Source organism: Eleutherodactylus coqui, chromosome 8, assembly GCF_035609145.1.
Source record: "Eleutherodactylus coqui strain aEleCoq1 chromosome 8, aEleCoq1.hap1, whole genome shotgun sequence".
NCBI classification, from domain to species: Eukaryota; Metazoa; Chordata; class Amphibia; order Anura; family Eleutherodactylidae; genus Eleutherodactylus; species Eleutherodactylus coqui.
In genome coordinates this window covers 134836113-134897060 of record NC_089844.1, presented here as the reverse complement: position 1 = coordinate 134897060, position 60948 = coordinate 134836113, and the positions used below count along the sequence as shown (strand labels likewise).

Genomic DNA, 60948 nt, shown 5'->3' with positions numbered 1-60948 from the left:
CTGGCTGATCCAGCTGCTGGATGTCCTGGCCTAACCACTCCGAAAATTTTTTCCAGACTTTGGAGTAGATTTTGTGTGTCGAGGGTTTAAGGCTCTCGCTAATGGTGGAAATAACCTTAGGGGAAAGACCCTTCCCTAGGAACTTTACCCGCTCAAGCTCCAGGCCGTAAGCCTGAACTTGTGAACTTCCGGGTAAAGAAGAGGGCCCTGCGACAGTAGGTCCGGTCTTGTTGGAAGGTGGAAGGGCTCTCCCACTGACAGGGATCTCAGGAGGGGGAACCACGGTCTTTTGGGCCAATATGGTGCTACAAAAATTACTGTTAGGGTTGACTGCAGTAATTTCCTTAACAGAAGCGGGATTAGTGGTAGAGGGGGAAAGGCATACGCTAGGTCCCAATCCCAGGGGTGAGAGAGAGCGTCCGTGCCCAAGGCCTGTTTCTCTGCGCCTCTGGAAAAGAAAAGCCGGCATTTGGTGTTTGCGCTTGACGCAAAGAGGTCTACTTCTGGTACCCCCCACTTCTCCACAAGAAGGCTGAACACCTCTGGATGGAGTTCCCACTCTCCTGGGTCCACTTTCCTTCTGCTTAAAAAGTCCGCGGCTGAGTTCTCGGCTCCTCTTATATGAAAGGCCGATAGGGACTTTGTTGTGCCTTCCGCCCATTGAAGGATCCGCCCCGCCAGTCGTTGTAGTGGAGGATTCCTGGTGGTACCCTGGTGGCGAATGAGTGATACTGTTGTCATATTGTCTGAGAAGATCCTCACATGTTTCGCCACTAATCGTGTTTGCAGGCTACGCAGGGATTTCCATACAGCTTTAAGCTCCCTAAAGTTCGATGAGCTAGCTTTCTCGTGAACGTCCCAGGCCCCCTGTACATAACCGCCTTCAAAGTGGGCCCCCCACCCTTTGGCGCTGGCATCGGTCGTGATTATTACGGCCGGGTCCAAATTCCAATCGGATGCCTGAGACAGGTTGTCCGACGACACCCACCAACGGAGTGAAGCTCTGGCTTCCGCAGGAATAGGGATTGTCTGATCAAGCGAAGCCTGCAACTTGTCCCAATTCTGGAGAATTAGTGACTGGAGTCCGCGACTGTGGAATTGGGCCCAGGGGACCACGCCGATGCACGAAGTCATTAGTCCCAGGATCCGCATTGCGTCTCTTATCGTTACCCTATGTTTTTTATAGAGGTTGGAACATTCCTCTATGATAAGATGTTTTCTTAGGGGAGGAAGGGACGAATTTTGTAGACTGGAATCCAGGATGACACCCAGGAATTTCTTCCTGGTTTCTGGCTCCATGTTGGATTTTGACTCGTTAACAATCCAGCCCAGCTCCTTAAATAATTGCAATGTGGACTCCAAGTGTGATCTCAGAGTAGACGGGGAATCTGCCACCAACAGGAAGTCGTCTAAGTAGGGGATGATCATGACACCCTGATTTCGTAAGAAGGCCACCATTTCCATCACGACCTTGGAAAAGATTCGCGGAGCCGAGGAGATTCCAAATGGTAGGCAGACGAACTGGAAGTGGCGGATTTCCCCCTCCACCCTCAGCGCAAACCTCAGGAATTTTTGTGAGTTGGCGTAAATAGGGATATGAAAATAGGCATCCTTAAGGTCTATTGTAGCCATTACGTTATCCCTGGCAATTAGAGGAGTTGCAGTTCTAATGGTTTCCATTTTGAATCTCCTATATTCAATGAATTTATTCAGTTGCTTTAGATTGATAATGGTGCGGTGGGAGCCGTCTGGTTTGGGAACCAGAAAGAGGGGGGGAATAGAAACCTTTTCCCTGTTCCTTCTTAGGGACCGGGATAACCGCGCCGAGACCCTGCAGGTTCCGTACGCCCTCCAACAGAGCCTGTTCTAGGCCTGGAGACTGGGTTGGGGTTATCATAAACCTGTCCGGGGGGCGGGATAGTAGCTCGATCCTGTACCCCTCCGCCACTAGGTGCAGTACCCACTCGTTAGATGTAATATTACGCCAGCTATGGGAACAGCGAGTCAGTCTACCCCCTACCGGGCCCGAAAGTATGGGCTGAGGGACAAAAGTTAAAGTCTTACCCCTTCCGCCCTTTGGATAAGACCATCTTCCGGTCTTCCCCTTCCCGGCGTACGTAGACGAGGGATGAGGGGTGAAGGGTCTCTTGGGTGGTCTGGTGGCAGGCAGTCCGTGACTCTTGTCAGCTGCTTTCTCCAGCAGACGATCCAGGTCTGGTCCGAATATACGCCCGCCCCGGAACGGTAGGGTACATAGCCTATTTTTGGACGCTGCGTCCCCTGACCACTCTTTCACCCACACTGCCCTTCTGGCGGTGTTCGATAGGGCTGCCATGCGGGCTCCGAGGCGGACTGTTTCCATCGAAGCATCTGCCAGGAACCCTGTTGCCATTCGCTGCAGAGGGATGCCACTTGCGAACTCTTCCCTAGGGGCTTTTTGGTCGACTAGGGCTGCAAATTGGTCCAACCAGATTGCCATGGAACGAGCCACGGAAGTGGCCGCGATGTTAGCTTTCATGATGAGACCGGAGGTAGACCAGGCTTTACGCATGGTTGTGTCCACCTTATGGTCCAACGGGTCCTTTAAGTGGGACGTATCCTCAAAGGGCAACCCGGACTTTCTGGATACCATGGCAATTGCAGTATCGACTTTAGGTATCTCGTCCAAAAAGGACACTTCATCTCCCGGAAATAACAGGCGTTCTTTAAATTCCCTGGGGATTAGCGGAGCCTGATCCACGCTCTCCCACTCATTTAGGATCAGCTGCTTGAGTGTGGCGTTTACGGGGAATGAAGATTTTTGTTGCGGGAGTAACCCCGCGAACATATCCTCCTGGACTGTGCGGGGTTGCTGCACGTCTTCCTCCACCTGCATGGTCCTGCGTACCGCTTTCAGCAGTTGATCCATGTCTGCGGTAGAGAAAAGATATTTCTTGTCCTCCTGCGCCACTTCCCCGTCAAAATCCACATTTTCCGCTATGTCGGAGTCAGACTCAGACACCGCCGGAACCGACCTGCGTGTAACCCCGGAAGGCCCAGGTTGGAGGTCCGAGAGGGAGGACTGCACTTCTTCTCGGACGACTGACCGAATTTCGGCCATAAGGGAAGTTTTTTCCTCCTGCATAATTTTTGCGGAGCAGGTAGCGCATAACGTTTTTGTGCAGGAGTCGTCAAGTTTGGTTAGACATACTGGACATTTTTTACTCCTTCGTCTAGCCTCCCTCGGTTTTTGAGTATCCCTGTCCTGTAAGACAAGGGAAACTCTGTTAGTCGCCAGCTGATGCAGGGGCAGCAGATTTTTGAATTTGGCTCCGGCCGCGCCCCCTTTGCGGAGCGTCAGACGTCACCGCGCTGTATCCGCCGAAACCACGCCCCCTGGAGCGCTCCTGTCGGCCCTGGACCCGGAGATGGCGGCCGCCGCCGCAATGACGGCCGCAGTGGTGCCGGCAGCCCGTACTTGGACCCCGGCCCACCGGAGATGGCGGCCGCCGCCCGAGATGACGGCCGCAGTGGTGCCGGCAACCCGTACTTGGGCCCCGGCCCACGCAGTCCCCGGAAAGCTCCCAGATGGGGTCCTTCCCACTGGGTTTGCCGGGGCTGCCCGAAAAATCCACGCCGCCGCTTCGCCGGTAAGTCCTCCTCCGGCATGGGACAGCGTTGCTGGAGCTCTGCCGTTGCTGTCCTGAAGGGACAGGAAAAACACTGGTGTTGGTGGAGGGGAGGTGCTTTTTATACTCTGCCTCTTCCTGTCCCTTCAGGTCAGCAGGTGAGCAACCTCCAGCGTATGATGTCATGGGGAAATTATCATTTTTTCACATTTTTACCTGCAATATGTCAAAGATGTGCAAATATACTGAACAACTTTTTGATGAAATATATATTTCCATCTGTTTACTCTATTCTGGAAGCACATTGGAAAAACTTTAGTTTTTTTTTTAACCAGTTAGGAGATGTACAAATGTAACATTGATTATTAATATCTTGAGGAGCAAGTCAAGTGGCAGCCGCTAATCAATGTGGAAACTGTACTGGTGGCAGAATGAGGAAAATTAGAATACAGTTTGGTTTATTTGGATAGAGTTAAAAAATCCCCTTTAAGATGGCATTCAGTGTCTTGAGATTATTAGTCTGGTTTTTTTGAGCCTTTGGACCACTGAGATAGGATAAAGGTGACTCACCCTAAAGTAATAACAACCTTCCCAGGGTGTAGGCTGACATATTTCTCATCTCGAATAAACTGCTGGCTCATAATGCAGCAGTTGGCTGTAGATAGGTTCTCTCAAAAGCTTTAAAAAAAAAAAGTTTGAGTGCAGTTTAACCTAAACCACACTCATAGGAGTTCTGGTATGGAAGCTACGATCAAGGTTGACACCAATTCATTGTCTTGGTAAAATAGTGGGTTTAAAGGGGTTGTCCACTCCTACTTGGATATAGGAGCATCATGAGAAATGAGAACAACAGCAGCAGACCAGCTTAAATGGCCTCCACCCAACACAACAATTCTCCTGCACAGCTTTGCAGCTATGGCCCCACTTCCCTCCCTATTCTTCCACACTGCCCCGTTACTTTCAGCTACTGGCTCTCTCTGTGAGTTTGTCAAGTGGGTGGGGCGAAGAATCTCCTTTGCTGTGAATAGAGATCAATGGATGGAGGAAACCTGACATCACCCATTGACCGTAAGTGATGTCACCATCCACTTGGCAGCATCTGGAGTGAGTCAAAACTAACGAGGCTGGTGCAAGCATGGACACAAAACACAAGCTGCCTCACTAACATGAGAAGTATGTTCTAACGAGTCAGAGTGAAGGTCACTGGTGACATCAGTGTTCTCTGCATATCAGAACAGAAGCTTAGATCTCAGTGTCCAAGCCCCCTGTAGCTGTGAATTGGGGAGAAGTGCAAATAAGGAAAATGGAACAATACCTCTTCAGCGCCATGGGTGGCAGCATTCCTTCAAAGCAATGTACGACTCTTTAACAAGTCTGTAAAACAATGATTGGGAATAGGAAACCAAGCAGACAGCTGCTTCAGGGTGTTTGCCCCTCATCAGTGTGCAGTAGGTTTCTGGCTTGGCTGGTGAGAGGCCTGTGACATGGGTCAAGAGGGGTGTCACCTATCGTTAAGGGGAGCACCAAAAAAAAGTGTGTGGCGACACCTAGGGGATGAGTGGGAGGCATGTTTGGCATTACTGTGTTCAATATTAAAAGGGGCTGGCCACGACTTTTTTTTTATTTTTTTATAATGTGCTGCAGGGACAAGGGTACTTTGAAACAATTTTTTTTGGGGGGGGGGGGGGGGGGGTGGATTTAAAGGGGTTGTCCAATTTTAAAGAACTGATGCTCTATCTACAGGATAGGCCATGAATAGTAGATCAACAGATGTCTGACGCTCAAGACCTTTGCTGGGCAGCTGTTCACCAGGCTAGTGTGCCTGTGCACTGAACAGATTTCTGCAGTAGGAAGACCTCACCGTTCCAACTGTAGTGGCCAGGTTTAGTACTATAGGCATTGAAGTGAATGGAAACTTTGCCCGCAATACTAAGCCTGGCCACTGCAGTGGGAATGGAGCTGTCTGCTTCCTACAGAAATCAGCTCAGTGCATGAACACATCGGTCTGGTAAACAGCTGATCTTCAGGGGTTCTGGGTGGTAGACCCCTGCGGTTCTACTATTGCTGTCCTATCACAAGGACAGGCCATCAATACTTTGCAACTGGACAACAACTTTAAAACACAATTACTGTGGTCATAGGGCATTCTGCCTGTATATACACACTTACAAGCTATTTAACTGGTGGAGTTCAAAGGCAAATATGCCCATTAAATTTCACAGTTCCGACACGTATGTCTAACAGAGGCCTGTGACAGATGCCACTCTATAGCATCCATTGTATGTGTAGTTTATATAGAACATAAAAAAGTATACCTTGCTGTATGCCATTTTGCAGTGGCCCACTGTATAGAAAAACGCAGCCTGCTGGGTTAGTTGAACAGGGGCCTATGCAACTTTTTCTGGTCTATATATGAAACACTAGTAATTATTAGGAAATTATAGTACCAGTGTTTCTGGTGGCGCAATGCACCACACAGCTGTGCTACATGGTACATCCATTATGATCCCCACACATCACACACACAGCTCTACTACATCCATCCTTACCCCACACATTGCACACACAGCACGTCACACAGCGCTGCTACATTCATCATGATCCCACGCATCACACACAAAGCTTTGCTACATCCTAATTCACACATTACACAGCTCTGCTACATCCATTATGATTTCCCCCCCCCCAGCTTTACTACATCCATCCTGACCCCCAAAATCACGACACACACAGCTCTTCTACATCCTGATTTACACATACAAAGCTCTATTACATGGTACATCCATTATAATCCCAACACATCTCACACACAGCTCTACTACATCCATCTTGATCCCCACACAAGGCAAACAGATTGGCTCCTCCCACAGCAGTGACATCACCGCAGGTTTTTTAGCCCACTGGATCTCTGTGGTGGCGGTAGGTCAGTGTCTTCTATCAGTACTGCCGAGTTGTGTTTGAGATAATAACAGCTTAGTTATATTCTCATTTTGTTATTTTTGTCCTCCCCTTTTCAAGAGCTCTAACTTTGTTGTTCTTCTGTCAGTCAGGTTCTGTGTTTTATATATGTTGAAGGACCTTCGATGACGTCAACAGGCAGCGGAGTGATGACATTACTCACATACTGACAAGTGGTCGTTAGTAGTCTGATAGTACACAAACGCAGTATTGAAAGGGGGGCGGAATTATAACCATTCTAGACAATGAATTGGTAGGAAAAGTGAGCACCCAATCACTTTTCCTACCTGGATCGTTTATTTTTATGCCTTTTGGTGTTCCTCTGATCTGGTGTGTGCTCTCCTCCTTATGGTTGATCTGGGTAATAATTACGTTTCAGTACACGATAATACAAATGATATATTTACGCATATATATCTGTACGTGAATAATCGGAGCGTTGTCTCCAAATTATTTCTTTTTGACCATTCTAGGCACATTTTTTTCTCTTTTTAGACATCATTGGTAAACTACTCACCTTACACACATTGCTCAAACACATGTAGAAGGGAAGAGGACTTTGGAGTTCTAAGAAACCAGTGATTAGCATCTACTCCAGCATTTACAATTATAATGGCTGGTTTACCACTGATCTGAGACAGGGCAGAGGTTGTGTTATGCTGCACTTTACACAATGCTACACATTTAAGGACCAGAAAATGTCTCCACTGAGACCCCAACCGATCACAAGAACGTGGGTTTCATCTCCTCCACACTACACCCATCTCTGTCCCCCAGAGGGAGGAAGAACTGGAGTGGCTCAGATGAGCATGCGCAGTGCCACTCCATTGATTTTCAATGGGGCTGACAAAAGTAACAGTGTGCTTGTACTCCATTTCCGACAGCTCTATTGAAACGAATGGAACAGCTCTGTGCATGCTCGACCGTCGTTCCATTCAAGCTCCTTCTCACTATGGGGTTGCAGTGAGCAGAGGGGAACACAGGTCAAAACTGAGGCTAACTTATTCCTGCACTGTATGTAAATTTACCCTAATTTGTAAAGCTGGAGAACCCCTTTAAAAGGTATGCCTCAGTTAGCCCAGATGTGCCTCTATGGAGAAAGAGGAACATCATGGCAACACTCAATTGGCACCGGGGAAGGTTATGGGAGAAGTGAAATAGATGAAAAAAAAATTCTTACAGGGTGCAAAAAAGAATAGGTGATATATTTATGCTGGCAATCATGGATCTTAATTTACTGTCATCAAGAAACTAGTTTGGGTAGCATGTTGGCTCAGTGGTTAGCAGCACTGGAAATTAATACAACCAAAACCTAATGGACGGAGCTTGTATGCTCTCTCGTATGTGTGGGTTTCCACCCATTCTACAGGAACATTTGGATACATTAAAGAAGTTGTCTGGGTTAAGAAAAACTATGCCACACCGACTCATGGCTTGTGTGTGGTACTGCAGCTCAGCCTCATTCAAGTCTATGAAGCTGAACTGCAATACCAGACACAGCCTATGATCAGGTGTGGCGCTGTTTCTGACTGCAAACAGCCATGTTTTTCTAATCCGGTACAACCCCTTTAATTGGCTTCCTTTAAAAAAAGCTGTCTGTAAATATATTTACAAGATATGGGATACAGTGGAACAATGGGAAACATACTATATAAAAACATGTAGAGCTCTATTGCTCAGTTCCAATCACAGGAAAACACGTACCACAATGCCAGTTCTCTTAAATGACAAAAATATATATTTTTATATTTCTTTGTACATGGGGTGAGAAGGGGGCTATTTACAAGGCATCTGTAACATTTTCATCGCTGTGCTGTGCTTGGTTTTTTCTTTTCACTTGTCTTCGGAGAGCTTTGAAATTTAATGGAGTGGGCTGAGGGAACGGGATAGAAACCAATTTGCTGTTGGACAGTCCTGGTTTTGAGGAGCAGGGAGGACCATTAGGAGATGAGGTAGGGCTCCCCGCACTGCTTACTGAGGAGTAGCCAGAGCTGTTTTCTGCACCCATCTTCAAAGGAGGGCTAGTCAGGTTTGCTTTAGTGGTCGGCAGTGCTGGGGTGTTTGTGGTGTCCTCGTCACTGGAGTCCTGGCAGTGTGTGTGTTCTGCGTGAACGAGGGAGAGATCCAGAACTCCACTGGGCGAAGTGACTAGAGAAAAGGAGCGACAGATTGTTATGAAACACATTTGGGGAAGTTAGAATGACCAAAGCTCTGTGCTGTATATACCTCTGACAGAAGGCCCTAATGCATGACGCTCCCACTGACTCAAAGCATAAAAAATGGTAAGCTCTCTTCGTATTAGCTCTCGATAGGAAAACCCCAACTGATTTGCTTTCCTATACAACTGAGAGGAATCAGTAACTGTACGGCCATGGAGAGGGGTATCAGGTAATATTAACACCCCCTGGTCCCAGGACAAATTTTGTCTTGCAAGCAGAGGGTCGCATTAAAGATTAGGGGTACATTTTGAACGCAATCCTCACATTGAAATAGTTTTAACTTGGGGTGTTCCCGCGTCGTGGGTTTTGATGCAGATTTTGACTCCAATTCACAGGAGATTTCACTTTTCAATTGAAGTGGTGAGTATGTTGTGGAACCACATCAAAATCTGCACTAAATGATGCAGAAATTCTGCACCAAATCCACTACTTGCCAAAGCACCGTTAGGCTAATTTCACACAGGCGAGTGAGATATCAAGCCGTGAAACTTGGCCAGATATCGCGCTCGCCAATATGCGATTTTCACGCGGATGCGACGTGTTTGTGTCGATGGGAATCTCATGTGTATTACCCCATTCAAAAGTATAGGGTTCATATTCGTGCGTCTCAAAGCACAAATCTGGCGCGATTTTATCAGCCGTGTGAAAGCAGCCTTATAGTATATAACACACAGATGTCCAGAAAGCACAATGAGCCAGTAACAAGGTCAAAAATGCTTACCATCTCCTTCCCGCTCTCCTTCACTCTCTCGGTCACCTTCATAGCCTGTACAAGATGAATCGAGACTCCAGTCCAAGAAGTCGCCGAGCAATGCTTCCTCTTGATTGGACAGTTCAGCAGTGGGAGTGGTCACAAAGCTGCCCCGATCTTCTTGTAAGCCATCTTCTCTGCGTCTGTGAAAGGAGTGGTGTTATTAGATGGGATCACTGCACAAAACTTAGGCTACCTACACACGGGCGAGCGCGATATCTGGCCGAGAACCTCAGCCCGATACCACGCTCGCTAACGTATGTTTTCACGCCAATGTGAGGCATTTTTCTGGCAAAAAGGTCTCACATCACTTCTGCGAAATAGCGATTCCCTGGTGTGTTAGAGGATCCGCAAGTGTTTCCCAATGATTTCAATGGGAAGCCTCGCATCGCACGGCATGCAATGCATTTTACTTTCTCATTGAAAACAATCGGCAATGCGTTCCGAGGAACATGAAAAGCTAGGACATGCCACGATTTTTTGCTCATTGCTCAGGTATATGACTCCATTCAGAAGAATGAAGTTCATATTTGCGCAAGTCTTGCAATGGGCCAAACTCGTGCGAGATTCTTGGCAGTGTAAAACCTGCCTTAAATGCATTTTTTCTCTCTAAACATTGCCCTCAGCAAAAAAAGCACAAGATTAAAAACTGAAAAAACCCTCCAGGAGTTTACGATGTACAGAAAATGCTGCACACACTATGCTAAAAACAGGGTCATTTCAGGCCAAGAACAAACATTTAAAAAAATTTATATTCCCCCGATGTTTGCAGTGCAATGGGCATGAGGAATAACTGAGCACAGCCAGCGGCATGGTAAACAATTTCAACATCTTACCCCCAACTCTGTCTCTGGAAATCTAGCGCCACAATAAAGGGGTTGCCCAGGATTAGAAAAACATGACTTCTCTCTTCCAAAAACCATGCCACACCAGTCCAGGGATAGTGCCTGATATTGCAGCTCAGCTCCACTGAAGTGAATAGGGCTGAGCTTTAAAATCACACGCAACCTATGGACAGCAGTTGTACCGTTGTAGGAAAAGAGCAGCCATGTTTTTCTAATCCTAGACATTCCCTTAATAGATGGATGGATTTTCGCTAACTTTGTTTTTAATCTTTAAGCCACTAATGATTTAGCATCACCCCAGACAGTCCTTTAAGTTATTAAAAGAGGTTTAATAGCATTAGAAAAACCATGACTAACTATTTCACTTCAAGTTATAAAGTTATTTCCTTTCCACAGAGTAGGAGATAACTTTATGACCTGTGGGGGTTCGACCCCTACTGATCCTGAGAACAGGGGTTTGGTCAGTCCCTGAGTGACTGGAGCAAAAGTTCAGCAACTGAACCACTGCTCCATTCACTTCAATGACAGTGACTCATATTGCTGAAGAGCTTGAACTTGTTGTCACTGAAATGAACAGAGCAGTGGCATGCCTGCATGACCTCCGCTGTCTTCACTCTCACCAACCGGACCCCTGTTTTTAGATTCAGTGTGGATCCCAGCAGTCAGACCCCCACCAATCATAAAGTTATTCCCTACCCTGCGGATAGGGAATAACTTTAAGACTTGGCAACAACCCCTTTAAAAGGGGTCTCTCCAGAACCAAAAGTTTGCTGTGTTTGCAGAAACAGCACCGCAACTGTCAATGGGCTGCACCTGGTATTGCATCTTATCCTTATGTAAGTGAATAGAGCTCTATGGCGATAACAAACGTGGCGCTGTTTCTGCAAACACAGCAGTCCCTATTTTCTAATTATGGACAAACCTCTTCTAGTGAAAGACGCTTAGCTGCAAAGTGAAACACAACCTGTGGATGTGTGATGCTGTTTATATGGAAGGCAGCAGACATTTTTTCAAATCCTGTAGAAGACGTTTAAGAAGTCGCTAATCATCTGATCTGATAAAAGGGCATTTTTAAAATTTTCAACAACAAATTGTTGTAAAGAGGAAGCGGTTAGTTACCTTTTCGTTTTGTTCCCAGCAGGTGAGCATAGGAAGGGATGGATGTCTACAACAATAGAAAAGGAAGCAGGGCTCTCTGTATCCTGGGAAGACACCCCAAGCAAGGTACACAGTTGGCTGTAGTCCATCACCTGCTGAGAACAGCAATCAGATTGTTATCCGAGCCAAGCACCCACTCCCAGAAGAGTGACCAGCAGCCAGTGATCCAACACCTGCTAAACACACAGGCTGTCAGCTGGGCCACCATGCACAGGGCATAAACATTCTGCAATAGTCCAATACTAGAGTATTGCTCATACACTTGTCCTGATGAGTGCTACACAGCTAGAATGGTGTTATTTAAACTCCTACTTGGACAACTACACAGCTATTGGGTTCAGCAATCTGTATACCTGGAAGATCATCTCTCACCACCCAACACTAAAATGGACAAAGACAGCTGCATGGCTTCTCTGACGACCGATGCACACTGTGCATTGGTAGTTGAAGACACTACATACTGCTCTGACTGGCCAGCACCGCTCATATGAGCATTACTAACTATCAAAGCAGGCGTAGTTTCTTAGGCTAATAATGCATATTAATATACAGTGTGCACCAAGTAGTCAGAAAAGCGAAGTGGCCATCTTTGTTTGTACAGGACCGCTTTAATGTAACTGTTGTACCACTGACATGATGCGCCATGAAGTATAGCCTTTGGGATCAATGATTAACTCTTGTGCCTTTCTTCAGAGAACATATTGCTCCAGCATACAATCAGGATCAACTGCCCCTGCCAAATTAAATGTCTATACTTTTGCAGACCTTCTTACTTGCTTTTAGGAGTCTTAAATAATTCTAATGTATGTAGGATAGCAAGAACAGGAGGCAGAAAGAGGAGAATAAAAGGCCCTTTTAGGCTACATTAACACATACAAGTGCAATAGTCTGGGCACCGAAAACCATGCATTTTACCCGTGCATGCGAGGAGTTTTCCATACAAAAACGTTTCATATCACTTCAGTGACATGGTTATCCTCCGGCGCTTGCTTTACGTGTGTCAGACGATTGGCAAGCGTTTTACATGGATTTCAATGGAAAACATCACATCGCACGGCCTGCAATGTGTTTGACTGTCCCATTGGAAACAATGGGCATTGTTTTCAGAGGGACGTGAAAGAAAAAAAATTGGACATGCAGCAATTTTTTTTACCTCGCAGCATCGCTAATATGTATGACTCCATTCAAACGAATGGAGTTCATATTCGCAAAGGTTTTGTGCTTCTCGCAACATGTGAGGTCCATGTGAATATAGCCTTACACAGCAGATAATTGGCTGAATATAATCATTAATGATTAGTGCCACATGTAAAGGGCAGTAAGCAAACAATAAACATTGGTCAGGTGATTGTGTCTTTTGCGTGACTGTGTAGGGAGGCATGCACCAGCCAGGTGGTACTGTGGAAACCAGGTTGCGGGGCAGTGAGACTATCAATACTTACCTATTCCTCCCCAGGCAGTCTTCTTACCACATCTTCTCCTCACCAATCTTCTCCTGGCTTCTGAAGTCCCCTGGGTCACGTCACCTCCAGCCGTCCGGATCCTCTTCTTCCTGTGATATTGCGTACATTCTCCGCAGTCTCCTTCCTGCAGGTCAATGTACACTAAGTCACTAGTGACGCAGCATTCACTGCCTAGCAAGGAATGCTGAATCCTATGCCGGGCTATTGCAGAGACTGTGCATGCTCAGTCTCGTGTCAATAGTATATGAACACCCACAGCGAGATAGTGCGCATGCGCAGTCTCTGCATTGGCCTGGCATAGGATTCGGCATTCCCCGCTAGTGACATAGCGTACATTGACCTGCAGGGAGCAGAATGCAGAGAATATACGATTAATCTCGATTAGAAGAGGATCTGGCAGGCTGGAGATGAGGTGACCCGGGGTAATGCAGGAGCCAAGAGAAGACCAGGGAGGAGAAGATATGGTAAAAAAAAAAAAAAAAAAAAAAAAAAAAAAAAAACTGCCTGGGGAGGAATAGGCAAGTATTGATTTTTTTTTTCTAATGACAAGACTCTGTTAAAAAATTCTTGTGAGTTTTGCTCCAAGAGGAGCCACCGTCAAAGAAGAAATGGCATCTGTAGGCTATACAGTGCAGAACCCGAAGGACGCGCACTGCTGGCACAGCGCTGACAGATTATGTGCGTGGGCCTATAGGCAGGAGCATCGTTCATTCTCGACCCCAGGGGGACATCTCATCTCGCAATAAGAGACTGCGTTGCCTCATCTTCTTGTCTTGTTCATTAAAGGTACAGTGCCACAATTTAAAATAAATAAATGAAAAAACAGTTATGTACAGAAGAAACGTGCAGAGGAGATAGGAAGGGAACTCCCTCTGCAAAAATCATTGTCAGCAGCACGTCTCCTCATGTAAAAAAGGGATGTGCTGCCAGCAATCAAAGTGTAAAGGGAACAAAGCATCACATTTAAAGGGCTTGTTCCACTATAAAAGTTTTTTTTCTTTAAACAGCTGACCATGACCTTAAATAACAAAGTAGTAATACTTACCTCTCTTCTTTCCTGGTAAGCAGCATAACGGCTTCTGTGGCTTTCCCAATTCGTGTTTACAGCAGAAGTCAGGTGACCATTGCAACCAGAGGCCGCAGCACCATGGTTCCGAACTCCTGGCATCACGAGGCCCAGGATGTGAGCAGTGATGTCAGGAACACCGACGGCGACGCCACAACCTCTGATTGGTTGCAGCAGTTACCTGACGTCTGCTGTAAACAAGACGCAGGAGCTGCTCACCAGGAGAAGAGAGGCGAGTATTATTACTTTAGTTATTTTACGGAATGGCCAGCTGTTTTAAAAAAAAAAATAAATAAATAAAAAAAATTATAATTTATAGTGGAACAATCTCTTTAACGATCATCCCCATACAGTCTGCATCAGCCTATGTGTAGGCCCTTTAACCCCTTGAGTGGCGGGTTTCCTACCACCCTGTCGTGCCCACCAGGGCAGGTTTTTTAAAATGGTCTAATCATTGAATTTCAACTAATTTTGCAGTTGCGTCTCAAGAGCCATAACTTTCATTTTTCCATTGACATGGCCATATAAGGGCTTGTTTTTTGTGGGACAAGTTGTGATTTTTTAAACAGGGGGGAGGAAAAAAAGAAATGGGGAAAAAAGAAAAAAAGGGGCCATGTCATTAAGGGGTTAAAAAATGTATTAACTTCCTTCTCTGGGTCATTACGACGCATGGATACCACGTGTGATTGTATTTTTGATTTTTTACAAAGTAAAGGGAGACAAGTGTTTTTATAATTTTTTAACTTTTTTTTTTTTTTTTAATTTTTTTTTTTGTCCCTTTAGGGGACTTCCACAGGGACCCATCAGGACCCCTGATCACATTCCGGGGGTCCGATGGTGACAGCCCTTTACATGCTGCAGTGACAGCCCTTTACATGCTGCAGTCACAGACTGCAGCATGTAAAGGGTTAACACCGCAGAGATCGGAGGTTTTCTCTGATCTCTGCTGTAAGAGCAGGTACCTAGCTGTCCTCTGACAGCTAACAACCAGCTCTCCCTGCCACAGAGACCATCGGCTTGCTTCTGACAAGCTGATGGTCTCTATGGCAACCTGTAAACAAACCAGTGCAGGAGGTTGCCGGCATATCAGCAATATCTTCTGCTGGTTTTTCAAAGCCCTTGCACTGCTCTGTGTGGGACTGTGCAGGCAGAGCACACTGTCACAGCTTGTGGCATTGTGCTCTGCAGCTCCCATAGTGATACATAGCCCAGAAATCTTCCGGGCTATGTCACTATGAGCAGTGGAGCTCGTCCCGGAAAATTTCCGGGCGTGCCACTCAAGGGGTTAAATGAGCAGCGTTATTGTCCATTGGTGCTCGTCATGAGGCTGAAATTGAGCCGTGCAGCACTCAGGTCTGCATACAAAACAGTAAAGGTAGTTTTCAGAGGAAGGTAAGTAAAGGAAGGCTCATGAACAGCACATTCTTAGCTTTGTTTATACGACTTCAGCACACAGAAGAATTTTCATTGAAGCTGTAAAAGCCTTTAACGCTCACCTTTTCACCGCTAATATTGCAACACAGCTCATTTTGAAAGCGCTGCTTCACAGCAGTCAGTGACACTTGTCGGTAATCTTTTGGTTCATCATCGTGGAAACTACAGCAAAAAATAAATAAAAATAGAGTTCTAAATCACCAATGTCTGGTTTGTATGCAACACCAGCAGTCTAGAGATTAGTCATTCTAGAGATCAGCCTTAGTAGTGTAGTTTATAGGAAATGAGCCAGTAAGTGATTCATGCCTCAGTTATCGACTATAGAGAGGTTTAGATGGCACACATACCATTTTTTATGCAGAAGCAGCACACAAGGGGTTAATTGTTCCAGGGTGAAACCCGTACATTCTACCAGCTGAGCTGGCCATGGAAGTGCTGTAAAAAGAAGAGTTATACAATGTAAATCACAAACATTTGCAGTGATATATAGTGTTATAAAAAGAGTAGATAAATATAACACACACTGCATTCAGAAAGTCTTCCGACCCCGTCCCTTTTTTTTTTAAATCTATCTTATTTTATTGAGTACAACCCAAATTGGCAATGCAGGTTACAAGACCTGGAAGAGGCAACATAAAATTGGACATATGCAGGTCCCTGAGCCTTTCACTTTTTTACATTTTGTTAGGTTGTGGCCTTGTGCAAATTTAAGAAGAAAAAAAACAAAAAAAAACGTACCGCCCTCTCACCCCCCCCCCCCCCCCGATTCTGCACTCAGTACCCCATAATGACAAAATTAAAACAATGTAATGCAACAAGATTTTGCACATGTGGATTTCATGCCATTCTCTGTAGATCCTCTTAAGCTCTGCCAGGTTGGATGGGGATTGCTATGGTCAGACATTTTCAGGTCTTTCCAGAGACGTTCGACTAAGTTCAAGTCAGGACTCTGGCTGGGCCACTCAAGGATATTCATACAGTTGTCCCTAAGTCACTCCTGTGTTGTCTTGACTCTGTACTTAAGGTCATTGCGCAGAAGGTTCACCTTCCAACAAGACAGTCTGAGGTCGCTTGTGCTCTGGATCAGGTTTTCTTTAAGAATATCTGTACTTTACTCTATTCAGCTTTCCATCAACCCTGACCAGAATCCATGTGGTGAATGGAGTCAATGAAATTCAATTGACTTTCATTGATCCATGTGTGCGTAGATACTGCGTATCGATATGCTAGAGAGATAGATTGCAGCATTCTCCATTTCTCTATGTACCACGCGCTGTGAGCCCAATACATTTGGTTGTGAGCCCATACTATAGGCTGTGTATGAAGCGCTGTCCACACGCAAAACATTGTAATTAAATGAAAAAAAAAAAGGGGTCACATGAAACAATACACTCTGCCGGCAGAGATGGCGTTTACAAATAGCGATAAAACGCTGAAGGTAGACCTGCAGCATTTTACCGATACGTTTGTGGTCAGAAGCCCTTACTGAGGGCTCTCTCTCCCGATTACTTAGTTTGGTGAGTTGGCAACTCTAGGAACAGTCCTGATTATTCTAAACTTCTTCCATTTAAGAATTATGGAGGCCTGCTTTGCCAGTGCCTATGATCGCTATTACAAGCAATAAGGCATTGCAGGAGTTCTGTCCTGCAATGCCTTACCATAGCGATCCTAGGTGTTCTGGTACAAGTTCCCTACAAGAGCATATATAGTGTAGTAAAAAAAAACAAAAAAAAAACTTTTTTGTACGTTTTCCCCCTAGAGTATGAAAAAGATTAAAAAAAAGTTAAAAATATTTGAATACAGCGATTTACAAAAACAATTTCCAAAAAAGGGTTTTTATTGTGGAAAAACCTAAAAAAATTGTTGTAATTGTACCGACCCGCAGAAAAAAAATGGAATGTGTCATTTATGCTGCATAATTACTGCTGTAAAAAAAAAAAAAAGGCAGAATTGACGTGTTTTCGCTCCCTATCATAAAAAAAAATATGTTTTACAATATAGTTTATGTACCCAAAAATGGCACCAATAAAAACTACAGCTCGCCACGCAAAAAACAAGCCCTCATACGGCCACGTCGACAGAAAAGTAAAAAGGTTATGGCTTTCGAAAAGGACATGAAAATCCCCCCAAAATTATTGCGTCCTTATGCCCAAAAAAGGCAAATGTCCTTAAGAGGTTAATAAACTTTAATAAAAAAAATAAATATATATAGTGGTTACAAGTGACCATTTTTTTTTTGTTTTTAAATCCTGCACGTTTTTGTACATTTTCTTGCCCATTCAAGTCCTCTTTAACTTCTGCAACAAAGTTATTACATGTCAAGTGATCAGATTTTGACTGTCTTTGGGAAGCCATTACACTGAAGTCTATAGTAACTGCAATCGATAGTGAAGTAGGATACTACCTTCTAGCCAAAGCATGTAGCAGTGAAACAGTGTGCATACATACAGAAAGTTTAGCATGACTAGAAAGTCTATACATGTAACTTTTTTTCTTAACTTTTTGTTCTAATTAGGCTGGCTGTCCATGGGCGAGTTGTTATTGCAAGATCCGCAGCGATAAATCACCCGTGGACCTCGCATGCTACGCCTTCCATAGGCTAACTATGGACAGCGCAGCCCGACTATAACTATCAAGAATCATAACTATTCTCCGCTCGTGGGATTCAAATCGCGGCATGCTGCGATTTTCCGCGGTGAGCCTATCTAATAGATAGGCTCACAGAGGAGACCAGTCAGTTCTCCCCCGTGGTGAAATATCGCTAGCGATTCACCCCCCCCCCCCCCGGCTGTGGACAGGCAGCCTTAACCATAAACTTATGAAAATTGATTTTCAGTGCATTTTGCGGTCTTTAATAGAAATTTCCTTTCACATGTTGAGTCATAGATAACAGGATCACTTGCTTGATTTGCTCTTCTATTAGTAATCCAAAAGTTTGGAAAAAAAAAATGTTCCTGTGACAGAATGATTCAGAGACATGAACCCACCGTGTTTGTGCAGGATCCTCGCTAGTAGCAGCGTGCCAGCAGCTAGTTGGGCTGGAGAAAACACAGAAAGTTCGGTGTACAGCAGCGACAGCTCGGAAATATAGCTGCAAAGGTGCATTGTGCCTCTGTCTAATGAGATGATGTGAGAAAGGATGTCCTTGTAGTCGATGACAGTGGGCAACTGTGGAGTGTCAAACAAAAACATCCGCGTCACAGACAATACCAGAAGGCTCAATACTAGAACATGAATCTATTCAAGGGCTGGTAATAGGAGTGAGGAAGTGATGTAAGGGTCACAACACAACTATCTCTTAACACCTCCATCTCAGATGCTGGTAAAGTTCCCGGATGAAATAGTGCACCATGTAGCGCCAATTTGTCTGGCAAAATGCCAGACTCACAGAGAGAAACCCAGCAAAGTCAGTTATAGGTAGCTGCGTCTGTCATGTCCGTTATACATTGGATCCAATGCTTCTGGTATTTTCTCTATTCTGCTCTTGTAGCAGAGAACAAAAAAAAAAAAAACAAAAAAAAAAACTGGTGCACATTTGAACACACCCTTAGTAGTTGTGCCCCTTGCCGCACAGAGGGTGGGAGTGATCAGTGTTCTACATGTATGTACATAAGTACAATGGCACGCAGAGATACTACATAAACAAACCCTGACCCATTCGAGTGATAAAATAGGAAAACATTCCCAATGATCCGAAACCTGCAGTTTTGCACAGAACAACATGGATAGAATAGATAGGTGCAAGAGCAAGAGTGATCCTAAGGCCTTCCTCACAAGGTGTTTACAGAAACGCAGCGTTTTTCACTGCTGTGTTTACTGCGGCTTCAGCAGCGTCGTCATGCGTTTTTTTACAGCGTTTTGGCTGCATTTTCAGCACAGCTGAAAACACAGCCAAGGAAGCTGAAAGAAAAGCATTACTCACCCTAGCAGGCGCTGTTCGGGTCCCTTCAGCTGCTCTCCGGAGCTTCAGGCAGGCTTTGACTACCCTGCCTCCAGAAAGACATTGCTCTGATTAGTTGAGCAAGCACTCGATGAACCAATCAGAGCCAGTGCTCGATGCACCAATCACAGCCATTAGTTCATTGAATGACTGTGATTGGTTCTTGAGCGCCACGGATCAGCCAATCAGAGCAATCTCTTGCTGGAGGCGGAGATTTCAATCCCCGTTACCACCAAGAAATGCTCTGTCAGCACTGACAAGTGCAGGGAAGCCTGCCTGAAGCTCCAGAGAGCAGCAGGAGGGACCCGGATGGCGTCTGCTAGGGAAGTATTGTTTAGTCTTTTTCCAGTAGTGTAGCTAGGGCTTATATTTCAAGACGCCCCCCCCCCCCCCGAAAATCAGGGTGCGTTTAATGCTGCCAAAAACCCATTATCAAGTTGTGCCGCATTTTCAGCAGTGTTGAACCGTTGCCCATATATTTCAATCAGCAACGTACAGCGTTTAAAAATGCTGGGACGGCCAAAAGTAGAACAGACATCGCTTCAAAAACGCTGTGTTTTGACGCTAGTCTAAGAAGCCCCATTGAAATGAATGGCAGCGTTGAACGCAGCGCTGAAAGCACAGCATTAAAAAAATGCTGACAAACCCCCCCCCCAAAAAAAAAACACCTGTGTGAGGGAGGCCTAAGGCTAGTGGCACACTGTTGTAACTACAAGTTGTGCTCTAGGAAATCAGGCACAGTTCCCATCAGACAGTACAAAGACACCTGTCTATGTGCTGTCAGATACACAAGAACAATGCATATTCATGTGCATTGCATATGCTGTCCCATGTCTCATCCATGAAAAGGACAGGAATAGGCCATGCCATTACTTTTTCCCCACACGAACTACGAGTCCGTATGAAAAAAAAGCCGTCTATATGTCTAGCCCTTATAATGTGGCTGTGTGCTGTCCATGGAATTAACCGACAACACACGGTCCAAAATACGCTTGTGTGCCACTAGCCTAAGATCTAGCAGGAGAATATGGGAGTGAAATTGAGCCCAAGAGCAAGCAGGAATGTAAGGAGAACAACCTACCCTAATTTTTCCTTCCAGTGCAGATATTATCTCTCCCATCATTCGTACCAGATCCTCATATTTATATGTGTTATCTGTAAGCCATACTGCTTCGCGGATTGTAAGGATTTCTTTGCTGATAAACCTGTGGAATGTGGACAATATAATTGGTGTATTTATATCTAACTAGCGGTAGTAACTCAGGAAATTCATCAAATATTAAGAAAAGTGGAGGGTTTTCTGCCATGATCCCTTACCGTGTGCAGATCACCATACAGGCAATGCCCACAAGTTGGAGGCGTGCCCGTGGAACACTACGAAGTTTCAAGTATCGATCCACCAAACCAACAGTCATGTGCAAGCAGAGACTGGAGAAGTCTTTCATTGTAGCCACTTCTACTAGCCAGTCTATTAAGATATACCTAGAAGAGACGTGAAAGTGCATTCAAAGAATAGTCCACAAGGAAATATACAGTAATCTGATAACTCAAGACCAAATGTCCCACTGCCTTACAGCTCAGCCAACCTGTTAAAGGGGTTGTGCCAAGTTATAAGATGATCCTCTATCCACAGGATGGGGAATAACTTTATGATCGGTAGGGGTCCGACCACTGGGACTCACACCAATCTTGCGAACGTCCACGTGAAAGAGCGGCGGTCACATATGTGCATCGCAGCTCTACTCCTTTCAATGACAGCACTGCAGAATGCACAGTATGATGATTTAGCAATTTCCAGCACTCCAATTGGAATGATTGGAAAGGCATAGCATATGCACAAAACTATTTTTTTTTCTTTAATTCCATGGCAGTGCCTTTAAGTTTCACCAACTTTCAGAAAACCCAATGTCATCCAGTCCTTACCGCATAGTGTCGTTCATGCCCTTTTGCTTAGTGAAGATGCTAGCTTTGTTGATAGGGAGAGATGACTGAAAGACTTGAGATGTGAGGTCATATGTTGTCCGTTCCTGGCCCAGCTGATTTTTTTGCCCGCAGAATTTAGCCAGACAAATCTATAAAAAGAAAGATTTTCAATATATGGGCTTCGTAAAAGCTTACCGTAGATGGAAAAAAGGCATTTGTAAAATAACACCTTAAATGAGATTTATGCTCACCTGTGCATCCCAGCAACCCCTCGCAGCATAATCTCGCAGCTGCCGCAGGCTCTGTAAGTATCTTCCAGGGTCGGATGACTAACAAGAAAAACAAGATGGAACATTCAGATTACCTGCGGATGCGTCTCACAAAGACAGTCCTGCTGGTGACCTTACATCAAGACAGGATAATAGAATTTCATGTGAAATGAAGCAAAACCTAATTATACTCACAGCAGATTTCTGCTTGGATTCCCACAAGAGGAAGGAACTGTGCAGGCAGCCATGAGAGGCCGAAGCTTCCAGCAATCCTAGAGCTTCCAATCTCTTCTCCTCATCCTGCAAGGAAACGCAAAGAGAAAACAATTATGACCACATTCAATAATTCACATCCAAAGTACATGTAATAGATAGTCTACAAAAGTGTATTGCATAGTTCAACTGCTCAACACATGAAAGAGGACAACAGTATAAGACACCATCAATACCTTCTTGCTAAAAGGATTTGCCGAGGTCACAAAGATAGGTAAACTGCTTCGCTAGGGTCACGTCTTCCTACTCCGACTACATGAGTGATTTTATAGGCAATTCACTCTATTAAAGGGGTATTCTGTGACTTTTTACTATAGATGACCTATCCTCAGGATAGATCATCAATAGCTGATATGCGAGGTCCGCCGCTCAGGATCACCGCCAGTCAGCTTATTGTATGCAGCCTGCTTTCAGTGCAACGGGCTGGACATCATTGGGCTGAAAGTGTAAGGGTCAGAAGTGTAATAGCCAGCTTCACACCCACTTAACGATTTGAAATTGGATCAATGCCTCCTATTACAGTTCTGGCTCCTCACTGCGGTGAGAGCAAGAAGCATAATAGGAGATATCACTAATTTATTTAAACAGGGGAGAAGCCATCTATTACACTTCCGGCCCGGCCACAGATGATGATGTCTGTCCCGCTGAAGACAGTGGGTCAAGCGATCAGCAGGGATCCCAAATGGCAGTCCCTTAATCGATCAAGTATTGACGACCTATATGTGCATCACTAATCCTCCGTTCACAGCCTCTGGCATAAAATCATGAACAAGATAGCTCAGTTGTTCAGCGGCATTTGATTACGTAATAGGACGGATCAGTTCAGGCAGGGATTCAGTTTTCATGTACCAGATACGATTGTAGCCTTGGGTGTCAATTCTGGCCTAGAGACTACAATATTACAAGCTATAATATAGTATCTAAAGTTCCAACCAAGCCTATGTACAACACGCAGAAAGCAGACAAAACTGGAATCTGTGATGTGAGGCTTCAACCAATAGCTGCATAGAGATATCAGAAGGGGATGTAGTTTTGGCATCGTCGATACATCTAGTTTGCTTATGGTGTTATGGACCTATAGCATACAGAACATCTTGGAAACTTACACCTACAGAGCCAAGATGAAATAATTATCAGCCCTGCTATGACATGACCCTAGAAGCTTCATTTTACTAAATTAATAACATTTGCCCAGAGAAGCACTTTAAATTGTGTTTTTAGAGGTTTCCTCTTCTTGATAAATGCTTTATTAGTCAGAGAAAATTATAGAAAATTTACAGAGTCTGTAGATGCAGCCAGGAAAGAAAAACGTACCTCAAACAAGTTTAACACCTTCGCCAAACAATACTGTAAAGATCCTCGAAGAGTCTAATTTTTAAGGAGGAACAAAGAAAAAAAAAATTAAAAAAATAATTACATAAAATAAAGGATAATGAAAAAAAGCATAAAACTAAACCATAAGTAGAAGAAAAAAAATACAATGAATGTGTAAGAAACATACTTGTACGTGTAGGGCAACTATCGTGCTAGGATCACAAGGCGTAGTTTATGTAACGTTTCCAACCATAACAAGCAATCAAACAATGTCCAAGTTTTGGAGATGGTTGGGAAGGTCATCAAATCCTTGTTTCTACTGGATAACTCTGGGGCCTAGGCAGTGCCACAGTTTTATCATGATTAACAGAAGGTCTAATGCTGCTCTAGCCGTGGCTAACCCCCATAATGCGTTTTCTGAAGCAAAATAGTGTACATGGGAAGACTTCAGATTTGGCCCCTAACTAAAGGGCGAGTATGGGGCCAAATGTTTTAACCTCAAAATACTCACCCCTGTCACAACCTCTTCCTTGGAGTCACCCTGGCATTCCTCCTTCAAGCTGTCAAACACCACAGCCTTACAGCAACTTCCTGAGGTAGACCAAGGTGGGCGAATGAACAACCAAACAAAGGGGCCTGCCCCAGAGTTCAGCTTTTCCGTCAGACTAAAGAAATGCGAGGCTTTTAATCCGTTAACTTCAGCCCGACCATCATCAGACATAGACACTGAAACCATAAATCAAAACAGATTATTGCAAGCCATTTTTATTCTTGTGGACTGCAGTCTGGAATGCACTCACAGAAACACACATTAAAGGGGTTGTCCAAGTTATTTCTTCGGTAAAACCCTGTTCCCCTAGGCTATGACAAAACTAATGCCCCATTTAGATGGGATGACAGTTGTTCAAATGACTGCACAGGCACTGACGTCACGGCTAGGTTGTTAATGCTTGTGCAGAGCGTTTAGACAAGCAGATCACCGCTGACTTCTGGCTGAGCACTTCATATTCTATGTGGAGAGCGTTCACATTCAATGAGAAGTCAGCAATGCCAAAAAAATAAACTATATACAAATAGTACAGGACGGCTGTGCACTTAGACGTGACGATTATCACGCAAATGCTTTTTTTTAAACGAATTTTGCATGATAATTGTCCTGTGTAAATGGCCCTTAACTGGCATATACTCACCTCTTCCTGCGGTGTCCCACAGTGCTGCTCGGTCCTCGCTTCTTTGTTTATTGACAGGCTGCAGTCCTGTCCGGTTTACGGGACATCACAGGCGCTGCAGACTGGGGTAGCCTGTAAACGTGATGTCAGAGGAGAGACAGAGTGGGGAAAGGCGAGTATATAGCGGTTAGTTATGTTATAGCATGAGGAACAGGGTTTTACTGGGAAAAAAAAAAAAAAAAATACAGCTTGGACACCCACTGTAACATTTCGTTAATCTGTCATTTTATAATGTAGAAGTCTCATAATCCAGCAATTATTTCTAATACAATGTGGAATCACTAGAGATACAGAAGAGCAGATTTTAACATAGTTTTGAGAAGCCTTCCTAAGATTTCTTTACCCTGAGGAGCAAGTATTTACTTTCCTTGGTGAGTCTGATAACCCATATTTACTGATAATCTGAAACATAATATGTCCCATTGATGGTGGATTAAAAAGGCTTTAACTGCATTGGCAAGTATTTGAATAATATAAACATGACATCTATCGGACCAGCTGTTTAGATTTAAGGTTTGGCGACATATATAAAAAATGTGGAACCCCCCCCCCCCCCCCCCCGGAACCAGGGGCTAATGGCCCATTTACACGTAATGATTAGCGCTCCAAACTTGTTCAAATGAACAAATCTGAGTGAAAATCGTGCAGTGCAAATCAACAAAAAAAACAAACAACATGCTCACTATTCATTCGCAAGTCGTTATTGCGGACTTCCAGTCAGCATAAAAACTATTGATGGCTCTTTGTTCAGTGTAAATGCTTCCCGCTCTGCGCTTCACATAGATTGTGAAGCCCGCGATCCAGTGTTGAAGTCTGTCAGACTAAACGCTCTGCACGAGCAGTAACGACCTTAGCGGTGGCGTCAGTGCTCGTGCAGTCGTTTAGCCGACCGTAGTCCCGTGTAAAAGGGCCATAAAGCGAAAAACACCATTAGCACCTTTAAATGACAAATCTATGAGGGAGTAGAGCACCTAGAAAGCTGGGCCTGATTTATCAAAATTGTCAGACACCAAACTTGGTCTTGTTGATCATAGTAATCACAGCAGAGCTTTCACTTTAAAGGGATTGTCCAGGAGTTGATCACAAAGGCCTCTGTCCGTGTGTATGTGGAAAGCCATCCTACGACAGGAGAATTCATTTCTAGATCAGAAAGGGAAACTTACTATTCGGCCTAATCGGACGGAACTGTGTGGCGTTGGGGGACAGAATGCAACTGCACACTGTTCTGTCCTATTAGGCTGAATGGCAAGCTGCCCCCTTACACCTCTGATCTAGAAATGCATTTTTCTGTCCTAGGATCCGTCTCAGCAGGCTACACGGACTAGTCGTTTTGTTGACCATCTTGACAACCTCTTTAAAGAATGAAAGCAAAGCCCTGATTGGTTGCTATGAGCAGCAATACCAGCTTTCCAAATTGTCAAACAATTTGGATAACTGAGGCCCAGCAATTCTTAAGCCAGGTTCACAAAACCGTAATTGCAAGTGCAATGGGTTCTTAAACGTATTTTCCTGCACATTTCGGTCATCGAAAATTGTAGAACAAAAGTCCCCATAGAAGTGAATCGGGATGTGCAAATGTGCGCGTAATACGATAGGAGATGCATGAAGCACTGTGTAATTGCACAGGAAAAAGAAAAGATCTTGAGACTAATTATGGCTAAGAGCATTGGTGTACATTTTTTTGTTTGTGCAATTGGGCAGGACTTGCATGCACTAGAAGTACAGTAAAAAGCGCAAGCAGAAAGGCAACTGACTTTCAGCAAGAACGCTGTGCTCATGCGTGCACAAATACGCATACGCTCGTGTAAATCTGGCTTAACCCCTTGAGTGGCACGCCCGGAAATTTTCTGGGACGAGCTCCACTGCCGATAGTGATATAGCCCGGAAGATTTCCGGGCTATGTATCACTATGGGAGCTGCAGAGCACCATGCCACAAGCTGTGACAGTGTGCTCTGCCTGCACAGACCCACAGAGAACAAAGCAAGGGCTTTGAAAAACCAGCAGAAGATATTGCCGATATGCCGGCAATCTCCTGCTTTGTTTATAGGTTGCCATAGAGACCATCGGCTTGTCAGAAGCAAGCCACTGGTCTCTGTGGCAGGGAGAGCTTGGTGCTTGGCTGCGAGAGGACAGCTAGGTACCTGCTCTTACAGCAGAGATCAGAGAAAACCTCCGATTTCTGCTGTGTTAACCCTTTACATGCTGCAGTCTATGTGACTGCAGCATGTAAAGGGCTGTCACCGCAGCATGTAAAGAGCTGTCACCGCAGCATGTAAAGGGCTGTCACCGCAGCATGTAAAGGGCTGTCACCATCGGACCCCCGGAATGTGATCAGGGGGTCCTGATGGGTCCCTGTGGAAGTCCCCTAAAGGGACAAAAAATTTTTTTTTTAAAAAAAAAGGTAAAAAATTATAAAAAAAATAATAAAAACACTTGTCTCCCTTTACTTTGTAAAAAATCAAAAATACAATCACACATGTGGTATCCATGCGTCGTAATGACCCAGAGAAGGAAGTTAATACATTATTTAACCCCTTAATGACATGGCCCCTTTTTTTCTTTTTTCCCCCCATTTCTTTTTTTCCTCCACCTGTTTAACCCGCCACTCAAGGGGTTAATGGAGTGAGCACGGAATAGCTGGACTTATGATACAACAGGTCACTTACAGCCTTCATTGTACAAGTATGCAATTCCCAGCTTCACACATGCTTCAAAATTTCCACATTCTGCGGCCCTATTGTAATTAGGAAGAGATTTAATGATGGTTATTGATCACGCAAGTGGAAATTAAAAATAAACAAAATAGATGTCTTGAGCACACGGCTAGGTTCACATGGTGGAATTTACCACAGATTTTTTCACGTGGATTCTGCTTGTAAAACCACGGCTATCCGGCTAGGGTTTTTTGTTTGCCGTGATCTGCATGTCGATTAAACCCCGTCAATAGACAAAATACACATATGGAATTCCGATGCGTTTCCACGTGAAGTAGAGCATGCACTGAAATGCAGCGGAATTATGCACGCAAATATTGCACATTGACAGGGCTAAAACCGTGTGCAGACCCGCGGCAAAAACTATGTCAGGTTAGCCATGGATTTCTGCCATGGTTTTACAGGCAGAATTCACATGGAGAATTCCACGGATGATTATGCCGCGAGGAAATAGCCTAAGGCTGGGGTCACACGGGACGGAATTTCAGTGGAATTCTCGTGGAGTGGCCGCACAGAAAAATTGCGGGATAAGCACAGCTTCAAAAGCCACGACCTTAAGCCGCGGGTTTTGAGCGGTTTTGCAGTCTGCATTCTGCTGCGGCTTTCTCTCCCCATAGAGAGGCCGCTGCGCAAACGAGAAAAGAATTAACATGCTGCGGAATTAAATTCTGTGCCGCATGTCAGTTTTCGTGCAGCTTTGCCGCAGCGGGTGGACGAGATTTTTGCAAAATCTCATGCACTTTGCTGGTTAATCCCAGGATTAGGAGCCATGGGCGGAATTGCTATGCAGACTATCGGCACGGAAATTCTGCCCCGTGTGAACCCAGCCTAAAAAGGGTGTATTTTCAGGAGTTTTTTTGCAAAGTGTTTATATATGTATAAAGACCACAGTGTTTTTTTTCTTAAAAACAGCACACAAAGCAGAAAAAAAAAAAAGACTCATGTAAATAGATCCATAAAAAGTTTACATTCCTATAGACAAATCACAATTAATGCGAACTATGAGATAATATTACCGTTCAAACAGGTGTAGGTTTTCAGAAGATGGCCATATATCTTGAAAGTACGCACGAGTCCAAACACTACTATGAGTGTCCACCAAGGACCTCAGGTGAGGATGAACCTGCAACACACAGAAAGTGTATTATACCCCACTGTCCTGGATCAGCCCAAGGAATTGAACCACATCAGACCGTAAAGCCTTACTTCTTGCATAGACTGGATGTCCACGGCAGGAAGGCACTCGAGGATATAGAGTAGGACATCCTCTGGAAGGCCAAGCAGCGTCAGCGGCCGTGGACGTCGTTTCACTCGCCGTTTGGGAGGGGCTGTAAAACATTTTGAGCAGCGGCAATGCAGAACTGTAAAGGAGAAAGAGACGAATGAGTTATGGCTCTAAGACATTGCATAGTGCTCCAGGTAAATAAATTGTATTGTAGCAACAGAGCCTCGTGTGGCGCAGAGTGTTAGTGCAGCAGAAATGCAGTCCTAAGCTCTTGCTCATGACCTGAAGGTTGTGGGTTCAATTCACACATCAGCTCAAATGTCAGAAAATGAGTACCCAGCTTGCTAGGGGGGTAAGAAGGCAAGGGGACTGTGGAAGGGGACTGTGGGACTGTGTAAGAAGGGGACTGTGGAAGGCAATGGCAAACTACCCCGCAAAAACAGTGACATCACCAGAGGAGTCAGTCATGACTCGGTACTTAACCTACCTTATATGGAACATATACGTGCAACTTTAATTGCTACTCCAAAGCGAAAAGTGTATATGTTTATAATCAGCGATCGTCTGGTATAAATGGGTGTATTACTTCCCCTATTCTCCAAAAATCCCTTTCCCCTCCATTTTAAGTTTTAAGTGTGAAGCCACCCGTAACGTGACCCTTCCTGTGACTACACATCAGTGCTCGCTGCCTCCTTGGAATGCTTTGACCGGTTATCACCTTTCATTCCAGTTTCTCTGAAGTAGCTGGCAGCATCTGCAGCAGAACAACAAGGTAATATTCAGCAATTCAGAGGTTTTTCTGCTCACTTCCAGAGGCAGAAAACCTGTGGAAGGCTAAGGCCATAATTTACAAGGCAAGGGCTCCTTCACACTAGCGAGCGCAATATCGCCGCGAGGCAATATTATAAATGTGCTCATGCGATGTCTGAGCGGCAGCAATGCTTTTTCCTGGAGAATAATCTTGCATTGCTGCCGCTTGATATTTTCTCGCACGATAGAAAATAGGCATTTCGAATGTTAAAAATACATCACATGTTCATTGCTGATGGGCCGCGGGTTGGACGGCTTCCATTGACTTCAAGAAAAGTAGTCCGTGCGGAATCCGCATGAAAACGGGGCATGTTGCGATTTTTCTTCCGCAAGCGGAAATTGGATAGGCGGATAGGAAGCAGTGGATCTCTATAGAAAGTAATGGGCGGTATTTGTTGCAGACGCCGACTGCAGATTCCGCAACAAATACCCACCTGAGAGCTGGAGCCGTAAATCAGAGGCTTCATAAAGAAAAATTAGCCGAAAAAATAAAAATAAATAAAATTGTAAAACGCAGAAAGATAGGGCAATTTCCAAATCTCGCAACATCGCGTGAGAGAAAACATTGCAAATGGGAATAAAGTAATTGAAAAGCATGGGTTTCATAATTCTGCGTTTTCCCTCACATCGCACAAAAAAAAAACCCCACGTTGCATGCGTTTTATTTAATTTTTTTCCACACACGTAAAAAGAAAAAAAAAAAAAAGGAAAAAAGGGAAAAACCCAAGTGATGTCAGTTTTGTCACAACCCACAGAAAACAGGGTTTTGACACATAATTCTCAATCCCATTTCCACCCAAAGCCAAGTAACAGCAATAACCAAAATCGATTGATCATGCTGACGAGATTATAAATGACCATCTTATTCTGTCTGGGACGCTAACTCAAAAGGCGACAACCAATATGGCTGCACGTCGTGTTGTCATTTATTATAAAAACAGCCGCTGCAATAAAAGCGCCGACTGACGATATCTCTGGTAGATTTATTAGAGCAAGAGAAAAATGGAGGAGCCCGTAGCAATTAGTCAGAGACAGAGCCTCCGTCTTCACAGGCCTCAGGAAAAGGAAAGCAGCGGCCTAACTGGTTGCTATGGAAACTGCTCCACTTTCCCCGATTTTGATTACAGGTGGAAATCACATGAAAACTGCTCGGTGTGACCGGGGTTGTGACACCAGCACCGAGCATTACATGGCACAAGTCATGGTCTAGCAGTACCCTACAGCCTTCCTCTCATCATGGCTGCTTCGGTCCCACTGTGTGAACCAAGCAGCCATTATTCACTGCAGTCCCCAGGCATCGTCTCCAGTACTTTGACAGGAAAAGCATTAGCATTCCCCCTCCATGCGTGCCTAATGTTGCATCTGGCAGATACGCGAGTAATGGCGTTACGTGGAAATATCCAAATTAATAGTCGCCACTTTATTTCACAGGCCTCGGCCCGTTGCATCTGTAGAGCAGAGAAACCACAACTTCCATGATGCTGGGAGTTGTAGTCTTTGCATCAGACCACTGCTGAAGAGGACAGCTGGTAGCCGACAGTGAAAGCAGCATCTATTGTTACGACCATATGTTGGCAGTTACATGCGTCCATAGAAGCGGAAATGCAATTAAAATGTACTTATTGACCTTCATATCCTTCAGCCATCTTACAGCAGGTCTGAATATGTGAGATATCTAATATGTAGGTCATAGGGGATTCCCTGGCAGAACTTCCTCTTTACCTACCGAGCATTACACTCTCAAGGGGTTATTTGCGATAAAAAAAAATTTTTTTAAAGTTGCTCTTCTCTAGAAACAGCGCCACACTTGTCCATGGGCTGCGTCTGGTACTGCAACTCAGCACACCTGGATACATGCTTTGAACAGGAGGAGTTTTTTTTCTATTTGTGTTTCCTATAGCAAAAGGTCTGGAGCGTCGGAGACATTACTAAGACTCGCAACGATCGCAATGTTCCACTGAAGAGAGGGAGAGGTCGCAATCGCAAGAATCCATACATACAGGGTTGTAGCAAGTCCTCACAAGTCAACCCCTCAGTGAGAAACATTGACGTCTCGAGAATGCCATCATTTTTTAGAAACTTGGGAGAGACTAAATATCGCAACCCAAGACAGAGTCGAAGCACGCACTATATGTGACAACACAAGGCAGTCCAAGGCCTGTGTCACACGAGCGTATGCATATTTGCGCAACGTTTTTGCACATCAGGTGTTGCATATTTGCACGCACAACTGCATTTTTAATTGTACTTTCTTCATACGCATTTGCGCACACATAACACCATGCAATCGCAGTCCCGTACATTGAAATAGCTTATTAGCCTAATTAGTTTCATATGTTTTATTTCCCAACGCACAAGAAAATAGAACATGCTGCGTATTTCTTTGGCACAACAGAAGTGCACGCGCAAAATACACGTTTGTGAACAAACGCATTGAAATCAATGGGTTCTATTCACTGCGTGCCGCACGTGCAAATATAGTGGTGTGAATCTGGCCTAGGGCCGGCTTCACAGTGGTGTAAGCGTATTTACGCACTCCTGAGAGCTGCATATTTGCGGAACGATCAGTGTTATTTTTGTCTGCGTATCAGCGTATTTTAAGGCTCATTTACAGCCAACGATTATCACTCAAAGTTCATTTAACGAGCGAAAGTCAGCGATAATCGTTCAGTGTGAAGCGAAAAAAATCTCACTTGTCGTTCGCGGTTGTTTAAATGGACTTTTCAGTCAGCTTCACAAACCTTCTTAGCACATACTGGCTTGTCGTTCCGTGTAAATGCCCGCTCAGCAATTCCACTATAGAAGGGGGAGGCGCTGAGCGAGAAACAGACGACAAGCTAGCGAGCCGCCGGCAGGACTTTCAGCTTGAATGCTCTGCACGAGCGCTGACTGCCTTAAGGCTGGGTTCACATGGAGCGGAATTGCCGCGGAATTTCCGTCTGGACTACTTAAGCCCGAGACTTACCAGCAAAGTTGACGAGTTTTGCAAAACTCTCGGCCCTAGCTGCGGAGAAGCCGTTGCGGCCAAGCCGCACTGAAGCTGACATGCCACGCGGAATTCAAAGCAGCGGCATGTCAATTATATCGCCATTTCCGCAGCGGTCTCTCCCCTCTCTATGGGAAGAGCTGGTCGCAGCAGAATACAGGCGGTGGGTTTTGAAGCTGCTTTTCTGCCCTGGAAATCTTGCAATATTTCCGTGCGGAACCGCTGTGGTCATTCTGCGAAATTTCTGCCCCATGTGACCACAGCCTAATGATTATGTTAGTTGTGCAAACGACTGTCGGCCCATGTAAAATGGCCTTAACGCTACTTTTGCGCCCATACGGCATGTGCATGGCCAACAAAGAGGCACCCATTGAAAGGACTAAATTAGTCCCAGCTGTGTCTTTTCCAGCGGAATTACGCAGTGTTTTACGCATCTCCTTGCATATTGCGCGCATATTTGCACAACCCCTACTGAGCTGGCGATACCAAAAGCGGAACTCGTTTTCATGAATCTATACAAAGTACAAGTGGACTAACCAATAGATTTGTCAAGAGATACACAAGATCTTACTGGTTGCTATGAGCAACTGTTCCACTCTTCTTCTGCGCCAGTTTTGATGCATTTTCCACATTGTTTAGTTACAAACATGTTTCTCTGTAGTCTACTACTAGAATGTGACATGCATGAGCCCAAAAACCTGGGAACCTATAAATATTTGGGGCTGCTCCATTCTCATTTGTCTAATTTTTAAAAATCCTGCTCACCCAATATGGTTGTTACTGAGCTTTCCCAGAATCCTGAATGGCAAACAAGATCAGAGGATGTAACAATTAATTTTCTCTTCTTTTCTTGTTTTGAGCACCCGTGTCTGAAACTGTATAAAAAAAAAAATATACCCACCATGGTGCTAGACTGGCGTCGCATTGTCTGGCAGGTGACATCATCGGGACTTCTGGTCTGGTAACGTCCCATGAACCTGTCACGTGGGTTTCTAATGTAGAAGTCACCCCTTTAAAAATACCACGACAATGTACTGAAGTTTTCCCTTTAGTGGCCATGGATGTAACATTACAATATCCTCCGCTTTTGTTTTGCGGAGTAATTCAGGATTCTGGGAAAGCTGGGTGACAACTTAATAGATTAGCAGAACTCTGGTCATTGCTCAGGACTGATATGCTGCAAGAGTTAAAAAAATGTCTCGGACTTTGCACTTTTTTTTTTACCCCTAATGTGGGATACAGTATTTAGAGCTGATGATATAGGTATTGTAACACTGTACTATGGTGGATGTTTCAACTTACAATATCAATCATCAGCTCTACACATGGCAAGAAGTGCAGTATTAACCCTGTGACATCTATACATAAAGGAACCATGGCCTAGTGTTAACCCTTACAGGAAACCAGCCGTGATCAATGAGCAGCACTCCCTCCCCTAACAGGCATGGCCAGCTACTGGAAGTTGATTTTCAAAACCCTGTGCACCCGCCCGCTCAACATCACACAGACAATTAATCCTCCAATCAACTACACATGATAATTGGGGGCTATTGTAATGGCAATGACATGCCTCTGGCTTAAATCCACAAGGACAATACACTCACACTGTAATACAACAGGGGAAACTCACAGGGACTGCAGATAGTTCTGAGTGGGGGTTGTATGTGGCAAAGTGGATCAAAACATGTTAATTATATCACATACTAATATACAAGTGCTGTCTGGCAGGCTGTTTCTAAATTACAACGCTGGCACTTTCACGTATGCGAGAAACTTACATGAAAAAAATATGCAAAAACGCATGTATTTTTAAGTATACATTTTTAAGTTGTATGCGCGGTACAACTTCAATGTTTTTCATTGAATTTTAAAACTTTAAGACAAAAAGGTTTACAAAGTTTTCCTTTAAGGAATTTGAGCGTAAAAAATGTATGTTGACCGTACAGAAACATACAGCCATACATTTCCATTGAGTGTAATGTAAAAAAAAAAATATATATATTTTTCATACTTTTTTTGTGGGATGGAAAAGCGTAGTAGGCTATGCTTTTCAATCACAACCCTCCCCCCGTCTGAGAAAAAAAAAAGAAAAACCAAACATGGAAATGTATGCCTTATTCGACTATAGCCTATGGGTCCATGAAAACGCTACGCATATATATAGCGCGTGCGCTTCACAGATGACCATATGACAGTGTGAAAGCGCCCTTATAAGCACCACCCACCATAGAATCCATAATATAATCATATACATAAACAAGCTATATAAATATATAGCAAACAACACTATTCCATGAAAAGCAACGGAATATTGAATATTTGATATCAGACAATAAGGTCAGGCTGGACAAGAACAGCAATATATTTAGGAACAATAATAACAAGTGATGGACCGCGCTGCGGAATATGCATGCGATATATAAATAGGTAAATAATAAAATTCTAACAAATTATAATAAGATTTAATGAAAACTATACTGAATCCCCCAAACACAGAATAAGAGCCACATAAAAAGTTTAGAATGTATGGAGGCATTTGGCACACTGGAGGGGGCGCCCACCCCCCTCCTCCTTCTAACTCTCAACTAACTTTGGAGGGAGATTTAAAATCCAGAGAGCAGGAAGTAGCAGATCATGGGGGCCTCAGCACAGCAGGGATCAGCTTCTACTTTAAATTTCTGTACAGAATGGCGTACAAAGTGTCCGGTATACGGATAAATCGCCGTGTCCAAGGTCTCAGACCGGTCACCGGAAACTATATCTAGCTTTAGTAAAAAAATGATGCGGGCAAGTACCAACATTCCAATAGATAATTAGCGGTGATCATGATATGTAATCGATAATGTGTCATGTAGGATAGTCCAGGTGGATCACCAGCGGATGATCACGCGTGTACAGATCCGTCACGTAAAATGCGCTATAATCAATTCTATATAATTGGGGGCCATTGTAAGACCTGAAGTGGTCATCATAGCCTATTAATTCAGCTGTTGCTCCTTAGCTGCTAGGGATAAACCAACATGAAGGTTCTGGAGGACTAAATTGATATGTTAGGCTGGAACTTGTAGTTCTACAGCAGCACAGAAACCACAGGTTGCTTTAGCTTGATGCATGCCTAGGAACGTGCATGCCACAGTTATAGGGTTAGTGCATATGTAACGCTGCTTTAAATAGATTGTTAGCTCTGAGGACGAAACCAACTTACCGCCTCCCTTCATTCCGGCAGGTGAATGAGGTAGATGGCCAAGTAGGGGCAAAGCACAGCCGCTAGTACAGTAGTTAGACCTCGCTGTGGGTGAGAAGCCGGGCCGCGCTTCCACAAGGGCTACGGCCACGCCCCCCACAGCATCCCATTCACTTCTCACACACGTCTCCGCCCACTAGTGTGCTGAAACCCCGCCCAGCACGTAGTAAATCGCAAACGAGGGAAAGTAATAACCACGCCCTCAACATCTCCACAGCCAATATAGTGTCAGTAATCTATATCAAATCCAACCAATCAGCGTTGACTTTCGTTACCATAGAGACAAGCAGTCCCGCGAGAAATGTAAGTTTAGGAAAGTTTCCGTTTTTTTCAACGTTTGTTTTAACCTAGACATAAACAAATAGATTCCGTTTCTAGAAAAACGTTAATTTTCTTTTATTTACTGCAAAATGCCTATTGCCCTTACTAGTTATGTCGTTTACGCGTTCACTGCCCGTCTTATGACTGGCCATTAAGAACCGTGCTTTTTATCATGTGACAAAATAGTCCCGCCTCCTTTTTCCCAGAGAGCAGCGCGATTAATTTTTTTTTGAACCGAGTTGAAAGTGATAGTACTGGCTCGTATCCGCGGGCGCTCTGCGTCATGACGTCACCAATAGGTAGCCAATCAACGTAAAGCAGGAAGCGGCTGAAGTTACCAGGGGTCTGCGGCATGTCCTGGCAAAGCAATAGGGCGCCAGTAGAATTCGAAACACGCCGGGTCTCTGATTGGGTAGGGGGCGTGGCCAGCTCTTTAAACGAGAGCACTCTAGCGATGCTTCCACTGTTGCCATGACGACGGCTATTGTCAGTACAGATATATGAGGGTATAAGATACTAGATAGGTGGTTACACACATTAGATAGAAGTAGGTTCATAAACGATCATCTGGTGAATGCACAATTCTCACACTCAGCCAGACATATATTAGTCTATATGAGCCTTTCTAGTCGGTCAAACTGCCTCACCGTGTTTAGTGACGCAGGGCGGCAGACGCGCGGTCATTCAAGGAATGATTGTTTTGTCTATCAGATGAAACTTCCGAATGTTGCTGACTTATTTTGAGATGATGATGGTCGGATAAAACCATTCTTAGTTACATTTCACCTGACAAATTAGCATTTTGATTGAAACCAATCATTTTCATCCACTTAAGGGTTAATTCACACATGCGTGTGCAAGTTGCGCCCGCATTTTGCAAGTTTGTGTGCTGTCCGATACCCCGTAGGCGTTGGACATTGCATGCCCCATTCTCGTCCATGGTCTGCTGACATGTTTTTGCACAGGCCTTGGGTCCGTGTTAAAGATCACGTCTGAAAAGCCCCAATATAGTCAATGAGTCCGTGTGCAGCCCAGTGCAAACGCAAAGTGCACATGGATAAAATACGCACACATGTGAATAACCTCTTAGGCCGCTCAGGCTTTCCGTTTTTGGAGCAAAGAGACGTAATTAAACAGATCTGTAATTTCCCCAGTTATTTCAATGCTTTTGTCTCTTTTTAATTGTAAGCTTCCAGTTTGCTTATATTCTGTTTGGTTTCTATTATTTAAACAAAACCAATAGCCCCGCAGACTGTAGCCCAGTGCACACGGGCGTATTTGCATTGTGGAATTCATAGCGGGCGTCCGCCTCCGCATACCGCAACAAATACTGCCCGGTACAATTGTATCTTGTCTCCACCACAAGTATGGGTGAAGACCTCGTGATGGGCTGTATATGCCTACTGTACGCCCAGAAGTGACTGATTAGCTGCCTGGAGCAAGGTTCTAGCAGCGTGGGGACTGAGGTTTGCCTTGGATGGAGAGTTAGGGTTAGCGTTAGTTTAAGTGTTAGGCTTACATTATTAGCTGTTTACACCTAATAATGTAAGGCTAACCCTTAAACTAACCCTAATCCTGCATCGAAGGCAACCTGTCCCTGGCAGCCTACCACCATCTCGGGCGACAGCTCTTGTCCCGCCTGCTGCAGCGGCGGCAGGGGTAACCACAGTGCACATGCCTGTGCGGCAGGGAGAGGAGCGTGGACCATACTGACTGCGGTCCCGGCCGCAGGGGGACCAGTAGCGGAGATGACAGTCCGGCAGGGAGAGGAGCAGGGACCCCAGTGACAGCACTCCTGGCTGTAGTGGGCACAGGGGGACCGGGAACCCAGATTGGCAGTGCAGCGTGGAGAGGAGCGTGGAGCACATTTAGAGCGGTCCTCGCCAGCAGCAGGCGACCAGGGGGACGGGAGTGGAAGTGGCAGTCCACCGAGGAGAGCAGCGGAGAGCTGAGTGACAGCGCTGCCGGTGCGTCAGCAGCGGCCGCAGGCTGCATGGTAGCGGAGATAGCGTTGCGGCGGCCAGAGGTATGAGTTCGGCATCAGGGGGAAATAAGCTGACAAGCTGGCCCTGCTGTCAATGTTCCCTGCTGTCACCATAACACCTCAGCTCACAGTGTCCTCCCTACCGCAGTACTACTCAATCTGAAGCTAGGGGCTTGACAGGGGCGTTCCCTCCTGCTTTGTGTGTCACACCCCTAGCTTCCGGTGTCGACAAGGTACAACAGTAACATACTGCCCATAAACATGCTATGGAAAATCGCATTCCTATGTCCATGAGCGAAAATCAATTGCAGAGTGAAAATCGTAGCATGTTCTAGTCCAGGGTAGATTTCGCGTGGATGGCTTCCATTGATTCCACTGTGGGATCCTGCATGCGGAATTCAACCCAGCCATGTGCGTTCACCCTGTATTATAACACTCAAGAAAGACGTCCAGGCCCTTCTTGTACTCTTTTAGTGAGATCACCATCACCACATCCTCAGGCAGACAGTTCCATAGTCTCACTGCTCATACAGTAAAGAACCCCCTTCCAAACAAGTGATTCCTAAACGGGGTGCCACAAGAAATCACCAGGAGACACCGGAGCAGTCAGGAAACTAAGGACGTGCCTCAGTGCAGGGGTATGGCGCTGGTTGTTTTTCCATGTTAGTGTTAGGCCACTCTCACGGAGGGGTTTGTAAAAACACGTTTTTTAAAAGCAGCGTTTTAGAACAGTGTTTCTAACGCACCCCATCATTGCAATAGGTGCTGAGGTCTGTTAAAAAGCGCTGCAATGCACTAAAATAGAACATACAGCGTTCAATTTAGCACTCACTACGTGCGATTTCCCCGTGGATGCAAAGCGTTTTTGTATCAGAGGCTGACAGCCACGGCAGAGGATTACGGAGTGTCTTCCATTGTTTTCAATGGAGAAACCTCACTTCGCACAGTGTTGCCGCCACCCCCATTAAAAACAATGGGCGAGGCGATGGCCATTCGGGGAGCAGCAAAAGGGAGTACCCTAGCTGAACAGGTCCATCTTATGATGAAACAAGACCTCCTCACATGTACTGACAACGGAAAAGATACAAATCCCCAACACGGCAGGACTGCAAGATCCCTGGGACATTAGCATGTTCCATGTCCAATTTTGTGTACCTGATCCGGTGCAGTAAATGTCCCGTTGGGGGCATTTATGTTAGAGAAACCGAACAAAAACTGAAAGCGAAGATGAGATCTCATCACCACACGGCAGAATTACCTGTGGCTGAGCATTTTTCTAGTCACAGACACAACATGCAAGTTATTATACTTAAAGGCAATTTCAAGTCCCAACGTCACAGAAGAATTTGGGAGTACAAGTTTATAACTATCCTTGATACTCTCAAGAATAGAATGAACCTCGGAGAGGGCTTTTTGCATCAGTGGAGAATATGAGAAATCTTGAGCAGAGATAACACGCTGGCCTGATGACCCCCTAGCACCAATTTAAAGACCATAAAACTTTCAAATCCCATATCAGTGGGCTAATTAAGTATTTGCTCTTCTGCTCATCCTGTTGTGGTATTCTTTAAAGTGCAAATTAATCACACCATGTCTGTGCCTTGTCATATCTATCTATCTATCTATCTATCTATCTATCTATCTATCTATCTATCTATCTATCTATCTATCTATCTATCTATCTATCTATCTATCTATCTATCTATCTATCTATCTATCTATCAATGCCTCTTCGGATCTATTTGATTTAGCCTGAGGACCCTGACTAGATTTAAAAGCTCACTATAACATCATGTATTTTTGTTAGCCTTTAAAGGTATCATATCTACAAGACTACTTGGTTTGTCTTTCTAAGAACAATCACATTTAGAAACCCTTCAAACGTTTTCCCATAATAGAAGTAAAACGTATATTTCAAGGTTGACTTTTTGACCCCTTTTTTGAATATTGGAACCACATTGGTTATGAGCCTATCCAGTGGAATAGACCCCGTCACTATACAGTCCTTAGTCTAGTTTTATGGGCATCCCCTATGCTCATGGGAGCGAACCTATGGCACGTGTGCCAGAGAGGGCACGGAGACACCTCTCTGTTGGCACATGCGCCGATGGCTGCTCACCACAATAGTGATTACCAGCCTGGGTTGCCATGCTCCCTGGCCGGTAATCACCCAGCGGCGCTGATCCCGCGTGCACTCTCTGATGTCAGTGTGTGCATCGGGGATCCTCCTCCCCTGACCTCTACACCTTGGTTCCACGGGATGAGAGGAGAAGGGAGGACTCATTTCAGGCGCATACACTTCTGACAGTATTTGCACCCGCAGCAGCGCCGAGAAGAGGAAAAGCGGCGCTTAGATTACAAGTAGGAGGTAAATATATGAATTTCAGGGGTGGGGCGCTATTACTACTGGGGGCTCTGTGGGGTTAATACTATTACTGGGGCCAATATAGGGGCCAATATTAGTAATAGTGTCCCCTATATCGGCCCCAGTAACAATAGTATTACTACTGAGGCCACTGTGGGCACGCTATTACTACTGAGACCACAGTGGGGGTCACTATTACTACTGAGGGGGTCACCATTATTACTGAGGCCACTGTGGGGGATGCTATTACAACTGAGACCACTGTGGGGGTCACTTTTATTACTGAGGTGCTAGGTCTTATCATCAGGTGATGTCTTATTTACCTAGCAGGCTTGCTCTCTGGAGCTCCTAGGTGCTTCTTGCAGTCCTCGGCCACCCACAGAAGATCACTTCCTGGTTACTGGTTTCATAAATCCCACCTCCAGAAAGGGATGACTCAGATTGGTTTTCGAGCGCTGCTCAGCCAGTCAATGCAGCGCTCAATGAATCAATGCGATGGCTCAGGGATCAAACCTCGGACTTCCTGTACTTTAGTCAGCAGCCCTCCCTGTTGAGCCATCCAACCTTCTGGATAGCTTCCTTGCTGGACCTTAGCCTGGTTCTCGTATCACTGATCCAGTCCCCTGTCTTGGCTCCACCCTGCTCTTGATTGGACTTCCTATTTAAACCTGGCCTTGTGCCTCCCTCTCCTGTGAGATTATTGTGCCTCACAACCATAGTCAAGCTCCACTACCTGCCTGCTTCTCTGCAACCTAACTGAGACATACTTTTACCGACTTCTGGCATTCCTCCTGACATTACCTGCTTCCTCTCTTGTACTGCGAACTGAGACATAGTGTTACCGACCTCTGGCATTCCTCCTGACAATGTTACCTGCTTCCTTTCTTGTACTGCGAACTGAGAAATACTGCTACTGACCTCTGGCATTCCACCTGACTACGATACCTGCTTGTTCCCTTTTACTGCAAACTGTGATCACCTGTTACCGACTCCTGGCTCTCCTCTGAATACACTCTTGGTCTGCACGGGCTACAACACCGGAGGCTCCAACCAAGAACAAGACGGCTTACACTGTTTATTATCTATAAACAGTGTACATCATCCAGCAAATAACGGAAATGGTCCTATTTTAATGGACCTATGCACAATGCTTGCTTGGTGTTGGAGGATTGCCTTGGCATTCCAACCACCCAGCATGTAGTTACGTTTCTCACACCCACTGTCGGATTGGGTAGGAGAGTATATGACTAGACAACCATTTTAATAGCTGTGGCAGGTCTACGATTGCAGCGTCTCGTAGGGTGACCCGGACACAAGGCACACGTTGATGAGCTGGGAGGGTAGAGTGGTCACTTGTCATGGTGTCACTTACCAGGCTCCCTCCCGGAGGGACACACGTAGCCTCGGCCAGAGCAGCACTGGGCCTCTTCTGGACACCCCTAGGATAGGGATGCCAAATAAACTGTAGAACAGGGATAGCAGATGTCACAGGTGTCGCCACCGTTGCATTACCTACCGTTATGACCCTTGGTGGTAAATAATGGAGCCGCAGTCAAAAGTAACGTACCTTAGATCCCTGGGAATGGTCAGGGCCTGGCAAAACTTTACCAAACAGAAGTTCCAGCAGATGGTACAGTTTACACAGAATTGGCAGTGCAGGCAAAGCAGTACACTTAGGAGTATCTCCACCTGGTGATCCCAGACTTCAGGACAGCCGGATGTAAAAAAACAAATGGGTGTACCTCTACGAGGTGATCTCAGGCTTCAGGATGGCTGCATAGGAAAAATAAGTACCTGTGCACTAAGCCTGGCTGGATGCACCTTCTCTTGCTCACGCTCTCTCTCTCTAGGGACACATTCTGCCTCTTCCTCCTCCATTCTTCACCACGTAGGAGTTGAAGGTACCCCCATGTGGCTGTCACTCTCTCACAGGAACCCAGAAAAAATAGAGTCTCCGAACTCAGAAGTCCTTTCCTGCTCTCACGCACTCCTATTTATATTCTCGCTCATACCACGGAACAAGACAAATTGATACATTGCAAGCATCTCTCAGACTCATGCAAACACTTCTGAAGTCCTGGGAGAGTCGACGGCAAGTGTGCATGCGTCCCCCTTCCTGGCGCAATTGCGCACTCACCGTTGACTATCCGAGGACGTCAGAGGTTAGATGCGGCCAGGCCGGCATCAGCGCGCAGCAGCCGCTGGGAGATAACCCCTCACGCGACACCTAAACAATGGAGGGAAGAAATACAATGGGATTAGGTGAGTTTACTTTGTTTTTTTAACTCTTTTCTTTCCACAGGTTAGACTCGGTATTAGTGTATCCTGATGCCACCAGGAAGTCCTGGTGGAGACAAGATAGACAGGAGGGTCACACCCCCCTTGATAGGCGTGTTAAGCAGCAGGTCCTGGCAGCCCATAAAAGTTTCCATGTGAACTCAAAAATGTACAGCCCCATGTGCAAGGGAATGGGAGAGCGGTTTTTGGAGCAGGGATTGCACAGCCCCATGCAGCAGCGTTAAAAGTGGACGGCCCCTCAGAGGCATATTGCGGCTCACTTACCAGCGGCGGCACGCACCCGGCCCATCTCATTTTCTGCAGGGCTCATTTTATGTTGTGAGCGGCCGCCTGTGGTCTCCCTTGTCAGTCCAGGCTAGGCGGCCGGAAGCAGAGACAGTACAGCGGCGCGAACACACACCGAGAGTCGGCGTACGGCCATGCTCGGCACGTCAGAGTACACAGCAACAACGCCGGACACCGAGGGAGCGACCTGGGCGCTGGGTTTCACTGAGGAAGGGTAACGTGGAGGCAGTGGAGAAGCCTTTAGAAACGCAGGGTCACAGTCAGGGGGATGGAGAAGGCTGCAGCGTGTGCCGCTGCCGGGTCACTCACTTGCTCTGGGGGGTTCGTGCCTGCAGCGCTGGTGGCTGCTGCATGCTTTATTTATGCTTCTTTACTTAGCTTGCAGGACCTGCCGCCTGACAGGCTTTCCAGCCAATCAGCTACAGGGGGCATCACCACCCTGTCAATCTTGACTCCACCAGGAATACCTGGTGGCGTCAAGATACACTAATACCGTTAGACTCTACAGGGATGCAGGGCAGAATGCAGGTGAGTATACATTTTTTTATTTTCCTGACAGATCCCCTTTAACTCCTCACTTGCTGCAGCTGTGCAATACACATAACAGAATGACAAGACACTTTTGCACAGCACACAAACACAAGACATTACATGTATAACATTTAAGGAGGGGGCCAGGAATAGATGTACTGGGCCACTACACAATCAAAAGGTGCCTATACACAGCAGATGAATATTGGTCGAACCTGCTGATTTTGGTGGGATTGGCTAACCATCTAATGTGTATGGTTGTGTCTTGACTCTACCGGAAAAGAGGACCAAGTTGTTGGATTTCTACATGTTTGACCCTTGGCTCTCACACACCATCAGAGGTGTCTAGCAGCAGCTTATTCCACTTTTCCTATTGGGAACACATGCACGCTTAACTAAAGCATGCACGTGTTTGGGGGTGGTCAAGAGGAAGAGCTGTCAGACAAATAAGCATCCGGGAACAGCTTGTATGGCCAGCTTTAGGCTGAAGGTGCATACACACTTTAATAGGCTGGATTCCAAGACAACATATCGCTTATGATAATCACATTCATGTTAGAATGCAGTGAGATATCGCCTCCAATGTAAGTTTATGGGGTCACATGACATTGCATCGTGCGCTCGGAATCACAGAAAGATGAAATGTGTTGGGTTTTTGCGAAGATCATAAATCATAGTTGCTTTTCTTCCACATAGTTTCACCAATCTTAGTATACTTATCACAAGCTACGTGAGCAATATATCGCTGTGGAGCCATGGCCCTGACATACAATGCGTTGTATCTACATACAACTTTTGTGGGATTTACCTTAGGCACAGCCATATTTGGGAATCATATAAGATCATCTATGCAGCCATATGAATCTGATATATTTTTTACGCATTTTGAGATCTATGATGATCTGAAATGTTTATAATGATTATATAACAGCGATCTGAGTCCAACCTAAGGCCTCCTCACACACGCGCTTTTTACCGCACTTAGCGTGGCGTTCTGAGCGCCGCGCTAATCGCTGTATAATGCTACCTTTATTTTCAATGGAGCCTTGCCGACATCCATTTGATGGGGTATGCTAAACCCCGCTGTGGGCCGCAGGGAGCTGTGGCCAAAAACGAAAGTAAAATTGTGGTGCTTTGCAGCGCTGTTGTGTGAGGGAGGCCTAAGGGTATGTTCAAAAGTAGCAGATTTGGTGTGGATTTTCCGTAGTGGAGAAATCATACCATTGTTGCAGATTTTGTCGTGGATCTGCAGCAGACTTCACCCCCCCAATTGAAAGACTGGAATGTGCTGTGGATCCACATCCAAATCAGCACCAAACAAAGTGGATTTGATGTAGATTTTGCTGTAGATTCACAGTGTGGATTTTGTCACAGGTTTTAGTGCAGTTTCACAGTGTCGGTTTTTAAGTAGATTTTAGTGCAGATTCACACTAAAATCCACAGCACAAAAATATGTTGTGAATTTTGGTGCACATCTACACCAAAATCCACAACGTGTGAACACACTCTAGCACAGATGCTGAAAGTGCATAACAGCACATGTGGTGGCCTGAAGAGGGCAGCATTAGCTGGAATGGGAGCTTTTGTCACAGCGGTTGCTACCCTAAGTTCAGCAATGGCTCATCCAGCAGGCGGATTACTCAACAAGGAGGGCTTGAGCAGTTGTTACGTGACGCCAGTATCTTTGAGAATAACATTGTCCGATAATAAAGAGTCCAAGCCAAATCAATCTTTGCAAAACCGGAGGCACACAGTTTTACTATAGCCTGCAAGTTGTAGAAGTTAACATCCACAAAACAGTTTCTTCCAAAAATAGAATCTCCAACAGCATTTTGCACAGATATTTAACAACAGTCTTTGTTGCTCAAACTCTCTCTCTCACAGTTTATTTGTACTCATCCTTGATGGATAGCTGAAGTGTCTAGTCTAAGTTATCTGGACCTTGCTTTGAGCGGTGACTGGTGGAGGAAACTGACAGGACTTGTCGGAGAAACAATGGCTTCTCCCTAACAGGGTTGTGAGTCACTTACGATTCCAAGGCCCATTTTCCTTTCTGGTTGCGCGGGGTCTGCCCTTACTCAGATGCCGTCTGGTAGGGTGGAAAAAGATTCTCCTACGGCCGGTTCCACTACTTATTGTCCGCCAGATGCAGCTTGACGAGGACCGACTTCCCTTTGGCGAGCCGGCCAGGAGTTTCAAAGACGCTTGTGCACAGGAACCACCAACCCATTCTCGGGGCCGACTACCTCTGAGGCACCCTCCATTTTTCTCCTCCTTTCTCTATTTTTTTTGTCTTCCTTTTCCCCCCCACTCTGATGTCTGCCCTTTTATATTCTCCTCCCCTTAACTAATCCCAAGCAACAGAAATCCCCGTAAGCAAGCACAAACTAGCTAAGGAGTGATGGACAGAACACTGTGTGGGTTAGTGTAGGTGACACACATACAAACACAAATGGAACTATACCAACACCAGACAAAGACCTGTTAACCATACACAAAAAACAACCTACATAAGACGAGACACATAAAGTGACAAATACACACCAGAAAACATTAGTCACATAAGTGCTGTGGGAGCCCCAATACTGCGGGCCACTACACACACAGTGTTTTGATGGGTATATCATACAAAGTCTGCAGCACCAAATGCTCCAATTTTTATTCATACTGATACCCAGTCCATTGTATGGGATTGAGTGCTTATCTGGAGGTTTCTCCTTTTCAAAGCAATTTTACCCTCGCCTGTTTGATTATATGCCACTTTTGGTCCTTCTGCTGGGTTTTGTTTACTGTCTTGGACCAGTGACATTCTGTATACTTCACGTAATTGTTGCAGTCAATATTTGGCCTCAGTGGTTTCATGCCATACAATCTGTTTTGGTATCACCTCTGCCTGTACCTGCATTATTTTCCTTAGTACTGTGGGTATAAGTGAATAAGATGAGAATATGTAGACTAATTTGTCTTTTCAAATGACTCAGAGTCCATCTATTGTTTTGGCCTTTTGTGAACAGCATAGAAAGCAAAAGTTGTTGATCTTGATATTCTGCTCTGTAACCATCAAATCCAGAACTGGATTTCCCATTTTCTTCACTACTGTGTTTCCCTGAAAATAAGACCCTGTCTTATATAAATTTTTGCCCCAAAAGAGGCACTCGGTCCACGTTCCCCCAGTGCTCCAGCAAGTGTTCTCCCACAGAAGATCGCTTACTGGTTATGGGATTCATAAATCCCGTCTCTAGGAAGTGTTGGTTCTGATTGGTTTTCGAGTGCTGCTCAACCAACCAATGCAGTGCTGGATGAACCAAACACAACCATTGCATTGATTCATCTAGTGCTGCATTGATTGGTTCTTGAGCACTGCTCACCCAATCAGAGCCATCGCTTTCTGGAGGCGGGATTTGTGAATCCCGTAACCAGGAAGCGTTCTTTTGTGGGCGGCTGAGGGCTGTAGGAAGCCTGATGGAGCTCCGGAGAGCAGTGCGAGGGACCTGGACTGAGCCTGCTAAGTAATGTATTGGGTTTTTTTTAAATATAATGCAGCTATGGCTTATTTTCGGGGTAGAGCTTATATATCTCTGTCTTGAGACTCCACTTTCCAGATAGATTCGCTTTGTGGTTATGCTGATCTGCTTGGACATTCAGGGCCCCACTGTTGTAAATGGCCAATAAAACCCCAGCAGATTACTTTTCTCCCACTTGCATTCATTGGTCATTTGTCAGCTTTTGGTACCACCTTGTTCATGTAAAAGACAGCAAGCATATTGTCCTACTGAATGAGGACTTGATGACTGAGAAGATAATCCTGACAATGGGATAAGGCTTTTAGCTGATTGCTTTCAGTTTCTTCATGTTACAACATAGGCTTCTCTTTCCCCTGCCATCTTTTCTGGACCTACAAACTGTCCACATGGGCAACTGAACCCCATGAGAAAGCATCTGTGGTGCAGACTCTAGGGCCCCAGGAACTTGTCACTGAGAAGGTGTAGTAGACCTGATGATTAGTTAGCGTAAAATGTCTATTGATTTGTATAAACTAGATGTAGTACACAGCTGTAGTGATTTAACTCTGTAGAGGCTAATGGCCGCATAATTTCATTATGGTAGTTGCTGGACAATGGCATGGTGAAAGATGTGTTCTATAACTTTAGCCTAATGTAAAGCTCCTCTGCAGCCTTTTAAGGGTTAAAGTCACATTGCTAGACTGAAGAACTGTATTCACTTTGGGCGGTTTCCCAGCCTTCCCCCAACCTCAACTTCTGAGACAAAGAAGCTACTTTTGCCTGACCACTTGTTGAGGAGACAAAGACAGGATCATATACTGGACTTGAGAGGGGTGTAGGGAGGGGCGGGGGATTCAATATGGCCCAGCAAATGAAAACCTATATTTGTTACTGATGTAATGTGTTAAACGCCCATAAAGAGCAGTTATTATATGTTTCAATAAAATGAGGGTGTAAGCATTGTACGCCCAGATCCAGTTTAGACCTGAGACTTATATCGTGTGTCTGACTGGTTGTTATAAGGCGTGCACATGCCATACTACATAATTAGGAAGCTACAGAATACCCCGAAACCTGCTGGAGAAAATACCATTCAGTTCAAAAGTTCTTTGGGTATAGCCACCACTTCAGATCTTGACAAGCGGATGGGTGAATTGACAGGGATTTGTTTAGGCTGCTGTGATGCCTTTTCCACAAAAGACAGAATGGTATATTGTAATGTCCTGATGTGTGCTTTTACCCATAGGACCCAATCTATAGCAGAAGTAAGGAGACCTAACACCTTCATGGCAAAATGAACTGTGACCTAGTGACAGAAAATTAGGTTGTTCACTGAACGTAGCATTGTGTTTTTTCTTTTCGTGGAGATAGCTTTATCCAATGAGAGAATCTACTATGAATCCCAGATACTTAAACTCTTGAAATGGGACAAGGTGCAATTTCTTGTAATTGATTAAGAGTCCGTTATCTTGCAAGTATTGTATTGTCACTTGTAGGTGATCTTGAAGCCTATAGCTTAAGGATGCTTTCACCAATCAATCATCTAAATATGTTAGAACTACTGCTATGTTTGCAAATACTCTTGGAACCGAATGGTAGACAAGTGAACTGTAGGTCATAAACTGCCACATTTGTGAGGACTGCAATTCCTAAATACTTTTTGTGGCTCCGCAGGATTGCAACATTGAGGTAGGCATTCGAGAGAATTAGAGTGGCAAGGGAGTTTCCTTTCTCCAACACTGTTATGACCAATCAAATTGTCCCTATCTTGAAATTCTCCTTTTGGATGAACAGATTGAGGAAGGTGAGGTATATGACCAGTTTCCAAATGTCTGTTGGGACTGAGAAGATCTTTATATAAACCATTTCAATTCTTTCTTCAGCTGGAACTTCCTCCAGAGCTGCTTCTTCAGAAATTCCTGAAGAAGTTGAAAAACAATTGGATTCCTTCAGGTATTGAAAACAAAACGATTTAGTGGAAAAGTGAAGAATTCTACTGCATATTCTCTTTTTTACGGTCAATGAAACTCACATATTGGAAGAGGTCCTTAACCATTGAAAAGAAAAAGCTTAGTCTGCCCCCTACTGAGGCGCTTGCATGCCTGGGGTCATGCGTCTTGTGATTTTTGGTTAGGCGCTTTCTCTTTTAAAAGAAGCTGTCTTTTCTGGTATTAAATCCTCTTCTGAAACCTGAAATTTGTGACTTGAGCTAACTCTTCTCTTTTGATTTCAAAAAGACTAGGGTGCTGATTTTTCCTTTGTTTTTGCCCCTTAGTTTCGTTTTAGGAGTCTAAAATTTGTAGAACGTTACAGAAGTGGAATTTTGATGGGTTAACCCCCGCCTTTTTTTAATCCAAAGACTTCTGGCTAAGTCGATCAAAGCCATAGACCTGGATGAAAACTTGATGGAATCCAAAGGAGAGACAGAGATATTCGGATGCAGTTCTTCTGATAGAATAATTTTCTGGAGAATCTCCTTTCTAGATACTCCATCTTCCAAATCTGCTGCTAAATCACTAAGGCAGACCATTAGGGCCATTGCCACGGGAACTGAAGACGGTATAAGCTTGTTTCAAAGATGACTCCGCTTTAGGGTCCATGGGCTCTTTTGAAAGAGCTGACTCTTCTGATGGGAAAAAATAGCCTTAGATAGCTTCACTGCTTCCAGATTCATCTTAGGAGTTTTCTCCCAGTTTTTGTATGCTTTCTCATCTAATTTATAAGCTGAAATTTGTAGCAAAATTTGCACCAAAGTTTTCCGCTAAATTTGCATCATCTGGTGTCATAGATTTACTGCAGAAAATCTGCAGCGAATACAACCCATACGCACATACCCTAAAGGCTACTTTCACGTGAGACGTAAAGGAGGATTTCCGCAGTAGATTTTCCTGTGGAAAATCCCCAACATTTATAGTTCAAACCATGAGGATGATATTTAAAAAAATCTCACCCACATGGAGTAGAACATTTTTACACACAATCTGTAGTGTATTTGAAATACGCTGCGAATTCTTAGTCCTCAACATGGCTATTTATGCTGAAGATTATGACTGCAGATTTCAGCCTTTGAAACGTGCAGCAAAGGTGCAGCAAATTCTGCACCTGAGTATTTGCTGTCGATTTTGTACTGCGAAAAGCCCGAAGCAAATATGAAATGTTTGAAGGTGGTCCTTTGGTTCTCCTTCTTGATGGATATACTTATGGCTTGATTGATAATAAATGTAATTGATGGGAATCCCATTTCAATATATAACGGAATGGGTCTGTTTATTGCTGATTAACTTAACCCTATATTTATGTTAAGGACCGCTAGGTCACATTAACCTTTCAAGCCTTGGGTTCCAAATCAATTCGTATCCGGTGCACCACGGAGGCCAAGAACCACACCAAGAGTTGGTTTCCAGTTCTCCTCAGATACGTAGAGACAGCCCCGGTGTTACCATACAGCGCGGCACGGGGGCCCGCGGTCGGCGCGCATCGCTCCAGCGTCGGCTCCGGCGGCCTGGAGCCCTGTGTCGAGGTTATCCCAGCAGCTTGGGGCGGCCGGTGGGCAGCGGCGTGGGCGTGTCCGCCCGTAGGGTGCCGCCCGCCCTCCTCCGTTCTTCTTATACAGCAGTGGGTGGAGTTGCCTCCTCCCACTCTCCGCCCCTGGGCGGAACCTTGTGGTTAAAAGACTGGCAGTGAAGTGAGCCCACTGCCAGTTATTGGTTCTGCATGCACCTAGTCAGTCTGTCTGCGGTTTCCTCAGCCAGTCCCTAGTTGCCGGTCAGCTCCTTCTGGTTCCCTATTGCTCTGTTTGTTCTGGCTAGTTCGTTTAGCCTCTAGTCTAGTCTGGCCCAGTCAGCACTAGTTGCTATCCAGCAACCTTCCAGTTTGCCTGTGAGCTCCATCTCCAGCCTTGTAAGTTTTGTTGGTCTGATCCATCTGCCTCCCCTGTCGGCACTCTGTCCCCCCTATTAGGTAGCTTTCTGCTTGTCAGCTGCCAGGTCCCTAGCCAGGGCAGGGACCGCCGTCCAGTTGTCCGCCTGGGGTTAGCCAGGGCCGAGGCAAGTAGGCAGGGACAGTGGGGTGCGGGAAGATCAGGGCACCCCACTTGGCGCTCGGGGGGCAGGGTGCCGTAACATAATAACTGGCCCTTAAAATACTGTTTTTCTTTTCATGGCGGCGATCAGCGCCCTTGCAAACCAGCTGCAAGACCTGGTGCCGGTGATCCGGGATTTGTCAGCTCGCATGGTGGCCCAGGAGCAGTGGGCGTTGTCGCAGGGGCAGAACGCCGTTACCAGTCCCGAACCCAAGTGCCCTCTTCCCGAGGTGTTCTCTGGGGAGAGGAACAAGTTTTTCGTTTTTCAACAGGCGTGTCGCCTGTTTTTTCGGATGCGTCCCCGTTCTTCCGGCTCGGAGGCCCAGAGGGTCGGGCTTATAATGTCCCTGCTGCGGGGCTCTGCCCAGACTTGGGCCTTTTCCATTCCCGAGGGTTCCCCCTCCCTGCAGTCGGTGGACTCCTTTTTTCAGGAACTCGGGGGTATCTTCGATGAACCGGACCGAGTGGGGTTGGCGGTTTCACGGTTGCTGGCGCTGCATCAGGGGTCGCTTTGTGTGGAGGATTATTGCTCCAATTTCAGACGCTATGCGGGTGACACTGCATGGAACGAGAGTGCCCTGAAGGACGTTTTTCTGCAAGGTCTCTCGGACGTGGTCAAAGAGCTGTTGATCTCCCATCCCGTTCCCGGGTCCTTAAAGGAGGCTATGGAGCTAGCGGTGAAGGCAGATAGGAGGCTCAGGGCTGGGAAGCAGGACAAGCAGACCAGTAGAGTCAGGGAGGTCGTTTGTCCTGTTCCCTCCTCTTCCGTACCAGTCTCTGTTCCCGAGCCTATGGAACTGGACCCGCTGGACCCCAAGGAGCGACGCCGAGTTCGGTTATTGCATCATCTCTGCCTCTACTGCGGGAAAGCTGGACATCGGGTGATAACCTGCCCCCTGAGGCCTCAGCGCCCACAGTCTGAATCGGCAGAAAGACTCCCAGTCCTAGGCGATTGCAGGGAGGGTCGCCTAGGACCACAGGTACATCCTAGACTTCTGATACCCTGCCAGGTTAGATTCCGGAACTTCTCCCGCCTAGGGCAGGCGTTTATTGATTCCTGAGCAGCCGCTAACCTGGTAAGCATGCGTCTCGTTGAGTCCCTGAGGGCTGAATTTGTGGCGCTAAAGACGCCAATTCGTTTTGCTAGCATTGATGCTACTCCTCTTGCTTCGGGCTTGGTACGATGGAGGACCCCAGTGTTACAACTCACGGTGGGGGGTCGCCATTCGGAAGGTCTATCGTTCCTGGTAATGGAGAAAATGTCGGTAGACATGATACTAGGGATGCCGTGGCTGGCGTTGCACAACCCCCAATTTGATTGGGCCACTGGGGAGCTAACCCAGTGGGGGCCGTCCTGCCATAGCCATCGCGCTTCCCTTCCTCCCTGCCCAGTCGATACCGCACTCAGTCCCCGAGGTCTCACTTACCTTCACACCCCGTCCGCCTGCCCTGCTGCTGATGTCGCCACCGATGCCCTGCAGGGGGGACGGAAGAAAGGGGTGGGGTCTCGTATGCAGTTGCGTTGTGAGGAGAGTCTGTCGGTATTTGAGCCGTACAGGGTGGGACAGAAGGGGTACCGGTCCTCTGGAAATCGCAAAAGGAGGGGTCGCAGGGGGTTCCATAAGTCGTTGTCGAAACCTGTTGTCCCTTCGGCGGCCTGGAGTCCTGTGTCGAGGTTATCCCAGCAGCTTGGGGCGGCCAGTGGGCGGCGGCGTGGGCGTGTCCACCCGTAGGGTGCCGCCCGCCCTCCTCCATTCTTCTTATACAGCAGTGGGTGGAGTTGCCTCCTCCCACTCTCCGCCCCTGGACGGAACCTTGTGGTTAAAAGACTGGCAGTGAAGTGAGCCCACTGCCAGTTATTGGTTCTGCATGCACCTAGTCAGTCTGTCTGCGGTTTCCTCAGCCAGTCCCTAGTTGCCGGTCAGCTCCTTCTGGTTCCCTATTGCTCTGTTTGTTCTGGCTAGTTCGTTTAGCCTCTAGTCTAGTCTGGCCCAGTCAGCACTAGTTGCTATCCAGCATCCTTCCAGTTTGCCTGTGAGCTCCATCTCCAGCCTTGTAAGTTTTGTTGGTCTGATCCATCTGCCTCCCCTGTCGGCACTCTGTTCCCCCTATTAGGTAGCTTTCTGCTTGTCAGCCGCCAGGTCCCTAGCCAGGGCAGGGACCGCCGTCCAGTTGTCCGCCTGGGGTTAGCCAGGGCCGAGGCAAGTAGGCAGGGACAGTGGGGTGCGGGAAGATCAGAGCACTCCACTTGGCGCTCGGGGGGCAGGGTGCCGTAACACCCGGCAAGTATATAGCTCACTCTGCTTAAGGCGTACATACTCTGAATCTTTATTAACTTTTCATAGCGTTTCTCAATACAGGAAAGGAATGTGTCATTAGTCACGGGGTTAGTCTCATTACGTTAAAAAAAACATTACAGCATAGTGTGAGAATATATATGAAATGTCCTTCAAATGTTAATGTTATCTCGTCCTCCCTTGTGAGTTTGGATGGTCGCAGCATCTTATTAGCGCGATTCGCTCTTTTCCCAGAGCTCAGGGCGTGGGAGGATCTCTTCTGATAACGATTGTTCCAGGCTTGGTTCTCGGAAGAATAAAAACAAATCATTAGGCATTGCACCGAATCTCATGCTCTAAAGTTATTTCTGCTTGAATTATTGTTTCACTACGCACAAGCTTATTTACATCTTATAATGCTCCATTTTGTATCTAGCGGCCATTTTGAGACAGATTCTTTATTTTTTATGGACCTGTACCTTCTCAATCCCCCCTAGAAACTGTCTCAAAATAAACGATACTTTATTACTTCTACAGGACGGGGTAAGGTTTGCTTTCCCTATCTCTAGTTTATGGTCTATGCCCTACCTATCATTGTTGGTCAGCTGTCCAAGGGCTAATCCCTTCCCCGACAACTAATCCTAAGTAACTAAACGCGAAGACCTAATAGACACAGAAGGGATCTACAACACACATGCTACTCTATTCTAATGGCTGGGAAACTAGAGTGGTCACCCCTGCTTCTGCTGAGACAGATCCATAAGGGGACAAATCGCCCTGTTGTATTATAGGCATATAGCCATTGCTTGGGGTCTCTACATCTTCATATACGGGGTCGACAGGCACCATCTGATCTGTAAGCTTAGCACAGGAGCGTTTTATGCAGGGCACAATACAGACAGAAAGCAGCAGGAGTATGATAAGAGTAACCAGAATCCCTATTCCTATCTGCATCAAGAATTGTTTCCATTGTCCGGTCCATACAAACCACTCATCCCAGGAGTTAGTTATCCCAGAGTTACGCTTCAGCTCTTCTGACAATGTGGCCAATTTCTTTATTGCGATAGTCACTTTACCTGTGGGCCCTGTGTTATCTGGAATATATGTACAGCAAGTTTCGCCAATCATTTTACAAACACCACCTTTCTCGGCTAGTATCATATCCAGAACCATTCGGCTCTGGTAAGTCATGGTGGCTGTGGGGCCTAATTGATCAGCAAGCCCTTGAAGTGCATCTCTTGTATAGTTCACGAACCTTTGTTGGTTGTAATATATATCAACATTCTTATTGATGGTTACTATTCCAAACAGGGACTCAAATCCGGCCTTAACTTGATCCCTGGCTTTAAACTCCTCTCACACCCACCCTTGGCACATCTATATATACAAGTGGATCAAACCTGCCACCTGGATCGTCAATTTCTCTCTTAGCACAATGCGGTGTTGGATTCTCACCCTCAGTGTAGTCTTATTGATTGTATTAATTTGTTCTGGTCCCTGAAACAGGGGGCTAGTGTACAGTAGTTAAAGGTGTGTGTGGCTACTTGTGTGTGTTAGAGGAATTGTACCACAATGTCACTGTGACATCCACTTCCGCCCAGGTCCCCAACCCTGCCCATAGCCTGTAAAGGGTATGCAGGATCATGAGTTCTGTGCTCCGGGACCCAGGGCCTTTTTGCAGTGCAAGGTGTGGATCCAAGTGGACTTTCTTTCGAGCTTGACTGCAGTTGGGGTGGTGAGCAACATCTGGTAAGGACCTTCAAACCAGGCTTTTCTCTCAAACTTTTTCACATAGACTCTGTCACCTGGTTTTTAGATTGTGACGCTCGTCTGTATGACCTGAGAGAGAAGCAGAGACTACAGAATGCGTTATTGACAATTGCTTGGAGAGACCTATGACAAAATTAACAAGAGAATCATTCCCCAAACTCGGCTACTGTGGCATGTACCCTCCTGAGGAAAAACTAATGGAAGACACTCAATTCAAAATTTGCCCATTTCCTCAATTGCCTTTTGGATCTGCTTTCCCACTACTCCGTGGATGGTAGGGTGTGTGAAAAGCCTGGGATATACCCAAAGCAGACATGATGTGTTGCATTATTTCACCTGTGAAGTGTGTACCTTTGTTTGACTCAATCACTTTCGGTACCCCGTATCTGCGGATTACCTCATTCATGAGCTTCTGTGCGGTTACCTGCTTATTTACTTTGGTAACAGGGTAGGTCTCCAACCTAAAAAAAAAATCAACAACAACAAGCACATATTCATACTTCCCAACAAGTGGGAGCTGAGTGTAGCCAATTTGCAATCCCTGAAATGGGTAGAGTGGTCTAGGCAAGTGTTATGTGGCAAATTTATTTCTGCCCTGCTGCTTACGGCAAAGATCATGCAAAATTGGACAAATGATGCAGCAGCTACAGAAAACCCAGGAGCCACCCGTCCTTGTTCAAGCGCCGACATCATTGCTGCTTTGAGAGGTGCGTCTTTCCGTGCGTCAGCTGGGCCATTATGGGGCACAGGGACCGTGGTAGGCAAGTGCTGTTGACTGTTCGCCATACACCGTCTTGTTTCTGTTGCTCCCATATTTAGTTCATTTGTCTTTTTCTTCCTTGCTGGTTTGTAACTGTAAAGTCTTTAGCATATCAAAGTCCAAGTTTTTATCAATGTCCAAAGTAATGTCCAAAGTTTAGTCAATGTCCAAGATTTTTGTCAAATTCTTCTTTTCTTCTTTTCTTCCACGGCTTGAGGGCCGCTGCCTTTGCTGTGTGGTCTGCGATGGCGTTGCCTCTTGCTTCTCCGGTGTAGGAATCGGTGTGAGCTTTCCACTTTGTCAGGTAGTAGTAGGGCTTCCATGAGACTCTGCACCGCTGCACCATTCTTAATTCGCTGTCCTGCTGAGGTAAAAAAGTGTCTGGCCTTCCATGTTGGGCCGTAATCATGAGCTATGCCAAATGCATACCAGGAGTCAGTGTAAAGGGTTGCCGTCTTACCTTCTTCCACTCTACACGCCTCAGTGAGGGCCTTCAGTTCCGCTTCTTGTGCTGAGACATGCGAAGGCATTCTGCTTTTAGGACATCTTGTTGTGTGACCACAGCATATCCAGTGTGGAGTCGTCCATCCTCACCCTGGGACCATCTATAAAAAGACAACTCAAAATATGCATTGTTAACAGGGGCTTCAGTAACCTCTTAAAACTTACATTTTCTTGTTGCATCACTGCTAGACAATCATGCTGATATTCTAGTTCAAATAGATCAGAATCTTTGCTGCAAACAATTTAAAAATAGCTGATCTGCAATACCTAGATCACCTATGCCTTCTCCTCCCCCCTGTGAACCAGGATACTCAATTGAAAGAAGAGTAGCCAGGTTCAAAGTAGTAGCAACATTGGAAAGAAACATTAGTGGGGGCCATGAAAAGAGCACATTGTAGCCGGATCTGACAGGCCAGAGATAAGTGCTTGGGTTGCACTTGCGTGAGTATGCTCCGAATGACATGAGGGGTGAGGACCACTAGGGGGGGGAGGGTGTAGTCCAATACCAACTCATTTCTGCTGTGGAGCTTAGATGACACCTGAGCGGCAGCTGAAGGTATTGTTACAGCAGATGTTAAAAAGGCCGCTGGGCTATGGCTGGCACTGAAATGGCCACTGAAGGCGTGGCCTGACTGGGCGATAGTGACGGGAGGGTCCAGGAATACTACATACTAGACACGTATCAAGATATATCGACTGGTATTGGCCCCAATAACAACACGGCCATCTAGGGGCAGGGCAAAGGGAGAAAAACATCATCCATGACACGGCCGGGGTGGTGCCCTAAGATGGTGAAGAAGGGCTGCCTTCCTTTGTCTTCAACTCAAAGCATATGAATAATCGCCATCTTGAAACTGCAACTTTCTTACTTCAACTTTACGTCACTTACTGAAACATTTTTCTCTGCAAACTTGAGCAATCGTCTATCAACCAAAATTCCTTCATTATCAGCTAACACACTTTTCTTTCTCTGTCTGTGATCCTGAACAAGGAGTGAAGTCTAAAACCGTCAGCCCCCACCTTTGCAGAACAGCTGTATGTTTGAATATGAACTATTCCCTGCATTTAGACTCATAAATAACACATATGCTGGCACCTTCTGATAACGCCACATGTTCTGCATTTTCAACTCCTTCTCACTCGGGACAGTGTCAGTGGCGCAGGGTCTGGGGGCGCCACAGTTAAAACAAGTTTCCCTTCGTTTTGGGTTTTGAATTCCACACCTTGTGCACATCCAATGTGGAACATCATCAGTCTTATCAGAGCCCTCGTATGGTGGCGGTCTGACAGGCTTACGGTACTTGTAAGACTTTACATGTTCTTCAATCCATTCAACTTCCTCATAACTTTCAGCTTTCAACTGTACAGAAACTTTATGCCACATTTCAGCGTCTTTCAATAAACCAACATCATTCAGTGACCCTCTACACTTAATCAACATTTCTGACCACAATCCAGGTTGTAGCCTGCCACCAGACAGAATACCCACTATCTCACATAACTTCTTAACCTTCTTCACATACTCTTTGCCTACTCTACATGACACCAAGTGGACAGAATCTTGAAGACCCTGAACAGTAGTCTTCTTCTTAAAGAACCTCAACATGTTATTACGTATGATACAACAAGACGTAGTGTTCAAAGACTTCCGCGCCAAATAACTTATACAACAAGACGTAGTGTTCAAAGACTTCCACGTCTAAATGCCCTGTCCTCGATGACGTAGTGTTCCCAGACTTCTACATTCGATACAGTTAAACAGCCAAAATGCCCGATACAGTTAAACAGCCAAAATGCCCTGTACCGTTAAACAGCCAGTCCTAATGGACCCACAAAATGCCATATACAGTTAAACAGCCAAAATGCCCTGTACATTTAAACAGCCAGTCCTAATGGACCCACAATGAAAACACATATATATGTATATAGTCAAATTACAGATTCTGTCCCTCGGTGTCACTTAAGAGTACCCAAGACCTGAGGTAACAACATCTATTGATGACCGCTTAACAATTGTACATTGAAATAACGACTGACCCCAGGACAGACTACAATCAAACGTGCCAAAACAGACCACGGTAGACATCATATATATATATATATATGTGACTTACCGCGCTGTATATAAGGGTGATCAGTCCTATGACTTTGGCCCGGCTGATATCATCAGTCCAGGTCTGTGTCGTAGTCCAATGGTTATCATCAGCATCAATCAATAAATCCTGCCGACTATGCCAGTTGTTAAGGACCGCTAGGTCACATTAATGTTTCAAGCCTTGGGTTCCAAATCAATTCGTATCCGGTGCACCACGGAGGCCAAGAACCACACCAAGAGTCGGTTTCCAGTTCTCCTCAGATACGTAGAGAGAGCCCCGGCAAGTATATAGCTCACTCTGCTTAAGGCGTACGTACTCTGAATCTTTATTAACTTTTCATAGCATTTCTCAATACAGGAAAGGAATGCGTCATTAGTCACGGGGTTAGTCTCATTAGGTTAAAAAAAACATTACAGCATAGTGTGAAAATATATATGAAATGTCCTTCAAATGTTAATGTTATCTCGTCCTCCCTTGTGAGTTTGGGTGGTCGCAGCATCTTATTAGCGCGATTCGCTCTTTTCCCAGAGCTCAGGGCGTGGGAGGATCTCTTCTGATAACGATTGTTCCAGGCTTGGTTCTCGGAAGAATAAAAACAAATCATTAGACATTGCACCGAATCTCATGCTCTAAAGTTATTTCTGCTTGAATTATTGTTTCACTACGCACAAGCTTATTTACATCTTATAATGCTCCATTTTGTATCTAGCGGTCATTTTAAGACAGATTCTTTATTTTTCATGGACCTGTACCTTCTCATTTAGAGGTCACATTTTTAGGTGTTATGAGTATTTTCCATCAGTTTAGTTACATATGGAGGATTTTAGAATTTTGTGCACAAAGCATCAACGTAAAAAGAGGTTATGTAGCAGCTACTTATTTAGCTATAAGGAACGTTACACATGTGTGGAATATTTCCGCAATACATACCTAAAAACACAGTGTAATCCACTGTTGCGTATTTCTGTTCCATAAGCCACATGTATACATGTTGAGTTTAGTGTGGATTTTTCAGTGTCTTTAGGCTTGATTCACATGGGTGTATTTGCTTGTGCAATATGCAGAGAATAGAACCCACTAAAATCAATGGGTTCATTCACACTTCCGTATTTTGCTCATGCATTAAAAAAATCCAAAAAGCAGAACATGCTTTATTTTTCTGCGTATTTTCGCACCAAAGATCCCCATAGAAGTCAATGCGGGGTGCGCGAATGCACGAGCAATACACAAGGATATGTGTGAAAAATGTTGTAATTCCACTGGAAAAAGAACACATCTGGAACTCAGCCATTTCAATCAGTGTGTTTTTGTTTGCTGCGCGCAAATAAAGATGCCTTGCAGGTGCAAAAAGTAAAGTAAAATGCACCAATGCACGCGCAAAAAAGAATTTTTTCATTATGCAAAAATGCAGCGCCTATGTGAAGCCGGCCTTGGGTGCATCTTGCAGAAATATTCCGCCTAAAAGGTCCCTAAGGGGGCTTTCACAGAATTAGACGGCATTACACACTCAAATCTGCGAATTTAGCATCATAACCCACAAGCCTTATGGTGAGTTTTAATGCGAAATTGTCTGCAGAATTAAGCCATTTTTAATTCCACATCCAAATATGTGGCTTGTGGTGGGTACTGTGGGCTAATGCTGCCCGTGTGAAAAGCCTCTAAGGGTGCAGACGCACGTAGCAACTGAGGTGTGGCTCTGATGGGGACAAACACAAAGCCAGCATACTTTTTAGCCAAAAATTAGTATGTTTTTACTGGTAAACAGCAGTTTTACTGGCAAAGAACATGCAGATATTAACAGTCGTCTTAATACCACATCGATTTGCGGTGTAACGGCATGTTGGCACAGTGTTCATACACATCATGGCTGCTCCTCAGTTGCGCTGTGGCTGCTACCCTAAATATCTGATTCCTTTCCGAGTCTCAGGGGTGTGCTTTAGTTCTTGCTTTTTACTCTCTGGACCAATATTTGAATAGAAAGTAATCCTTGACTTGAACTCTAAATGACATTCGCTAATCTGTCTTTATATATCACTTGTAGGGGGTCTTAAAAGTCCTGTGTATCCTTCAGGCTGGATGACTCATTGGCGCATTGCATTCTCCAAAAATGAAGACAGACAGGGCCGTGCATACAAAATAAGGTAATCTCCCTCACGACAGACATTGAGCCCAGCAGGCGAGCATGAAAGACACTGAGACGCCTCAGAAATTTACAGTCGGTGATTCATCTAGTCAAGCTGTCATTGTAACCCACTGTAGTGATCGAAGGTGCAGGAGCGAAGCATCAATAGCTTGACATAAGGGATGACACTATCAACAAAAAAGAAGCAGAGCTGGACCGTAGACATAATGGCGTGATGCCCAATTACATGATTGCTGTAGAATATTGTTATTTATAATACAGAGATTAAGGGTCACATTGAAATGAACAGGTGCAGACCAGTTTTCAATTATAACTTAAGTAGTTACAAACACATTCCGCATTTGTAAAGTGCATGCGCAACAGGTAATCTAGAATAGGAACATTACAGGGTGCGTTAATTAAGAAAAACACTATATTCCCATCTACTTTTGGTGCCTTCATCAGGGGGCTCTGCTAAGCCTCCCACACTTTTGATGGCAAAAACAACATATAGGGGAGTCCAGCTACACATATTGTCCCTTTACTCAACTAACCACCACCGCACCACAAGGAAAATGTGATTGTTCTCAGTAAGAGACACTAAGTAAACTTGTAGATATGA

The 60948-nt window shown here is 45.3% G+C and overlaps 1 protein-coding gene across 2 annotated transcripts; it reads right to left on the bottom strand.

Moving 5' to 3' along the window:
• Window positions 1–7752: 7752 nt before the first annotated feature.
• On the bottom strand, window positions 7753–35512 carry CCNF (cyclin F). Of its 2 annotated transcripts, none has more exons than XM_066576447.1 (17): window positions 35392–35512; window positions 28372–28526; window positions 28182–28288; window positions 27118–27185; window positions 23733–23947; window positions 23222–23275; window positions 21830–21934; window positions 21617–21694; window positions 21366–21514; window positions 20760–20924; window positions 20524–20647; window positions 18490–18670; window positions 15850–15937; window positions 15565–15664; window positions 11501–11634; window positions 9507–9679; window positions 7753–8714 (listed from the first exon to the last, which is right to left on the bottom strand). In XM_066576447.1, exons 1-17 carry the CDS (start codon window positions 35402–35404, stop codon window positions 8347–8349), a joined length of 2277 nt encoding a protein of 758 aa, XP_066432544.1. In that variant the 5' UTR covers window positions 35405–35512; the 3' UTR covers window positions 7753–8346. The 2 variants fall into 2 exon arrangements, with proteins under 2 accessions (XP_066432544.1, XP_066432545.1); XM_066576448.1 differs by having other exon boundaries at window positions 11501–11631.
• Window positions 35513–60948: the final 25436 nt, after the last annotated feature.

What these genes read in the sequence shown, in the direction of transcription:
- CCNF (XM_066576447.1), bottom strand. An exon ending in AACCTACACCTGTTTGAACG is followed by an intron (nt 27,186 to 28,181) that starts GTAATATTATCT and finishes TAATTACAATAG; the next exon opens with GGCCGCAGAATGTGGAAATT. An exon ending in GAGGATCCTGCACAAACACG is followed by an intron (nt 15,938 to 18,489) that starts GTGGGTTCATGT and finishes TTCTTTTTACAG; the next exon opens with CACTTCCATGGCCAGCTCAG.